The sequence below is a fragment of the Lycium barbarum genome, chromosome 4, assembly GCF_019175385.1.
Source record: "Lycium barbarum isolate Lr01 chromosome 4, ASM1917538v2, whole genome shotgun sequence".
NCBI lineage: Eukaryota > Viridiplantae > Streptophyta > Magnoliopsida > Solanales > Solanaceae > Lycium > Lycium barbarum.
In genome coordinates this window covers 29,716,472-29,788,560 of record NC_083340.1, presented here as the reverse complement: position 1 = coordinate 29,788,560, position 72,089 = coordinate 29,716,472, and the positions used below count along the sequence as shown (strand labels likewise).

Sequence of the window (72,089 nt, the reverse complement as noted above, 5' to 3'; positions counted from 1 at the left end):
AGAGCTCCCTCCTTTGCTTTATGAATTATTTTCTTAATTCCATTTCGATAATTCTGTTAATCAAAATTACAGTTAATTAAACCCTTCTCAATCCTTAAAAGAAAAGAAAAGAACGAAAAGATGCACGTGTATATATGGACCAGTAGAAAAAGAACTGCATTTGGTTAAACCTATGCATTAAGATTACTAATTTCTTATTTACAAATAGCAACAAACAACAACAACATACTTTCTTATTTGAATTATATAATATAAATTATACTCCATTCATTTTATTAGTCCAATAATATTGACTTTGAACTGCCTTAAGAATTATTTATTAATTATTTAAAATTATCCGCATTAATGATAATTAAAATCCTATCAGCAAAACAAATGTGGATACCTCACTGGCTCACTCAAGTATCTCATATTCTACATGCAGAATTATTCATATTAATTGTAGAAAGCTACGGTGTCATTTGTTTTTTGGAGCTTAGTGTAGGGTTTACCTAGTTTGATTTTTTTTTTTGTTAAAATACCTTTTCTTTTGTAGGGTATGCACCTTTATTGTTATACCCTTTAAGATATGTTAGTTTCTGGAAGTAAAAGTTGGGCAATGATATGTGATAAGACATGCTCATAATTTCAATCAAAATCATATTCATTTATAGATAACTTCGCTTTTTAGGCTGCTCTCACACATTAGCTTCGCTCAGCCCCCCGCACCGATTCGTTTACTCCGTCCAACAACAAAAATTTAAATCGATTAATTTTTTAAAAAAAATAATGTTTTAAGTTTGCACATTTTATTTGGATGATATATATGAACCCCCTAAAATTAAACCGCTTGTTTAAGTAGACACTCAAACTTTGTTAGGTTTTATTTCATTCATCTATCTTTGTTCAAAGTGGAGTTATTATTATTTGGATAACATATATGAACCCGCCTAAACTTAAATTGTTTTTTTAAGTAGACACTCAAATTTTACTAGGTTCCTTTCACTCATCTATCTTTGTTCAAAGTAGAATTATTATTCCTTGAGACATCACGTGGCAGAGAGTTGTAATACACTTTCTTAGAGATTGAGAAACATAAAATATGTAAATTTACTACCATTTTGTCAACCTTTTTTTTTTAATTAAATGTTTTACCATTTATTTTTCTTTATTCTAATAACACTTTTAGTCCCTGTGTTATAACTACATTCCAGTTTTAGTTCCAGTGATATTCGACTAAGCATATTTAACCTTCAATTTAATTATGTGGGTTATTTTGGTCCAAGAAACAAAAATAACAGCCATACAGTTAACTGTAAAAAGGGCAATTTAGGTATTACCTGTACAATTTTCGGAGACAAAATCCCAGAACAAGAACAATTTAATTTGCTTTTGAGGATCAATTACACCATTTACTATCACAAATTGTTTTTCATATCTTATAAAGCTTCTGCTAGTTTCAATTCAGAATACTTGTTTGTAGTTGAGAAAATGAATTTTATGCATATATTGATAGAGAATATTACAACAACAACAACAACATACCCAGTGTAATCTCACAATGTAGGGTCTCGAGAGTAGAGTGTAGGCAGACCTTACCCCACCTTGAAAGGTAGGGATATTGATAGAGAATATTGCAGAATAAAATTTGAAGGAACCATTGAAATATTTGGTATCTAACGTTGGACTCCAAAATTTCATATTTTTTGCTATTTTGCTAGTAACATAATTAGATTCTTTCTCAAATGTTTCTATATATTTTTGGCTACCCAGGAAGTGACAATAAAAAAAATGAATATCAAAAACAATGAAGGGGACAACACATTGCAACCCCAAAACTACAAAGAAATGAAAGAAGAAACAGAATTGGCAGTGGGTGGAGAGGAGGGCATGCCTTCTCTAGTGGAAAGAATCGAATTGAGAGAACTTCTATTCATAGACTATGGATACAGATGCAACTAATTTAGTTGTGTATATCACGCTTCGAAAATCAAGCTAAAAACTTAAATTCCCGAATTACCCTTCTCAATAGTTAACTATATGTTTGTTTATTTGTGTTTTGGACCAAAATCACTCACATCATTAAATTGAAAGTTAAATGTGCTTAGTCGAATATCACGGAGATTAAAAATGGAATATAATAATAACACAGGGACTAAAAGTGCTATTTCCCCCTTCTTTATTCTTCATGGTCTTGGTCACTACCCAGTGTAATCCCACAATAGTGGGGTCTGGGGAGGGTAAGATGTACGCAGCCTTACCCCTACCTGGGTAGGGAGGCTTTATTCTTAATATTTTTAATTTTCACTCTTCTCTTTACTCCGATGACCCATTTCCGCCACGTATCCCCAAATGAAATCAGTGCCTACTATTGAAAATCATCCTCAAGATTTGAACATATTATAAATGAAACCACTACCAACAAAGACAATAAATATACATTGCAAGTTAAGCATGATAACACTGAAAACTAAAAACTGCTCACGGAAGACAAAATATTTAGTCATGTTTTTTCCCGTCTTCCGTAAAGTTAGTCCCACGGTTTTGCACTTATGGGGGGTACATGGACTACACATCTTTTCTGGATCCTGTAACTCTAGCAATCACTACCGACTGAGAGTATTTTCGTGCCGGATAGTGTATGCACTATTTGACATAATGATAAAGCATGCTAAACAACTTATAAGCAGATATCACATAAGGTACGACGTGCTTTTGTGAACTAAATAAATGACAAGGCAAGCTAATTAAACAGCTGATAAGACCATCTCAAGATTTTCATAAACTCATCGAAGCTGAAAGGACGATAAAGCACGCTAAACAACTAAGCAATAGCATATCATAACACTGAATCAACTCCAAGTATCTAGTCATGTGAAAGTACACTTTAATTAAGACCCTCATGGTCAACTCTTATATACTTCAAAAATACTCAACCTAGCTCACGCGCCCTCTCACACGGACTAGATGTTTTAAATGCATACAAACAATCACATAACATGCTTCCAAAGAAAAACAAGCAATTTAAGAGGTAACGTCTCACTTGCCTGAAATTCGATAATCAAACCTTACTTGAATCGTCAAAATCAACCAATCAAACTCCAATGACCTCAATATATTCAAATACATTAATGACTGGTCCAAATTAGTCAAACCAATTCCATAATTTTAGGATGCCGACGGGTCAAAACCAACTCTTGATCAATTCAAACCCACCCCTTGAATCAACGGTCCGATATCCGAAATTGATTGCATGAACGCGTAACCCATAAAATAAGAAATTCAATAAAATAATCAAAATTCTATTTTGATATAAAATAGTCAAATCGATAATTTTTCATTTATAGAATTAGGGGGAAAAAAATCCAAATTAGGCCTCTTAAATCAACACGATTTCATGGTTCAAAATGGTAATTAATATATAAACTAAACTAGTACAAGAAATTATTACTTGAGATCCCGTTGCATATCCCACTAGTGCTTCGCGGCGCGACTAGTGACCTCGCGATCCCGAAGAAGGAACCAGTACCAAAATTTGCTATTTCAAAAGAGGTTTTCATGGTGCCGAAACACTTCTGATCCCCTCGGGTCCAATAAGTCCAAGAACATAATATACACCTATGTAAAGCTTCAAACCGCATAATGACATACAAATATGCTAAAAGAGTGGTTGCTAAATTAGACCTTAACCTTCCAAAAGAAGATAGTGTTCCAACACCTACTCAAACCCTTTAAGTCTCAATCCGAATCATCCTATGAATTCTCAAAAGGTAAAAACAACATGTCCAAGATATCAAAAAATAAAATAAAGCGCAAATACTCAAAATGAGGGGTTGAATCGTTACATTCTCCCCCACTATAAATAACGTTCATTCTCGAACATGTCTAAATTGTACATGCGGTCTAAAGCATCTACTAGTATCTATCTGGTATGTCCTACTTTATCTCCCAAATAACTTTCTCGCTTGGATGGTTCCTTCACAATACTTTGATCAAAGAGATACTTTTTATCTCAACTGGTAGACCTGTTTGTCCAACATAGCTATCGGTGCCTCCACATAGGCCAACTTCAGATCGAGTTGATCCGACTCATGGACAACTACCACATTTGCTTTGCCTGAATGATACAATATCATAGTCTATCAACAACTCAAATCATCTGTGTTGCTCATATTCAGGTGCCTTTGATAGAATATGCATTGCAAACTCTTATGATTTGTGTAAATCCCACATTGCTCACAGTAATTCCGCCATATATTTAAAGGCAAAACCAGCATCACCAACTTCAAATAATATGTAGCATAGTTCTTTTCATGATTTTTCAATTGTCTCGAAACATAATCTGTCACTTTACCATTTTGCATTGATCTTGAGAACTTGTGTCGGCAGCTTTGCACGATTTAGATTAGGTTTTCAAGTCTATTCAATATGTTGTCATCATGTTGTATATATAGTGGGAGCATATGGGATGGATAGAGACCACCCTTCAATTTTGACCTAAAGCATGGGCCAACTCACAGTTGTACTTGTGTGCAGCAAGTGGCTCGGCTTTACAACTGTCTCTACCGACAGTGCAAGGTGCACAGAGTGCAGATTACAAACCAGGTCTCTATCTGGTTCGAAACAGTTTGACAATCATCAAAACACGAATGCACTTGGGACTATCAGTGTTTTACCTTGTTCATGCATGCATTTATTTTAAAAGACTTGCTCCAAGTGCTATGACAGAGGATTTAGGTCCTTTTGGCTCTTCATATATTATTTTGCGTAAATTCATTTACTATCACAGTGCGGATCTTGTATGAGCTATTTTGAGGTATTGTGGAGATTCAATTGAGGTGAACTGACTACACCTGTCATGGTGATATTTTACCTTACTTTCTTAATATTTTCATTTGATTTCGGGTCGTATCCCTAAAATCTTGTACTAAACTCAGAGTTGTAACTAGATTGACTCATAAGGAAGTCTAGTTTTAGTGGACAAATGATTGTGACACAAGCTTCCCAGAGTCGCTTGACTATAACTCTAGTTTTGAGACTTCCTACCAAGCTAGGAGGTTATGTGGTATATTTTGACACTTATCGTATTGGCTTGGGTTGAGAACAAAGTCACCTACAAGTTGAAGAACCTAATCTAGACACAAGTTTTAGTCTAATTTATTTATACTGTGGAGTCTTTGTTCTTTTGTGCTTAAACTGTAAACCAACTCTTCCATAAAAAGAAGTTGTTTGTAGGTGTTCTAAATTCTCAAGGTTGCTTCCACAAGCTCTTGAGTGATACACTAGGCTAAAGTTAGCTTAGTTGTATTAGTTTGTGGCTAGAGTTAGTCACTGTGGTAAATTCTCAAAGGGTGCCTTTGAGCGATACACTAGGCTGGGGTGAGTCTAGGTGTATTAGTATGCTTGGCTTGGGGGTAGTCAAGTGTGAGGGTTGCATAAGCGTTATTATAAGGGTGAGGGGTTATGGGAGTTAACTTCTACCTTGCAATAGAGTTGTAACCTGAGTTGCTCGGTTAGTGGAGTTGAAATCCTACTAGGGTAGGTCATAGTTTTTAATCCCTTCAGCAAGGAGTTTTCCAAGTAAAAAATCTTGTGTTGATTCTTGTACTACATTGCATAAGGGAACTGGTACACAACCAGGTCCCTAATATACTGTTTGGTGGACACACAACCTATATCAATTGGTATCAGCGCGGGTTCTTTCTAAAAGGTTAATTCCTGGTCCCTGAACTGTTTTCACAGATAAATACACAAAGCAACTAAGGCAAGATATTTATGTGGAAAACTCCTTGCTCAAGGGATTAAAAACCACGACCTACCTCAGTAAGATTTCTAACTTCACTAAACGGAGCAATGCTTCAGATTACAAGCTTTTGCAACCTAGGAATCAAACCACTAATCCCTGCTCTTACAATAACTCTATTGTAAGTACCTTCTTGACTAACTCTAGTCAAGCACCAAACTGATTCAACTAACTATAGCTGAACCTTAACACCACTATGACTAACTCTAGCCAAGTGTTTACAACAAAAGCTTGATAAAGACAAAATACCTACAAAACCCTTCTTGAAGAAGTGTAGGTTTACAATGTAGAGATTATAAAGATAAATACTAGACAACTCTAGGACTCAAAATATCTTCCGTTGTTGAGATCTGGTCCTTGAACTTGTCTTAACTTTGTTCTTGAAAGCACCAAGAGAACTGTGGCGGTTGCACTTGTAACGATCTGGATATTAAGGTTTTCAAGTGATAGGTTAAACAATGCCAACATGTTGTTTAAATATGAACCCAAATGAGAGCATGCGAGGATCATGTGAGATGCATGTGACTTCAATAGAGACGTTACACTGGTATTTAGCTTTTAGCATGCATACAGTTGTGCTGCTGTGGTACTACCTAACGGAACAGTGCACACAGCTTTACAGTTGTCATGTGATGTACAGTCTTCAGGGGACCTGGTCCTTGGCATGTTTGTCAAATCATCAAAACTATGAAATGTTATAACTCATCAATTTCCCTCTTTTTGATGATGATAAACTTGTAATTGATGTTCCTTCGGAGAACCAGGTTTCCTCTTCACAGTAAACTCCAGCAGCATAAGAGTATGCAATTTTTCATTTGTACCTGTGGGACCAGGTTCCCCCTGCTGATTAGACCCTAAACTTCATGTTGACATTTTCACCTGTTATGTAATCAAAACAGCTATGCAACATTCAGACAACTATATAAAGTTCATTTGGGACTTACTTCCCCCTGAGAATATGGCCCTCAGCATGAACCATATCAATCTCATTTGGGGGACCAGGGTTCCCTTAGTGGATGTGACCGCAACATTATAGACGAGTCATTTTTATTTGCATCAAACATCAATCATCAAAACTATTTCCCCCTTTTGGCATCATAAAAAAGATTTACAAGTTTAGCACAAGCTTAAAGAAGTTCAAAGATATTAACTCAAGCCACTTGGGCAGACTCAGAATGAGCACTAACATAAGCAACCAAAACAATACAAAGGAGAAGCATATGCACAAAACAGAGAGAGTACCATTGAAGTAATTTTTAAACAAAATAACTTAGCAGCCAATTGGTACCACAAACATACAAAATAAAATTGCCATAGTGCCAATGTCATCATTCAGACCAAAAGAAGTATTTGCAAAAACAAGGACAGAGTTAGATAGTGAACTAAGAGAATTGAGTCATGGTTTTCCAGGTTTGGTGGGGTTGAGAGGTTTGAACATCATGTCCAATCTGGCATCTGCAGCTTTGTGGGTATCCAAGTTTGCTCCTGAATGTTTTCAACCTTTTTCTTCAGCTGAGCATTATCTTCTCTCAACTCAGCAACCTCTGTTGTCTGCACCCCACTGGAACCAGGTCCTTCTAGCTTTAACTCGGCAATTTCAGCTTTCAACACAGCATTTTAAACCCGTAGCCCCTCCACTTCAGCCAAGATCTTCTCGTTTGCCTCAATGAGGCTGGATATAGTAGAGGTACATCTTGTATCCCTTTCTTTTGCACAATATCACACTCCTCTAGGGTGCACACGGAAAACATTTGTTTTTTAATTCCTTTGGTGACCTTTCCAGAGATTACCTTGAAGTGATCAAAGACTTTAGCCAAAAGAACGCCGTAGGGGAGACCATGTTTGCCATCCTTTGTGTCCACAACTTTCATCATGTTCTCGATCATGATAGAGGGTAAGCTGACCAAATATCCGTCATCCAGTATCTCTATTAGAAACAGGTCCTTCTTAGATGCAATACACCTCTTTTCAGTCCTAGGCAATACCACTTTGTTGACTAGCTCGAATAGAAGTTGCTATTGTGGCTATATCTATTTCTTGTACAGAGTTTCAGTGGTCACCCACTCTTCTATTCGGACTATGATACTCTTGAAGTCGTCCGAGGCCTTATGTCCTTGTTATTTCCCAGTTTTTTAATTCCTTCAGTTGGGACATTCAGAATTTCTCCCAACTGAGCTTCATCCAATGTAAAAGCAACTTTTCCAACCTTGCATACCGTAAAAATCCCAAAATATTCGCAAATATGATACTCTGGAACCTTCAGTTCGCTAAGTATTTCCGACGTACATCTAGCTTAGCGAGGCCCATTGTGCAGGAAGGAATCAAAACATCAAAATTCGGGTTGGGGACCTAGTCAGACCGCCCCAGCGGTCACGCTCAAGCGATGATGACCCCGCTGAAGTACAGTTTGGGTGTAGCTTCAGGCCGTTGCAGCGGCATGGATAGCGCTGAAGCGGCAGGCCGACCGCTGCAGCAGTGGCGCACAGTAAAATTCCCTATTTAAGTGTCATTTCGGGATTTGACCTATTTTTCCCAAACCCTAAAGAGTCCAGCCGTCTTTGGAGCATTTATGGAGCCAAAAATTATATCTTATTGGAAAAGGTAATCCTTCTAACTTCTCCCATTCATTCTTCACATTAGCGATTCTTATTAAAAGTCCCTAAATATAGAAACCACAAGAATGGGTATCACAATTTCCTAGACTTAAAAAGAGGATTGGTTAGTTGTTCTTAACATGGATTTCATTGAATTATTCCTTATTTTTCATCACCCTAGAATGGTTAATAACTTAGTTTCTCATTTACTTATGAGATTATAAATGGGTCTTTTCCATCCATCTTGAAAATGGATTTCTCAAAGATAAGCTTAAAAATGGCAACTTTACCTAGCTAATAGCTTAAAATAGTTGACCTTATTCATGAAAGGAGGTTGATAAATCACCTAGTATTGTTGTGAATAAAATCTAGAGGTAGGCTAAGTTCCCAAATTTACCTTATCAAATTCGAAGCGTTTTTATAAGAATTCTAACAGCGGTTCCTATTTTGGGTCTCACGATGGTATCGAGTTACTTCATGCGGATTACGACATGGTGAATTAATTGAAGGATCAATGGATGCTCGTGGCACCCACTCGGCCTTGAGGTAGGTTACGGCTTTCCTTTTTGGTAGACTCCGATTAGTTTCCCATATTCATGTATTAGAAGGAACGGAGAATACATGTGTAGGAGTTGGAGATTTGGGATGGATCCATAGGATGGTATTGTTATGTGATTTGTGTGTTCGGGCTTGTGGCCTGTAGATTCCTTACGATGTTTGAATTGGTTTCCTTGAGTATCGTTGGTTCTATTAACTTGGAAAGAGTGGTTGATTCATACTTTTCGATGGTTTGAGTGAGAATTTTTGTAAGATGTGCCTAGATTGTGCTATGCTATTATAGTGGACCTAATCGGTATTGGGTCATGACACATACCAAGGTATGATCATTATTATACTGCATATTCACAAAGAATTCTGCTACTTCCTTCTCATAAGCTAATGCAGGCCCTTTAAGAAGATGATCCCAACTTTGAGCTCTCAAGATCTCCATTAAATTGTTGAATCCTTAGTGCCCAAGTTCCTCCGGATCAAACACTCTACCAAGCAACACTTTTTGACCTCTCAGATTCTCTTGTCTCAAATTTTCTTCATCCCTTCTAGATTTTCCATTTTTACGGGAACTAGGTCCCTCAGTCAAGGTTACTTTTCTTTTCTTAGAGGAGCTTGCTTCCCAACTAGCAGAGCTCTTTCTTTCTTAGGAGAGGGTGTCACCTCCTTCACCCTTCTTATTTTTTCTGTGACTTTCTCAGTTTCTACCTCACCCACATTTTTCCTTTCATCAATCACAGATTTCCTTTTTCCTTTTGAATTTTTTCTTTCTTGAGGAGCATCATCATCATCTTCTTCTTCTTCGTCATCTTCTTCTTCTTCTTCTCATTTATCAGACACCGTCACAACTTCCTCTTCATCTATCAAACGTCTTAAGTTGGTTGTCTTTGCCAACTTGCTTTTCATTTCAGTACTCTTCTCTTTGTTACCTTGAAGAGCAGAGTTGAGTTGTGTTACGACCCTTTGTCTAGTGGTAGGTAGTCCTTTTCCTCGAGCGGATGTGGGTTTACCTTTGCTTTTATTTCTTTTTGACTCATTTCTAGTTCTACACTTAAAGAAAGTCCCCAAAGCTATATCCTCATCAGCGTTTATCTCTTCTCTTTCAAGATTTTCACTTTTAGATGGTTTTGGGAAATCGGGTTCCTTTTTTGAGGAGCCTTCCCAAGGAATAGCAACGGTGGATAGAGATACAAGATCCCAACAATCTTCTTCGGGACCAAGTTCTTTATTCATTACCTTTGTTCCGCTGGAATTTCCCTGTTCCCTTTCACTCTCCACAATTTCCTTCTCAAACTCTTCTTCAACAGAAATTTTCTCAGATTCTCCATCAGCAACATCATTTACAACCTTTCTGACAATGTTATCAAGGTATTCACCAACATTTTCCAAACCAACACTCACATTATCACTTTCCATTAGCAATTCCTGTCCAAAGTCATGATTGATTCCCACATTTTCAACATTTTCTTCTCTTAATTTCTCTATGTTTTCAACCACTACAGAACCCCTCTGTCTTTCTTCACACTCGGCAACTACAACATCCACAGTCTCTTCATTAACAGGAGCACTCAAATTCTCTTCACACCCAGTATTTAGAGGTTCTCTATTAACACATTTCTCAACAACTTTCTCACTATCCAGAGAATTTGAGTTACCTGAGTTTGGAGATGTTTCCTTTGAAACCCCTGCTTCCTTTTTTAGGAGGTCCTCTTCCACTCTTGAGTGGTCTTCAGTGATACCCCTATTTGTCACCTCCATTCTATCATCCTTCTCAACGATTTCCTCAGAGAGATCAAGGTATTGAGAGGTTGTCATAGAGATCAAGGTATTGAGAGGTTGTCATACTCCCTTATGAGTCAGGCTTTTCTGAAGATTTTGGGGTTATGGCGGAGGAGGTATTTTTCTCATAAGTTAAGCACTGATCAGTAGTAGAGGGACTAGGAACATCTGTTATAGGGAAAGAAGAGATAGAGTTTTGGTCGGACGAGTTTTGAGATGTTGGAGGAGAAGGGATTGACTTTGGGTCCGACGAAATAGACAGTTTGATAGAAGAGGGTGTAGAGTTGGCTTTAGTGGAGGTGGGAGATGAAGATTTTAGGTTAGAGATGGTTGATTTTATGCTAAGAGGGGAGAGATGGAGCGGAATGGGAAGAGGGTTTGAAGGCTTGAATTAGTGAGGAGAGAGAGTGACTTTTTGGCTTAAAGAGAAGAAGAGGATTAGGTTCTTATTGGTTTAAAAAAATCATTTTAAGCGGGTCGGTTCTGAGAAGATGAAGCAATTTCTCTCATTTTAGAAGAGGCAGGAACTAATAGTGACATGACACTCAAGCAAAATTAAAAAGTATGTAAGTGTTTGAAAAGACTACTAACCTGAGTCATAGGGACCTGGTCCCTTGACACTTTTTACAACAGCTTAGGTAAAAAATTCTGATGAGTGTTATGTCTCCAATGTTAGGTTGTCCTGAGATTGCCATGTGAGCATACCTGTAATGGTATAGGAGTGAGTTAGATATCTCCAAAAAAAACTTCACGCATTGTACCTTTTCTCTTATCATACCCAGTCACTGAGGAACCATTAGATGATCTTGAACAAAACCAACTCCAACTGATTTTTTTCGATATGCACCCAACTCAAAGCCTTGATGAAGAAGCGTGCAAACTGGTATATGGTGCAGACCCTCATGTAGAATGTCATTCTCTTCACATTATCCCTCAGAAACTGATAATCCACATCATCAAGATTGCTGCCACTCTTTTGCTCAAATTCTGTAGATTACATACCATTTCAAGGTTTGGTGACATCTCTGATTGCATATTCAACTCATGTCATTTACTTATTTATATCTAAAGGGTCATCCATATTCACTCAAGATATCTCATTTTATGAGTACTCTTCAAATTCATAAGGGATCTAGTTCAAAAGGCTTCAGCATATCCAACAGGCTAATGTTATCTCTTGAGGAAGAGTAGGGACTAGGTCCTTCCGTCTTTTAAGATATTGTTGTCCCCTCTTAGCTATTATCAAAGAGAACCCTTTTGAACTTGGTTAAATTTTACCATCCATCTCAGCACTTAGTGCAGGGTTAGAGGTTTCTGGTTGTTTGCATGTAACAGAGATTCACTTAACACTTCAGTGGTCTTAACATCCTTCATCCTGACCCTTTGAGCAAATCCTTGATTGCACTTGAGTTGACTGATCAAAGTACCTTTCGATGACTACTAATGGCAAACCCAGGAGAAGATTTTCCTTATTTGTCATTCCTTCTTCAGAATTACTGTCCATGAGCTAGATACCCTTCTCTTTTCTCCTTCCATGTCAATTTTAAGAGGAATTTTTTATGCCCAAAGTGAATCAGAAGTAACATCTTTAGACTTAGGTGGAGCTCAGCTGCAAATGCTGAAAGAAGCAGGTTCTTTTACATCTTCTGGACACTTTGTAGACCTTCTTCATTTGCTGTCCTCAGCTGGAGTCATCATTTCAACTTTTCACTCTGTCCTCCTCTATCATAATGAAAATACCATCTTTCATCAGCAACATCTTGAAATATTTTAGGAGTCCTGTCTTTCTTTTCCTAGACACAACTTGTTGTTATTTGCTATTGATCTCATAAGGACTGGGTTCTTCATCATAAGTTGATTTACCGGAAGCGAACTTGCACATCTCAGTTCTGGTGATATGCCTTCAGAGCCAGTATCATTCTCATTTACACCACTGAGAGAGATCAAGTATCCATCTGTTGACAAAATGAGGTTTATCATATTGAACTCCCTGCGGCTGACATAACTCAGCACACTTGTAGTTCAAAACTTTAACTTGGTACGCACATTCAATTCTATGGGAGAGTGTCTTACCAATTTTTGCTCATTCAAAGAGTACATTATCTCTTCATGATAATACTTGACACGCTCCCACTTTTTAAGGCTTTGAGTGAGAGAAGATTCTGCATTTCTTCAATCATTTGCTCAGAGCAGTCACCATGTACTAACCAATGTTGACTACCCCTATCTCACTTCAGCTTTTATACATGATCACTTGTTGGACTTAGGAACCCAAACTAACTTGGGTCCCAAGTAATGATAGAATGGGTGAACTAGATATATGTTCGCCCATACTGGTAACATACTCTTCTTCTTACGAGGACCATGTCCCTCTTTTCTCGGTCTGTTCTCAACATCCTCTATGTTTCTCTGTACCGACTGAGCTTTTGCTTTACTCAAGTTCTCATAATGAGCCTCATGATCATAATGAGTGCACCGCCAGTTTTGAGTCATAGAGGAACATTCACCCTGCATATTGTAGGGATTCTTGACTTTTTTAGTACTAAACTTTGTTTTCTATCATCACCATTGTGCGTAGCAGCAGTTTTATCCAAGGACAAGGTCCAAAGGAGTGACTTCTCAAGTTCAGTTTTGACTTGTTTCAACTCCTTTTGAAGTAGTCTATTCTTATCTACTTCATCAGTGAGACTCATCCTGGCCTTTTCAAGTTTGCTTTCAATCTCAAGATGAGTCTCACTGCCCTCCCCCTCTTGTTTTCTCCAAGGCGTGTTTATCCATTTTTTCATTTGGTTGTTTAACAGAGCATTATATCTAGACAATTCCTCAACTTGTTCCCTTAGATCCACTATAGTGACTGCCATAGCATCTCTTGCTTGTTCTAAAACATCAGCTTCCTTATTTAGAGTGTTTTTCTCATTTACAAAGCTATGATATGCATCAATCAATACATTTGCAAGAGATATTAACTTCTTTTGAGAGTAGTTTTTTAGATTACTTTGAACATCAACAAGATTTACCTCATTGTCATCCTCATCTTAAGATTTTGCCACAAGTGCAAGGATGGAGTCATATCGTGAAGCTTCACCGTTAATATCCATCGCGGATGCCTCCCCAGCATCATTTTCATCTTTAGATTTGTCTGAGGTATCTTCCCAAGAAGCCAGAGCCTCTTCTACCATGATGTCAGCAGCAGTTTTTGAATTGAGTTTGTCGACCGGAACCTAGATCTTTTCCTTTCCTTCTTGAGCATTTCTGCTGCAGCATCCTATCTTCGACAGTTCTTCAGTAATAAGAGTTAATTCAGACTCCTCATTTCCTGGATTACTTTTGTCCTCATCCTTGGTAACTTTCCTCTTCTTTCTTCTTCGCTTCTTATTTTTCTTCATATTTCTTTTTTAGCTCATAGGTCTTGAGATCGTATCTAAGCTCATCAAGAGTTATATTTACCAAATCTTCAGATTCAACGATGGTACACACTTTCTTTTCCCATGATATTGGCAATGCCCACAGTAGTTTGTTGTTAAGGGACTCTTCCACATATATTTTACCCAGAGAACGAAGCTCATCAATGATTGAGGAGAATCTAGCATACATATCAAAAATTGACTCATCATCCTTCATTTTGAAGAACTCATATTCAGTAGTAAGCATCTCAATCCTGGACTGTTTTGCTCTTATGATTCCTTCATAAATATTTTGGAGAGCCTTCCTGATGTCTTTAGCATTTTTGTACCATAAAATTGTATTCTTATGATCCCAGACTGCTAATAAGTATGTTTTTGACTTTGATATCCTTTTGAACTATCTCCCTGTCAGCATCATTTTGTTTGTCATTTATCTTTGGATCTGTTGCAGCACTGGTCACACAAACATCCATAGGAGAGTGAAAACCATCACAGATGATGTCCCACAGCTCTGAGTCATGTCCTATGATGAAATCTTGCATTCTTGCCTTCCACCATTCATAATGTTGTCCATTGAATCTTGGTGGCCTATTGATATATTCTCCTTTCTCAAGACTTGGTGGATCGGACATAATGAGAGATCCTTTATAGGTATTATTACCCTTTTAGAAAACACCCGTTCTGATACCAGTTGATATAATCGATGAATCCACCAAAACAGTCTAAGGGACCTGATCCCTGAACTGTTTTCACAGATAAATACACAAAGTAACTAAGGCAAGATATTTACGTGGAAAACTCCTTGCTCAAGGGATTAAAAATCACAACCTACCTCAGTAAGATTTCCAACTTCACTAAACTGAGCAATGTTTCAAATTACAAGCTTTTGCAACCAAGGAATTAGACCACTAATCTCTACCCTTACAATAACTCTATTGCAAGTACCTTCTTAACTAACTCTAGTCAAGCACCAAACTGATTCAACTAACTATAGTTGAACCTTAACACCACTATGACTAACTCTAGCCAAGTGTTTACAACAAAAGCTTGATAAAAACAAAATACCTACAAAACCCTTCTTGAAGAAGTGTAGGTTTACAATGTATAGATCATAAAGATAAAGACTAAACAACTCTAGGACTCAAAACATCTTCCGTTGTTGAGATCCGGTCCTTGAACTTGTCTTAGCTTTGTTCTTGAAATCACCAAGAGAATTGTGGCGGCTGCACTTGTAAAGATCTGGATATTAAGGTTGTCAAGTGATAGGTTAAATAATGCTAACATGTTGTTTAAATAGGAACACAAATAAGAGCATGTGAGGATCATGTGAGATGCATGTGACCTCAATAAAGGCGTTACACTGGTTTTTAGCTTTTAGTATGCATACAGCTGTGCTGCTGTAGTACTGCCTAACGGAACAGTTCACACAGCTTTACAACTGCCATATGATGTGCAGTCTTCAGGGGACTTGATCAAGGACCTGGTCCTTGGCATGTTTGTCAAATAATCAAAACTATGAAATGTCATAACTCATCAACTATGACTAGTAGAAGGCTAGAATAGAAAAAGTCACCACTGTTGAGGATCCAGAACTGTGGAACATCATTTGTCATGGTCCTTGTGCTTTTGCCCACCAAATCCATACTCTGCGACAAGACCAGAGAGCTAAGCACATTTTTCTTCGAAGGCATAGATCAAAAGAGCACAATCTGGTTTTTTCTTGTAAAACAGCAAAGGAAATCTGGGAAGCTCTTAAAAGAACATATGTTGGAATAGACAAAATCAGCACAAAACTTGGTTCTCTTAAGATGAAGGATTGCGAGACCACTCAAGATTCAAAAAGATGAAATAGTCTTAATGATTAGAGTAGAAGTGAGTCAAGTGATGATGACTTAGAAATCGCCTATCTCACTCACAGATTTCAAAAAATCGTTCGGAAAAATGCTGAATCTTTAAAGAAAAGGAGTAACAATAAAGATCTCAAGGATAACTCCCATAAGACAGCTACAGGAAGTCAGACATCTGTTAAAAAGGTTACAGATAGAGGGCAGCTGAGAAATTGATGAGGGAGGCCCTAACTGCATGGAGAGATTCAATGAGGGAATCTAAAGATGAAGTTGACTCAAGTAATACACCTAAGGGTGGAGTCAATTATGAAGCCTCAACGAGTAACTTGAATCCCTATCTCCTAAAAGAATCTAGGACCTATAATGAAGCCAACGAAAAGGAGGCAGATCCTCTTAAAGATCAGGCAGAACTGGAAGGTCACTCTCACAAAAGGTTGATTTCAGTGGTAAAAGGATTGATAAGTGAGCTTCATGGACTCGCTAAAGAAAAGAATTTAACTGAGAAGCTTGACAGTGCCGAACAAGAGAGTTATCATATGGTTGTCAGCATCATAGATCTACAAGAACAAGTGGAAGAAGTTACTAGGGAGAATCGTATACTTAACAGCCAGATCAAAGAGCTGATGAATGTGAATCATGGAAGGAATAGATAGCAAAGGGAGATCGGGTGGGGCATAAAGGTAGACAAAATGTGAAACCCAAAAAATCAGCAGTCTCAATCATCCTCAAAATGAAGATACTGCCAAATAAAGGTCAAGAGAGGAGGAATCTGGTCCGTATCAGAAACAGAATAATGTACCTGGTTTAGAAAGAGAAAAGTGACTTGGTCCCCTTGACTAAGGTTAGTAGTTTTTTTAATGCTTATATATGCTAAATTGTTGAAAGGTCATGTCATTAAAACTCCTCTCGCCCTCTTTTCAAAACTTAAGACCAAGCATTACATCTTTTCCTGAACCAAACCGGTTTGCAAGAAAACCTTGGTGATCCCTCATCTTCTCACAAAATCTTGCCCTTATGAATCATGTCTATCAAACGAATTCGCCTCTCAAGCTGTCCCGGACATGAACAGTTCTTCCTCACTCTTCAAGAACGCATTCCCTTTGGAACCACAGTAACCAAAATTCTCCACACCATCTCCATCTTTGAAAGACCAAAATTTGTCCTTTGTACGCTTAGATTCCCTCATGACTAGTCCCTCTACAACTCAAAATGACCAAACTCATGAAGTGTCAATCCTTAAATCATGTTCCATCGGGTAAACCTGACTCTGACGAGAGCGGTCAAACACTCTCTACTTCCAAATTTCTCCAAACCACTGAGATAATCAATGCAAAAGATGATGGAGCAAAGACATCTAGCAAAATAAGGGATTTTGAATATGTAACTACTAAGGTGCAAAGCTCTGCTACTGAAAAGTCAAGCTGGTAGGGCATGGGTGACTCTAAAAATGGCGGTACCACTGAGGGAAATAAAGTTGCAGCGGGAATTTCAGGTAACTCCATCTCCTTCAGTTGGGATAAAGACGCAAAGGACTCTGTCTAAAATGTTGATGGTAACTTGGCTGAAAAAGGAGTGGGACTGTCAAATATCTTATAGAGTGAAGTGGAAATTGTGGCTGGATGTGTTAATGCCCTACTGGCTGTAAGGGATGATGAAAAGGTTACGAGGGAAGGAATCAAAATTGAAAACGTATAAGAGATACCTGGTTTGTAAACTTCAGAAGTGTTCGAAATCATTCATTCGTCGGACAGCTCCTACCTCAATTGAAATTCCAAACCCCTCTAGGGTGATAAAAGATAGCATCCTTGTATCTGTGCTCTTAAAATAACCTTCCTCGGAAAAGGCTAGTGAGTTTAACAACTCCGTTCTTGAAATAGATTATGATGAGAATGTACAAAGTGAACAAGCAGTCAAGGAGAAGAGCATGGGTCGACCTCCTAAAAGGTAAAGGAAGCAAAGCAAGCGAGTAACCTTGTTTCCTCCAAAAAGAAGAGAAAGATACAGGACTTGAATAATGAAAATCAAGTCTCTCTGAGGAATCAAAGGTGTTGTTTGGTAGAGTATTTGACCTAGACATCTCTGAAAAAAATTGGCATGAAAGAGCCTCTGGAGATTGTCAAATTTCAAAAGTGGGAACATCTGCTTGTTGCTCCTGCTCCCAGTGTATTTGAACAAGAAGAGGCTGAGCTCATGACGAACCTGACTTATACTGAGAACTCTACCTCGGCTCTGACAAATCATTCAGAGGAATTTGAGATCATTGAGACAAAGCTTGGATAAAATGTGACAGTCCCAACCTGTGGATTGAAAACTATGAAAAGAAAAGCCTCGGAAGCTTTCAGAAATTCGACTGTCCAGAAGGGTCCTGCGTCTTCTGAAAGATTCCATAAGAAGCAGCTGAGGCCGCAATATCCACTTATGTTTGAATTCCTTAACAAAGTGTTTCTTCCTAAAGTTGAAGGGAGATGCACGACTTCGATTTCAGACCTTGCTGTAAATATCAAAGACAGCAAGCATGGGCTTCCTTATGGTCTATTCTCGACCAGGGTGTTTGAGCAATTCAGTGTCAAGACTGAAAAGGCTACTAGGGGGGAACAAGGAAGCTGATGATCACTCTAGGGATCTTAGAAGAGTGTGAATGCATACCCAAAAGGAAGGTATGAAGAGCAGCCATGCTATCTCTGACCTAATCAAAACACAGCAGCACGCAACCTTTGACATCAGCAGGGTTGAAGCATGATAGTCTGAGAGCTGAATTTCATAAATTTAGTCCCAACAGTGAGCTTGTCCGTGCAAATCCTGAGCACCAAGCTGAAAATGCTCGCTTAAAGGAGAAGGAGGATAAGCTTCGTAACCAGTTAATCGAAAATCAACAAGCTGCTGGTGAACAAGTAAATAACATTCTAAAGGCCCTTACCCGTACTCCTTAGCTCTTCCCGCTATTATGTCCTCCATTTTTCAGCCTCTTAAGCCCTAAAGTCCCCCCTCTAACATGATGTTTTAGCTTTTTAATTATCATGTTTGTATTATCTAGACTACTACCTTGGATAATTACTTCATTCTTATTATGCTTGGTTGTGCTTTAATCTTTTTTTATGATGCCAAAAAGGGGAAGATAAATTGAACATGCAGTGATTAAAGGGGAAGACAGGTCGAATAAATGATTGTGATGCTGGTGACATATTGAATAAATGATTATGATGCTGTAAATTCACAATGTGCTGAGCAAAGGGGAAGAACTAGAAGATTGGTATCTGATGATATTGTGGCAATTTTTGTCTTCCAGTTGAAATTGATATTATGTTGCTAACATGTTATAGGTGCCTTGACAATGATGGTCTGCTCTGCTTCGCGGGGGGAACAAGTGGGAAGCTGGTTCTCGAGGAGAACATCAGTCTATGAGTCTGTCATCATCAAAAGGGGAGAAATTGATAGTCCCAAGTGCATTCGTTTTTTGATAATTGTCAAACTGTTTCGAACCAGATAGAGACCTAGTCTGTAATCTGCTCTTTGTGCACCTTGCACCGTCGGCAGAGACAGCTGTGAAGCTGAGCCACTTGCTGTACACAAGTACAGCTGTGAGTTGGCCCATGCTTTAGGTCAAAATTGAAGAGTGGTCTCTATCCATCCCACATGCTTCCACTATATATACAACATGATGGCAACATATTGAGTAGACTTGAAAACCTAATCTAAATCGTGCAAAGCTGCCAACACAAGTTCTTAAGATCTCTCAAGAACAAAGTCACCTACAAGTTGAAGAAACCTAATCCAGACACAAGTTTTAGTCTAAGTTCTTTATACTATTGAGTCTTTGTTCTTTTGTGCTTAAACAGTAAACCTACTATTCCATAAAAAGAAGTTGTTTGTAGGTATTCTAAATTCTAAAGGTTGCTTCCACAAGCTCTTGAGTGATACACTAAGCTAGAGTTAGTTTAGTTGTATTAGTGTATTGCTAGAGTTAGTCACTGTGGTGAATTCTCAAAGGGTGCCATTGAGTGATACACTAGACTGGGGTGAGTCTAGGTGTATTAGTGTGCTTGACTAGGGGTAGTCAAGTGTGAGGATTGCATAAGCGTTATTGTAAGGGTGAGGGGTTATGAGAGTTAATTTCTAACTTGCAATAGAGTTGTAACCTGAGTTGCTCGGTTAGTGGAGTTGAAATCCTACTGGCGTAAGTCGTGGTTTTTAATCCCTTGAACAAGGACTTTTCCACGTAAAAAATCTTGTGTTGACTCTTGTACTGCATTGCATAAGGAAACTGATACACAACCAGGTCCTTCATATACTGTTTTGTGAACACACAGCCTATATCAAACACACATACATCAAAACACCATAACATGTAAAAAATATAAACAAGCAACTCAATATTCTCAATCAATAATCACATCATGGGCCCCTGTAGAGGAACCACTAAACCTACTCATGTGCCCTCGTAGATAGAACTACTAGACTTAAATAATGGGCTTTCGCAATGGTAACTGTTAGACCTAAAATAATGAGCCCTCGCAGACAAATCTTTAGAATTGAAGCATCGTGACACCGATATCAACTCATGATATCAACTCAATAGCACGTAACACATAAGACACTCTGCAATTTTAAAAACATCAACAAAGACATAATAAGTCATGTGATTAATCTCAATTACGTATAAAAATGACTGCAATTCATGACATGATCCTCTATTAATGCAAACTAGCATGCCATGTCCAGTTTATCAAATTATAAGTAGAACCTGCTTCAAAATTATTGAACTATCAAATTATGGTCATAAATGAGTGTAGCATCAACCCGTAGGCCAAACATCTTAATACTTGGTGTAGGCAAAATTTAGTATCAATGTCCTTATACCCACTCACTCCACAACGTACTAAGTAGTTCAAATGCATTTATTAAGTTGAAAATGCTTTAAGAAAAATAAGGACTTGAGAGGTTTAATGTCTCACTTACCTCGTAACACACAAGCTTCCTAAACCTGAATGTCCATTTCGACCTCCAATGACCTCAACTTATGAAAATATCGATTAACTAGAGAGATGCTATACAAGAAGGAAGAAATAAATGCCCAAGAAAAGAAATAAGAAGACTTAGTCTTATTGCCTGTGGATTTAACGATGTCAATTATACTAGTCGGAGTCAATTTCGTGCTTTTAGGTCGAGCCTAGATCAAAGTCAATAGAAAGTTAACCCACGTTCAAACTAGTCAAACCCAGGACAAATTATAAAACTAGAATATGCATAAGCTTGAGATCCCAATTTTATAATCAAGTATTGACTTTAACTTAGATTGCCGGATCAAAATTAATTAAGCAACTAGGTCAAAAATCTCCAATTTAGATACTTAAATCTTGTGATTTCGTGTTTCAAATTCGCTCAAAACTTAATATAATCATCGTATGGTGTTAGATAATCATTTTTCAATGATCTAGGCCAAAATTAATCCAATGGATCATCACCCAAGAGCTTCTCTTTTCTCAAATTGCACAAATTAGGTCCGAAGTTCATCACCATTCATATGTACACCGTTTAGATACTTAGCGCTATCGTGATCCATTTGCCCTATCGTAAAGAGGAAAAATTGTCAACCACTAACACGATCCTTCGGCGTCATTGGTGTTGTCCACTGACTTTGTTCAACGTCATTAATTAGCAGTGCCACCAAATTTCGATTTTGTTCCAAGTTTATAACAACTTGTCCAATAATACCCCAAACCCCTTGGGTCTCAACCCCCACCTTACCAACAAGTCCCGAACATAATATTAACTTACTCAAAGTCTCAAACTAAGACTTGAAATAGAAATAATCAAAATGAGGGATCGAGTTGTTACATTTGAAATCTCAGCTACGCAATATATGTCGAATGTCACCATTTTATCATCGTTGAGCTTAGTCGGAAATCTATTGAAAGTTTTCGAAAGAGTCCGTAGAAAAAAATTCTGACACGTTTGTTTGTCCTTCGAAAATGACCGAATTTCTAGTAGTGCTCATCATAACTACTGGTGATTCTAAACAATCAATTAAACGTTATGAAACTATTAAACTATAAAATGATCGAATTTCTAGGAGTGCTTATCATAACTACTGGTCATTCTAAACAATCAATTAAACGTTAGGAAATTATTAAACTATAAAAAACGTAGAATATGAGTCAAAACATACAATTGAAAGTTCCCTTTATAAAACAACTTGATTTAATATTTGCCCAAACTTAAATTGGTCTCATGAATATTGAGCAAACTTCCCTAATTTAATAAACACATGTAAGTTATCTTGCATGACTAAAAATAAAAAGGAAAAAAGAAAGAAGTATTATTACTATTATTTTTGAAAAGTGCCTAAGATTATTGGCAGAGGTGACAAAGTTAGCTCATGAAATCATAAATGTTCAAGTTTGGGCTGGTTATTGATCCGCTCATTATCTCAGCCCATTTCAATCTAGCCCATTTCAATCTAACCCATTTTAGTTCATCAAAAGTTAGCCGGATATCTAGCCCAAATTGATTCATGACTTGTCACAATATTTTCAACAATACATTTTTTATTTGATATGTCATATATAGTCATAATAAGGAAAAATAATAATTTTATTAGGTACTAAAAAATTAGAAAAGAACAAATAAAGCAATTAAAACTTAGTAAGAATTTGGGGGGTCAGGTTTTGAACCGCTTTTTTGCCTATTTCGACATAAGTAACTTTCATTTTTTTGCGTGGATTGCCCTTCAAAGGCACTGATCTTTAATTTTTGTCCCTCAAATTGTTGGTCTAATTTTGCCTTTCGCTTAAAAAAGTGATCATAAATACCCTAAGGTTTCGGGTTCAAACCCCTGCTCAGTCAAAAATTTAAAAAAAAAAATCGCAAAGCAGAGTTTGTATTCGCAAGGCAGAATTTGTCATGGCAAACTCTGCCTTATAAGGGAGAGTTTTATGCAAACTCTGTCTTAAGTTAGAGTTTGCTATCTTAAGAAAAACTCTGTCTTATAAGGTAGAGTTTGCCTTGCAGGCAAACTCTGCCTTAAAGTAGAGTTTTGCAGGCAAACTCTGCCTTGCGAATTTTTTAATTTTTTACCGAGCGGGGTTCGAACCCGGAAAGTTTTTAAGCGGAGGGAAAAAATTAAAGACCAACAATTTGAGGGCCAAAAATTAAAGACCACCCCCGAATAAGGGCAATCGTGCAAATTGCCCAGTAACTTTCGGACAGGTCTCTAACCCCGCCCATTTATTAACTTTTTTTTTTTGCACGGATTGCCCTTCATTTGGGGTGATCTTTAATTTTTGCCCTTCAAATTGGTGGTCTTTAATTTTTATCCTTCGCCTAATACCCAAGGTTCTGGGTTCGAACCCCAGCTCAGTAAAAAAAAAAAAGGAATTTTCGCAAGGCAGATGTTTGGATTCACAAGGCAGAGTTTTGCCTTAAGGCAGAATTTTGCAAAATTGCATGCAAAATTCTACCTTGCGATTTTTTATTTTTTTTTGAATTTTTGACTGAGCGGGAGTTCCAACCCGAAACCAAAGGATTTTTAGCGAAGAGCAAAAATTAAAGACCACCCCCAGCGAAGGGTAATCCTGCAAATTGCCCAAGTAAATAACTTAGCCTATTTTGACCTTCTCAAATTCAATCCAACCCGCCATTTGCCACCTCGAATTACTGGGTGAACTTCCGATGAAAACATCCTGGGAACAAATTTAACATAAAACTTACATAGGATTCCAAAGCTTTTTGAGCTATCCTCCTTTTCTAAGTTGTGCTCATTGACCTCATGGGGTTGCTCGATAGATGGTTCACATTAATATATTGGTCAAAAAGTAACTAGACATTTTTTTCCTTTTTAATCTTTTAAAAAAAGTAACTAAACATTTTTGCTTTTTTTATATCTTTTAAAAAAAGTAGCTAGACATTCATTTGAGTCTCCTACTGTTCTCCATTATTTAGCTTTTAGCAAGATTCTTGTCCCTCTTTAAGCAGGCTTTACGTGCCTTATGTGATTTCTTGATTTATCGTTAAGTTCCCCCACCTCACGTACTGTCATTTCCACCAACATGGGACAATGGTTAAATTTGCTTACTGAAAGAGATTTTCATCTTCTAATTTGTTTTGTCATCAATAATTAGAACATTAATTATTTCTACACATGATGCTTTGGTCATAAACATATGTGGTGGACCAAGGAAATCATCATTTATCAGTTTTGCTTGAAATGTGAGGATTAATTAAGGTATGCTCTTTTATTATTCGTCATCCATTATGTTAGTGATCATTTCCAATTATTATTATTTGATTATAAATAAACAATTGGACCTTGGAAATGACAACCATGTTTTTCAGTTTTTCATATGTTCAAATTATACCTCTATCATTCTAAAGACAAGTGTTGGACTCCTCTAGTGTCCCATTGAAATTAACTACAGAAAATTTGAATATTTGATCATGACCTTACAGGTAGAGAGTACATATGGGACCATAACTCCATGAAAAATATGGTCAAAATTCATTGGATTTAAGTGAAAGCTTTTTGGGAATTTTAATAAGCACTGTGATGGTCAATGATAGCAAAAACAACCTAGCTTTTATCCAATTCTCAGTGCAAGCAAAAGATTGCCTTTAATCCCTTTTGTATAGTCTTTGCTCTTGAATCTATCTTTGATGCTTGAAGACACTTTTCATCTTTTTGATGGGCCACGTTGACAATGGCTAAGCGCTCTACTTGGTTGGACCGAATTAAAGTTTGAAATGCCTCAAAGAGTTCATAGCTAAATTTGATGTGTAAAAATCTTTTGATTTCTTTTTGCTATGTACTTTCTTTCCTTATCCCCATCGTGGCTATATACCAGGAGCAGGGGCGAATCTATGTATTAAAAATGAGTCAAGTGAATCCATAATCACCCGACTAAATTCGATATATTAGGTATATAATCTTTAAAATATATCTAATATTAACTGAAGGAACACATGGTTAAACTAAATCGAGTGAAGCAATGGTTAAGTGTTGGGTTTAATCTCTTAAGGTTGTGGATCGAGCCCTACTAAATACACTTCCGCGTCTTTTTTTTTTAAAAAAAAAAAAATCTAAGGTGAACTCATTCTATTGAAATCCTGAATTCACCTTTGACTAGGAGTACCTTTTTCTTTTTTTGATATGTTCTTACCTAGGCATGGTAGGGAATAGAGCACTTTCGAAAGGATATGGGCAATTCGCAGAGTTGCCCTTCTTTTGGGGCGGTCTTTAAATTTTGCCCCTCATATTTAAAATTTTTAAATTTTGCCCTTCGGCTAAACCCCATGAGTTCCAGGTTCGAACCCCCATACAGTCAAAATTTTAAAAAAAAATCGCAAGGCAGAGTTTAAATTTCGCTATGCCCCCATCGGCATACACTTGTGAAGGAATTACCAAAGTTATGCCGGACCCGGCATACTTATGCCTTATGGGCAGACTTGGCATAAGTATGTCAGGTCCGGCATAACTTTGGTAATTCCTTCACAAGTTTATGCCGGATCCGGCATAAAAGTTTGCCCATTGAAAGTATGCCCCTACGGGCATAAACTTGTAAAGGAATTACCAAAGTTATGCCGGACCCGGCATACTTATGCCTTATGGGCAGACTTGGCATAAGTATGCCGGGTCCGGCATAACTTTGGTAATTCTTTCACAAGTTTATGCCGGTGGGGCATACTTTTAATGGGCAAACTTTTATAGTATGCCACATAAGGCGGAATTTTTCCTTAAGGCATAACTAAAAGTTTGCCTTATAAGGCAAAGTCTATACCTTAAGAAAACGTTCTGCCTTATGGGGCATACTTTTGGTTATGCCTTAATTAAAAGTCTGCCCCATAAGGCATAGTTCCTTAAGGAAAAGTTTTGCCCCATAAGGCATAACTAAACTATGCCTTGAGGAAAAGTTATGTCCCCTCCGGCATAACTTTAGTTTTTCCTTAAGGACTTTATGCCGGATCCGGCATACACTCCCCCCAGCCCTACCTTGCGAAATTATTATTTTATTTTATGCCTGAGCGAGAGTTCGAACCCAAAACCTCAAGTATCCAAGCGAAGGGCAAAATTTAAAGACCACAAATATGAGGGGCAAAATTTAAAGACCACCCCAAAAGAAGGGCAATCCGTGCAAAAAAAATGAAGGATATTCGTTCTATAACGGGTGATTTACAAAAATGGCCTTGGAAGTCGATGGTCTTGAACTTTTGATCTCAATTGCCTATGGGCAAATTCTCAAATTTAACAACTTTTGCCCTTTGACCTTGAAAGTTTGCGCATGGCGTAAACGGAAGTCAAAAGCTCGAGGCCATCCATTTCCAAGGGCATTGGAGGTAATTTTAAATAATTAACATCATAATTAAACGGAAGGAGTGAACAGATGACCAATTTGAGGACCGCAATTTAAATGATTAGCTTAAGTTTATAATTTTTTTAAGTTAAGAACTTTAAAATAAAATTCAGATTTGCAAGTTCGAAGTTTTAAGAACTTATGAAATAAAGAGTCTGAAGTTCACTTGCCAAAGCCTTGACATTTCTCTCCTCTTTTTTTTTCTATTTTTTAAGGTTGTTTTTTTTAGGGCGGAAGAATCTCATTCATCCTACCATATTCCTTGATAGTCAAATCTAGATTTAGCTTAACAATGGAAGTTCAAAACTCTTTTTGAGATAGCATTCTATGCAGTTCTTTTGCTATTTACCTAACTTGGTGAGTGCAAATGGGACTAATATAGACCAATTATGTTGTGAGAATAATCTGAAGAAAATTTAGTAGAGCTAACAAGGTAAATTTTAGAGAATCAAGCATGCCTAAAGCATCTAAGTTCTACTCTCTCAAATCATACATTTTCTCCCACTCCATAAAATATTTTCAACATATAGAAGATATTTTGAGGTTATCCAATCCACTCCCACAACTGTCCAAGTTCTTCCTGGGGACGTTTCGGTACCTATCTTCACAATTTTGGTCCATTACATTTATACACCAATGGTGTCAAATGATTTTATCAGTTGGTGAGGAGACAAATTTGAAGACCTCAACTAGCAACATGGAGAGTCATAATAACACTCAAGTCTTATGTATTTAATACTACAGAATAATCTGTACCAAAAGAGAAGATTGTATAGTGCTTTTTCTCTCCAAACTTGGACAAACTATAGAAAGATAGATGCACATCATCAGAAAAGTTGGAAATGGTTCTTACTGCAGACAATCTCTGTGGTAGGCTTCGTTAGACCTCTATCACCCAATCAGACATTGTGGACATCTAGTCTGAATCCTCCGATGAACCATTTAGCTTTAGCCTCTTAAAGCAGGGCAAGAAAATCATGGCAATCTTCCAACAAACATACTCAAAATGTTGGTACTCTCACTAGCATACCAGTCATCTAGCATTCATGTTACTCAACCATATCATCTACAAAAAATGTGCCTGTCTGATATCTGAACGGTACACTTGTCAAGAAATTAGAAGAGTTTCTAAAATTTCAGGCAATTGGAAAGCCACATCTATAATACCTTCACTGCCTTTATATCACAATCAATGTCCGCACAGATCTTTGATGACAATGCTTCTAATGGTGCATCAACAGCGAAGCTGTTGTGTGTGCAGCGATAGAAAACGGCTTTGCTAGCTGCCTGTGATAGGAAAAAGAAAACGTAATCAGATAGTTCCTGAGGGCAACCCCAATTGGATTAAGAAACCTCTTTCGCCCTATAAATAGATGGGAACCTCCCAGTTTTAATAGAAAAGGCAGAGAGGATAGCAGGCAAACTCAATCATGCTTAAGGTAGAGCGTATCTGGTAATTCAGAATTACCCATTTAGATCTCTAAGAGCATAAGAAGGTAATATGCTTCTTCTTTTTTGTGTAGAACGAGATAAATGTCCAATAGACAACACAGGTAAGGGTTATTCCCCACAAAAATAAATAAATAAAATTGTTTTTCTTGTACAACGACTGAAAGCACGCCAGATGTTACACCCAACTTCCAGTTATGCTATTGTCTCTCAATTTTCCAGTTGAGCACAGAATATAGAAGATTTCTTTCTCTAGTTTTAATCAGAAGAAATTATTAGCTAATTTTCCTTGTTCTTAAAACGAAGCAATACTCTTCAGAACTGAAGAAAACCGCAAACCCTCAACAACAACAACATACCCAGTTGAATCCCACAATGTGGGGTCTGGGAAGGGTAAAGTGTACGCAGACCTTACACCCACCTTGGAAGGTAGGGAGGCTGTTTCCGAAAGACCCTCGGCTCAAAAGAAAACAAGGAAAACAAGGGAAAAGAGTCAGATACGGACAAGCAAATCAAAACAATGCGAAAATGAGAAATAGCAAGAAAACCGCAAACCCTCATTTAACCTAAATAGTACAAGCTAGAACATTGTAGTCATCTCAACTTAATTTTTCCTTCTGCTAGCACAATTCTTTTCCATTTAATATGATGACTTTCGAATCGTGAATTCCTACTTGCAGTAAGAGTTTTAGTTTCAAATTTATGCAGTTACGAAATTATCCTAATGATAAGTAGTTGCAGCCTGCAAGAAGACGAATAATCACTCACCGAAGGCATATTTATGTTAAATACTGGTTTCTTAGCAACATTATTGAAGACGATCTTCAATATCAGATCTTTCAAGAGCAGTGATGTGTTTCCTAAATGAACTAGCTGCTTCTTCTCTGTGGTCCAGCTGCCCCAGCTTGTCATATACAATGGCCATCAAGTAAAAAGCTTCTGCAGCCAATTTATGATACTGCATATGAAAAAGTCATTGTCATGTCAGAATGTATCTTCTACACAAGTGGGAATTAGATTCATTGTGGAGATAGTTCTGTTCCTATATTATGGTAGTCAATCAAACTTATGTATGCGAAGAACTGGATTCTTCAAGCAGCAAAGTAGGCTGAGAACTGATTCTTCAACCATGATTTTCAATTATGACCTGACCCATAGTCCTTAAAAAAGGAATTAAAGAAATGAATGGACCGACCTCACCTATTTGAATCCTAAAGAAGGTTCAGTTGAGCTGATCATGTGCCAATTTCAAATTCTTTTCCCTCATTGCTCAAAAAATCAAGTCAGCGCTCAGATGAATAGGTACAAAAGATACATGAAACATGCTCAAAAACCATTGATACCTAATCTCTTTCTTTATTGATTGTTAGGTTAGGCTGCTCATATTCAAATATGATAGTAGAAAAGTCAAGGAACTCCGATTGTTTAATCTGATGAGAATCAACAGTATATAAATCCAGAATATAGCCAAAAAGATGTACCCAAATGATGTATTAGCTCATGTAGACTGGCAATACCTATTATTAAGATAAATAACTTAGAACCTAGCACGCCATTAAAACTGGAAACAATCACGTGTTTAGCAATTTCGTAGCACTCGCCCACTTCAGCCGCCTATTTTAATTCTTTTTATATTTTATAATGGTATAAATTGAAATGAAACAGGCATTAGCCACTTATTTTAATTCTTTTTTAGTTTTTAATGGTATAAATTATAATGAAACAGGCATTAGCCCCCTATTTTAATTCTACGTATTACATCTTCATTTATCATGCCATTCTCCTGAAAAACCAACCTAGATACTTGAAATGTATACATTTAGGCAGATGGGAAGAAATCACCTAGTGTTTTTTTGCTTCTGCTTGAATTCGAACCCGAGACCTCATGCTTCTCCTTCTACTTCATTAACCACCAGGCCACACCTTTGGGTGCCATTTAATTCACCTTTGTGGAAGACAAGATGCGAGAAGCGAGATTGAGATGGTTTGGGCATGTGAAGAGGAGAGACACAGATGCCCCAGTGCGGAGGTGTGAGAGGTTGGCCATGGATGGTTTCAGACGAGGTAGGGGTAGGCCGAAGAAGTATTGGGGAGAGGTAATTAGACACGACATGGCGCAATTACAGCTTACCGAGGACATGACCTTAGATAGGAGGGTTTGGAGGACCCAAATTAGGGTAGAAGGCTAGTAGATAGTCTCGTTATCCGTTCTTATTAGTAGTCGCATTATTGCAATATAATTTCTTGTGCTCCGATTTCTGCTATTATCTGTTATTTCCTGTGCTTTGGTTATCTTGTGTCATCTGCTCCGATTTCTGCTATTATCTGTTATTTCCTGTGCTCTGATTATCCTGTGTTATCTGTGTCGCTTGCATTATTTCATTTCCATATCGCTTTAAATCTCTTATCCGAATCTCTTAACCTTATCTGACTTCTTTTTATGCTTTTATTGAGCCGAGGGTCTTTCGGAAACAGCCGTCCTACCTTGGTAGGAGTCAGGTCTGCGTACACTCTACCCTCCCCAGACCCCACGATGTGGGATTTCACTGGGTTGTTGTTGTTGTTGTTGTTGAATCCTAATCTCAGAGAATTGTTACTTTTCACAGTCACTCCTTTGTTTTCTTTCCACTAACCTCACATAATTGGTAACTACTCCCTCCGGATCAAAAAAAGAGTCCACTTAGCCATTTGCACACCCCTTGAGAAACTACTCACTCCAAGAAAAAAAAATATATGTAAATTGACTAAACTACCCCTAATTAAATAGAAGATTTGATCATATAGCACTTAATAGAGGCAAATCTGGAAAGATAAGGTTAATTGTTTCTTGATTTAATAAGTGAACACTTTTTTTGACCCAAGAAAAAAATGATAAGTGGACACTTTTTTTGATCCGGAGGGAGTATTGTTTAGAGAATTGTGCCTTCATTTTCTTCTTTACATTCTCTTTCTAATTTTCCTTCACATCATCCAATTGAAAATTTTAGATAGCTACGTCTTTACTTTTCTCATGTATATTCTACCTTTAACCTATGCTGCTCCAACTCTTCAATAATGTCGACCTGTGCATGTCGGATCATCCAGAAGTAGTGCATTTTTAAGGATCTGACATGGGTGCGGCAGCCTTTTTAGAGAGTCCAAGCAATATAGCTTTTAACATATTGTAATTTGGTATAGCAAGTTTGTATCTATTTGTCCATATGCCTGAATGCAGACACCCCCAGTCTAACACACAAGCACACGCAGACACACACACACATACTTTTTCTTAGAGTTAAGGTCTTTTTAAACGGTAAAGAGGAAGAAAATTGAATGAGAAAAGGGGAACTGGATGCCATGAATTACAACTTCTGTTTTTTCAAATTATTTCACTGAGCTATAGATGTATATCATTCCCCACAAAGGAATCCAATATACTTCTTTTAGCACATTGATACACTAAAGAATTTCGAATTATTTGGATTTGTTTCTTTTCCCTTAATTTTTCTTTTCTTCACAGGAAAATGTCTTCATATGGAACTTAGAAACAAAACTGAAGTTCTTTAATTATTGTGTAAATGTCACTACTTTGAATACTAAATTGTTCCCGTATTGACTAACCTCTAGAAGTTCCAGGTCTTCGGAAGCCTGCCTTAACGGTTCAAGTACCATCTCTGGTTCTTCAGATACTGAGAACAATAAGGTATCATTAAGTACAGGTTAAGAGCTCAAGAATATAAGAAAACAGCACCAACAAGAAAATCCCGTAGCAAGTTAGCTGTCAATTTTTAAATGATTAGCATGTCTCTGTGTGTGTGCATTAATTGAAGGTAGAGTCTCAAATGAGGTACATGGTAAATCATATCCAAAGAGCGACAAATTAATCATCAAAGAATCTCAAGGTCAAAGGATGTATAAACCCATAGGAAGTGGGAATGGAGCAGCAGCTTGATTGGAAAAGTAAATGGCAAGTTGTGGCTGGATATGAGAGGTTCTCCTGGTCCATTCTGATTCATAAAAATCTTAGGCGTCCACAAGAGCTATAATTGCTACAGAAGAAGTCTCACTCTAAAAGTTACCCAAATTTCTCTTAATCTTTTGGTTCTAACTTATGATGGGACAAGAAGAGGTTGCTCAGGTAGTAAGCACCCTCCAGCTCCAACACAAAGGTAGTGGGTGAGCAAAAAAGGGGGGAGCTCCTGGGGGAAGGGGATTAAAAAAATAAAAATAAAACCCTTATGATGGGTCGTTCAAATCCAGACAAGGGTATCCAATCCTTAAAAAATGAAGTTTGTAAAAAATTAAGGTGTTTGCATCATTTGGGGACATGGAGAAGGATTATATCTGAGGTTGAGAACACAGGATGTAGTTATAACTCAAAAACATAATATGATTATACACACACTACTGCAAAGTCCTGTTTAACTAAGTATAGCAATCAGTTGAGCATTGAAATTCTGATAAGGCACCTGAAAAACTCGAGTCAGCAAGATAGCATTTTGCTTCGGTGATAAAGGCCCGAGCTCGAAGCTCCAAACCACCATGACCAAGAAGTACAGGAAATGCTCCATGCATGAGATCCAAAGCTCTTTTTGCATGACTTGATCCAAGTGAGAGCCAAAGCTCCGCAAGCGTCAGTGTAGCAGATGCTTTGAGAAGGTCTAAGTTGAAAGATTTACAAAAGGAAAGGCTTGCCAATGCGTACGGAATACCTAAAACAGCATTTCCTGATCTCTGGAATAGAGGAAGAAAGTTCTATTACATCTTGATCATGTCAGGGAAAGGAAGAAGTGTGGGCCTTAGTAAGTTCAAGTGTAACAATCCGCTGGTGAAGATGCATAAATTGAAAAAGAAGTTTCATTTCTTCTGACAAGGTGATACCTTGGACTCCCTCCGGATCAAAAAGAGTGTCCACTTAGCCTTTTTTTGGTGGGTCAAAAAGAGTGTCCACTTATCAAATCAAGAAAGAATTAACCTTGTTTTTCCAGATTTGCCCTGTTAAGTGTTATGTGATCAAATCCCAATACCTATTTAATGAAGGGCGTTTTAGTCAAATTACCTATTATTTTCTAGGAGTTAGTATTTTCTTAAGGGGTGTGCAAATGGCTAAGTGGACACTCTTTTTGATCCGGAGGGAGTATAAGAAAGTACTTGCGAACAAAAATATTGATTCAACTCTCACTAATCCAATGTAACAGTAAATCACTACCTTGTGTATCTCTGCAAGTAAAAGAAGAACAGTGGCATTCTCGACTTGTAAACTGAATTTGTAGCACATACAGAAGAGAGAGTGTGCAACAGCTGCTGCCTAGGCACATGAATAAGACGGGAAATTAGAGCAACTAATTACCTACACCTAAGGAAATCAGAAGATAATGATAAATACTTTCGCAGCACACCACAATATCAAGTTACTAGATGTAAGAGAAACAAAATACTCTCAGAACTTGGGGTAAAGGGATTCAGACTGGACTTGTCTATATAAACAAATTTGATATTCAAATATCTTAAGGTAACAAGTAGCAACTCATTCAGAATAGTCCCACAGAATGAACATTAATTACCACGTTGGCTGCAAATCCAGAGAGTAGAATGGATGTGGTTATAATCCTTCCCATCACAGGCACAAGCAAACCTGCAAGCGAACTACTCATACTCGGAAAGCATGCTTAATTGGGTGCTTCTTATCCCCAAAGTCAATAAATAGAAGAATGAGGAGGGATTTCGCTAAGGTAGGGCATTTCCCATCTTATAGGAACTTCTACACCAAAAACAATACACTGAATCAAGCAAGATCAAATATTACTCCACTTAAGACCAAGACCAGACTTACTGGTCCAGCCACTTTGAACTAGACCATGGCCTCGTGGTTTTCACAAGAAAAACTGCTCACGCAGAAAACCATGCCAATTTTCAAGAAAATGACCTACTGGCGTAAAGCATAAAGGCAATGAACTAAAGAAAATATATGATCATCAGCACGACCATATTAGGATTTGCTTAGACCAACAACCAAAGCCTTAAAAGTTTAGATAGATAAATAACAAAACCTAAATCATTTCCTGACCAAAGAGCAAACATACAGTGAACTCAGGTGTCCAATTTTCTAAAACAGGTGTATTTCAAGCATCATCAGTTTAGGATGTAATTGATCATATTCCTTTTCATTATTTATTTACCTTCTTTTGGGAGCAAGCGGGAACATTCTCCAATTGATTAAATATGATAGTACATCAGCAAGAAAATCCAATCAATTGCATTATTGTATCATACCCTTTTGTTCAAAGTTCAAAAAATAGAAATAGAACAATCAAAAACGTTAGCAGGTCATGTAGAAATCAGAACATCATCTCCAATATCTGAGTCACCTAGAAAGAGGTCTAATTTAAGGAAAACAGGTTACCTGGCTAAATTGGTTTGCTGCAATCAGTATTCGAGCATGGCGGAGGCTAGCTTCAACCTTTATCTCTATGTCTACACCAGTTACTGAAGAGGCTAAAACACCAAGCTCATCACACAACTGTTGTGCTAATTTTAAATTTCCCCTGAACAGCAACCAACATCCAATTAGACAAGGAAAAAGAAGTTTAAAACCAAGTAAATATTAGAGATGTCGCCTTACGTATGTAAAGCATGATCATGGAGCAATTGTAGTTTTACAAGCTGAATTTGTGACTTTGAAAGAGATAAAAACTTCTCCTCTGCAAGTTCCAGAGCAGCAAAAGCTTCTGAAGGTACATACATAAGCAGCCATTATTGAGTATAAGTAAGAAAAACAAAATTAAAATATAAACTGTATAAATTCATTTTTCCTCTTGGCTTTCCTTTTATTTTCCGAGGTATGTAGGAGAAAAAAAGATAAGTATTTTTAACAGTAGAAAAGAAAGAGACAGATCTGGCTTTCCAACTCTTGCATATGTATCAACGAAGTCTGAGGCATTATATACAGTTTTGGGCACAGTACACTAAAGCCCAGCTTAAGACTGAAACAATTACGGATCCCTTCCAGGCCATGAGATTGATCAGAATTTACCTGAGAACACTTTGGACATAATTCAGTAGCTACAAGAAAAAGCTAATTAGTTCTGAAATCTTTCCTGCACTACTGCCACAAATGCTTATTGTACATGATCTACATGAGGTTTGTCTAGTATTTACCTAGGAACAATTTGGCCACAATCCATTACCTATCACAATCATAATTCTACTCGACCTATTGTAAGTTCTATCCTTCTTCTGACCAAATTACACATAAATTTTATCCGCCTCTGGGGAAAAGGAAAAAGAAAAAGCCAATCACTGCCTGTTTCTGTCAAAACGCCATTTTTTACATGAGCGGACCTGTATGTCATATGGCTGTCTTCAGTTTTAGCAAATTCTATGGTAAATTTGAAATATCTGGGAGGGAATAGGCTGAAGTTCCGACAATTTTTACCATGTCTCCTTCAATGATTTTAAGCAATTTTCACCGCACGAGCTAACTTTTGAGGTCGAGTTAGGCCCAAGGTCCATTTTCTTAATATGGTATCATATTCAAATCCATCCCTACTCTTGGTTGGGCTCCTATATTATGTTGTTCATGCTCCACATGTCTAGTTCTGATCATGCAGGGGGAAGAGTGTGCTAGAGTGTCCCAAATAGGTTGAGGGAATAGGTTGTTGTCTTCTCATATGACCTTGGGCAATCCTCACCTAGTGAGCTAACATTTAGAGTTTTGTTGGGCCTAAGGTCCATTTTCTTCGTAGGTACTTTAGGGCTACAGAAAAATTGCAGAGATAAAAGATAGTACCAATACCAAATGGCAATTATGTGTAAAAGCAAGCATTACCTAAAGAGGCGTGGGTTTACCTTATGGGTGTAATAAAAAAATTATATACATCCACTGAATAAACAAAAAGAATCAAGTAAACAATGCATCAGCAAATAGCTGAAGTATAGTACCGCTCCATGACAATTATTTATGTATCCTAATGCGATGAGCCTACAAATGCATGTAAGCATAGCTATGCCAATTCAAGAATACTTAAGAAGTATTCAGATATTTGTGCAAACCTTTGTATCCCTTAAATACTGCTAGATGCTGGATAAGTTTGCCATGTGCTAACGCCACATCATCCAAACTGCAAGCAGAAAAGGAAGGAAATTTCTGTCAGATGAACATGAAGGCACGATTTCAGACAGCTCAACTACTTAAGAATTCATACAAGTATTACCTGGATGAGTCAGCAAAGCATGTTGCATAAAGAAGTGCATTCATTCGAGCAAGAGGTGCACTAAATTAGCACACACAAGGAGAAGATAAAATCAGTAAAGATATTTGAATTAGAATTGAGTTCATGTAATAAGTAGGCCAGTTAAAGTAAAGGATGTTATGAGAAATACAAGGATTAGAAAAAGCATGTAGTCCAGATGTTAAAGTAGTATGTCTTACCAAGCTATTTAATGCTATACTAAGAAGTCCTACAATGCTTAACAAGTAAATAAAGAGTAGCTTCATTCCAATATATAAGAACAAAGGAAATATTCAAATATGTGTCATCTATCGTGGCACTAAACTTATGAGTCATATTATGAAACTTTGGGGAAGAGTGATGGACCACAGACATTTTTCGATCAAAATAAGGCATAGACATATAGATACTACAACATACAGAGAACCAGTTTAGATTTATGCCTAGTAGATCTGCAGCAGAGGTTATAGTCTTGCTATGAAGATTGATGAATATTTAACACCAAAGAAAGAAAGATTTAATTGTTGTGTTCATTGACCTTGAGAAAGCGTATGATCCAAGAAAAGCCCCCTAGTGGGTTTTGGAGAATAAAAAAGGGGTGTTGGAAAATAAACAAGTTCATATTAAACATTAAATGCCATAAAGGATATGTACGAGAGAGCTTCCCCTTTGTGTGAAACTGTGGTGAGTTCCCCATGATCATGGATCTACACCAAGGATTGACTTTGAGCCTATACTTGTTTACCCTAATTATGCTATTTACAGACAATGTTGTGTTATTTGACGGAACTAGTGAAAGTTCCAACCAAAAGTTTGAATTATGGGGAAGTACTCCAGAGAATAATAGGTCATTTGGTTTGAATGAAAGAAAAATTGATCTGAATAAAAATTGTGTTACTTATACAACATTTGGTTTCTGGCTTAAAATCTTGTGGAACTAATCTCAGTATAACCAATACAACATTTTCTCCAATCAGAAGGGTACCAAGTGCCACGTTCGTACTTAAATTTTTGAAATTATTTAATAGGCAAATCCCTTACTTTTGAACCACCTAAAGGGCAGCCCGGTGCACAAAGCATCCCGTGTTAGCAGGGTCCGGGGAAGGGCCGCGCCACAAGGGGTGTGATGTAGACAGCCTAAAATGCTTGAACTATTGAGGTTTAAGGCCTTAATACCTGTCCAGTCAAGGTGAAAACCCTTGAATTCAAAACAAGGGAGTAGTACTTATTATTTTGCATTTGAAAGTAGACACTTAGGTATCTTTCTAATTAAGCAGCAACGCAGATTTGTTGCTCTTCCTTAATAACCCTTCCCTGAACATTTATCACAAGTAGTGGCATAGTTTGACTAACCATGCAGTTAGAAAATTTTAACATTGGTAGTGGTCACCCAGGCAGAATATTTTCATGCTTCTGAAACGGCACTTTATCGAAAATTGCACAAGGAACGTATCTCACATAGAAAACAGAGGGGTACTGTATGCAGAACAAGAATGAGAACCAAGACACCACATCACCTGCCATATACCTCCCAGGCAGTAGCACGGAACAAATATGAAGAGCCTAAAAGTTGCAGCACAGATCCAGGGATAGAACATGGCTGCCCACAGAACTGGAACGCATCGGTATTACTCCTACAATCATTCTCCTGGGAAAAGATAACAGAACCTTTTGGCTTCTTTAAATTCTTAATCCATTGAGTACAGAAAGCCCCATCCGAGATCATTAGTGAAGCCTCATCAGCATATTCATTAATCAGATGAGAACTCAACCTCAGTTCCTGCAAGAATGAATACAATCAGGACAAAGAAATGGACAACTCAAAATATACTTTATACTTCAAAGATTAAGCAAACATCTAGGATGAATATAACCTTGCAGACATTGCTTGGGCATGTTGCAAGTTTCATGGAAGCCTTTGGACCAAATGAAAGCAAAGGTCGTTGCACTTGCTGCACATTAAATGTCATAAGTTCAGTTTCATTATAAAACACATATTAAGACATCAACCATATAAAAAGAGCGAAAAGCCCTCTAAGAATACAATGTTCAGCAGCGACTCCCCATGATCAGAGGAATTAACATTCCTACTGTTAGTGTTAACAAGAAAGTATGGAGAAAATATTCTGGCGCTATATTGCAAATATCCCAGGTGAAACTGTAAAGCATTTACAGCTGAGCAAAGGAATCATATATGTGCAGAACACAGTAAGCGGACTTCTAAAATTGTAGCAGATGACAATTAAGCTCATATCTAGCCAGGTCTTCAAATGGAAAGTGAAGTAGTGACACTTAACCTGCTTCAAAAGCATTTCAGAGAATCACTTAATTCTAAGAAAGCAGGAAATGGATTAGAAAGATTATTTCAATTAAACACTCTCGCTTTATTTGTATAAAATTGAAAGGTATCTTTGATTTGTGGCATCACAGAAACTCTATTATCAGGTCAACATTTGTTCCTCGTATTAAGCCAGTTTTTACTCATGTGAGTTCAATGTAATCTCCTGGATAATTCTGTTCATTGATATTGTGTGAAGGCAAATTTCGTGTTTGGAATGAAGTAAAGTGCAAGAATATGCTGAGAAATGAACACATCCGTAAGGACCAGAACATGACAACTTTAGCTCTTTGAAGAAGATAATTTCCTAAAAATTAAGCATGAGCCATGCATAAGTTCGATCACTCACACACCCTAAATGTGAAACAGGGGCAACATGACCCTGGCAATTTGGATTCCACTTAGTTTAGAGATTTGAACTTTTCTTCAAACAAACACGAAATGAATTGTAGTATTTTTCTTTTATAACTTTTCTTCAAACAGACACGAAATGAATTGTAGTTTTTTTTTCTTTTATAACAACAAATCCACTAATTCCAGCTCCAAAACTCAGTGGATAATGGGCATGGCCCTACACTGTTCTCCACTTAAATAACAAACCGGGTTCACTAGATGGGATTCGAACTTGTGACGCGCACCTATCATATATACCACATTGTATTAGGTCTACTCTTGAACCAAAGCCTGATGTGTCTCACATTTTAGATATCTCAGATAGGAGAAATAAATCGGATGATGAAAGTTAAAAGTATCCATAGTCTGATTACTTTTTAGAAGGCATAGTCTGATTATTTTTGAGAAGGCATAGTCTGAATATATGAAGTAAGAGATGCTAATATTATTGCATATTAGAACTATTAAGTTCATGAATTAAACCTGACACTGGCTATTCTAGGCACTCTCCAAATCTCAAAAGTTCACCATCCCTCCCATTGGATTATCCAGTATCCTATAGAAAAATATCTACGTTACAATTTAAATTTAATAATGAGCACCCAAAAGCAACAAATTCAATTGAGTAATTCGTGCTACATATTCAAAGACACAAACATGAGTAACACCATGCAACATGAATAAGCGAGAATGGGTTCCGCTTCTCTTTCTTACTGCCTTTACATTTCACCTTTATATAAACACACTGTACTCGTGCAAATGGACTTTTCCCGTGGTGTATGCTATGACTGAAATCACCTTAGGTTATTAGGTCACTGTAATGAATAACAAGAGAGTATTAAAGTACTTACAGTGAGGTCAAATTTAGCCATGGCAAGATGATTAGATGCAACCAGCCGTTTCAGCTTTAGACTTTCTGCTCGCTTTAAGGATCTTCTCAAGAGAACATATAAGAGTTGTTGAGTGGATAATGAAGTTCCTATACTGGTAACTGGTGAATAGGATGAACCGATAAGTCCCCTCATGTTTGAGACTCCAAATTCAGACAACAACTTGCAAATTGCTGCTAACGTGTAAGCAAGACAACTGTCATTATTTTGCTGCACATGTGGAGAGGAGAAATATTAGATCTCCTAGTAAGAAATGTACATAAATTAAATAAAGAGGCAACTCCACAAAGGAAAGTTATTAAAGGCACATCAGGCCTGTTGATGTCTTGAAACAAACTGATATCTGGGAGGACCGAATATCCATATTTCTTGCTCTCTCCACGAGAAGTAAAAATCTTTCTACCAGAGTTTTGATCAGTACAGTGAAAGACAAGCCAAAATCATTGAGGACATAGACACTTCAACTGAGTTTTTATTTGTACCTTTTCATCAGTGGGTTTCACATTTTTAGCAATTAAACAGTTCAGGATGAGTAGCTGATAGTGAAGAGAGATTTCCATTTTCTGGGCAGCTCCTTGGCCACTTACAGTTAATGCATCGGTCACAAGGGTTCTACTGTAACAGAGATGGATGCTATTTTGGAGATTTGTAATATCAGGATCTTTTCAAGTCTTTCTATTCAGAGATTGCACTTTTTGGAAGTCAGCTAAACATGTAATGCAATTTGTTAAAATTTATTAAAGCTCCCCTCCAGATGGAGTCTTCTTTTGATTTAGATGATTGTTTAAACAACAGTTGAAGTTGGAAAAATGCAACAGCTAAAAGTTACTTTGCGACATTTAAGAAAATAGAAGTGAAAAGTTGTAACGGAAAAGTGTAAAAAGATATGATCCATGTAACTTTTGTTACAATATGGGATGTGATAGGAAATTTCTAGGAGACTGAAATCATTTGCAGATAGACCAGAAGAAAGAAACAGATGCAGTATCTTTTATGTATAGTATATTTCTTATTTTGATTTTTTTATTTTAAAAAGCATAACACGCTAATTTCCCAGGTATCCAATCATGAAATGCTTGATACACTTTTATAAATATAATATTCTAAGCACTCTCAGTTCATTTGATAATTCTAACCATTTAAAAAATTCAAATTCAAATTCAAACAATGACAATTTGTGTTTCCCATCACACTAACTTAAAAAAAAAAGAGCAGCCCGGTGCACTAAGCTCCCGCTATGCGCGGGGTCCGGGGAAGGGCCGGACCACAAGGGTCTATTGTACGCAGTCTTACCTTGCATTTCTACAAGAGGTTGTTTCCACGGCTCGAACCCGTGACCTCCTGGTCACATGGCAGCAGCTTTACCAGTTACGCCAAGACTCCCCTTCCCCATCACACTAACTTATCAACTAATAATAATACACCCTCCGTTTCAATTTGCTGGTCTTACTTTCCTTTTTAGTCCGCTTCGAAAAGAATGTCTCTTCCTTTTTTGGCAACTCTTTAATTCCAACTTTTCACGTGGCATGTTTAAGCCCACAAGATTAAGGGGCATTTTGGTACACTCTACATATCTTTAATTTAAGACCACATGATTGAAAAGTCTTAATTTCTTTCCTAAACTCCATGCCAAGTAAAAACAAACAACAACAACATACCCGGTGTGATCCCACAAGTGGGGTCTGGAGAGGGTAGGATGTACGCAAACCTTACCTCTGCCTTTGTGGGGCAGAAAGGTTGTTTTTGGAAGACCCTCGGCTCAAGAAAGGAAAAGAGAAAGAAAGAAGAGAAAAGAAAGTGGAAGGAACAAAAAGTACTTTGAAGCAGATATAAAAAGTATAGTAGTAAAATAGCAAGATACACCACAAATGTTCAACTGATGTTAATGCACATCAAAGAGTAAGAACTACGTGAGTACTAAATACAACAACATCCCCAGTGTAAACCCACGAGTAGGGAGGATAAGATGTACGCAGACCTTACCTCAACCTTTATAGGGTAGAGAGCCTGTTTCCGATAGACCCTCGACTCAAAAGAAACAAAATCAATGCAGGAGGCAAAACAAATGCAGCAACAAATCGTAATACACATCGAAGCATAAAAAACTACGCAATAACTGGATTCCACTACCAACTAACCTTCTACCCTAATCTTCGACCTCCATACCTTCCTATCTAAGGTCATGTCCTCAATCAGCTGAAGTTGTGTCATGTCTTGTCTAATTACCTCTCCCCAATTCTTCTTTGGCCTATCCTTACCTCTCCTAACTCCTGCTACTGCTAACCTCTCGCACCTCCTTACTAGCGCATCCTCACCTCTCCTCCTCACATGACCGAACTATCTCAGCCCCGCTTCCCTCATCTTGTCCGCCACTGATGTCACTCCCACCTTGTCCTGTATAACTTCATTCTTAATCATATCTCTCCGGGTATGCCCACACATCCATCTGAGCATCCTCATCTCCGCTACCTTCATCTTCTGAACGTGAATGTTCTTCACTGGCCAACACTCCACCCCATAACTTCAAAACTAGACAACTAAATTGAAACGGATGGAGTAATAATTTGTTCTACTACTACTAATACAATAATAAGTCAAATTACATTTTTAAAATGCCATAGTCATTCATACTACATTGAACAAAATGAGAAGGAAGAAGTATTATGCTTGAATTTTCGATGATAGTTGAGTGGCTGAAAAAAGGTTAATTTAATATGGATCCAGCCACTAAGAGCTTCTTCCTCCTATAAAACACAAATAACTGACTATATTTCTCTCCTAAAATGACAGACATAGCAGGGCAAAAGAGGGAGGTCAATCAACCAAACCGTCAATATTGGAGGTTTGGAGACAGACCGTGGAGTCTAAAGGGTTCAGGTTAAGTAGGACCAAAACAGACTACTTGGAGTGCAAGTTCACTAACATCACGCATGAGGCTGGCGTGGAAGTGAGGTTTGGTGCTCAGGTCATTCAAAAGAAAGGAAGTTTCAAGTATTGGGTATTCTACCTACTACTTATTTGGGTCGACCTTTGGGTGCTTCTAACAAATACCTAGCAGTGTGGAATCCGTGATCGAAAGAGTAAAGAAATGGCTAGTGGAATGGCAAAAAAGGTATTTGTCGAAAGGGGGAAGGAAGTGTTGATCAAAAGCACATTGTCCAGCATTCCTACGCATTTCATGTCCCTTTTGCAAGCTCCCGACGAAGTGTATGAAAGTTTGGAAACACTTTAGCGTAACTTTTTATGGGACACAACGGAATGCATAAGGAAACATCATCTTGCAAATTGGGAAGTTGTCACTTCTCCAAAGGAATGGGGAGGACTTGGTGTGAAAGATCTCCAAGTGCAACAAAGCTCTGTTAGGAAGTGGATATGGAGATTTAGGGTGCAGGAGAATGCTTTTTGGAGGAGGGTGGTAGCGGATAAGTATGGAATTATGGAATTATGGAAGGGAAATGGAGAACTAAAAACATTACAACTCCGTTTGGGTGAGGTTTGTGGAGGCGTGGGATGAGTTTTGGGGACATATTTCCTTTAAGGTTAGCGATGGAAGCAGGATCAGTTTTTAGGCATATAAGTGGTGTGGGGAGAACGTGTTGAGAGGAGTTTCCCTAACATATATCGGGTATCTAGCCAAAGAAAGATGACAATCCAACAAATCTGTGGGTTTCATGAAAGGATTATTCACTGGACTTAAGATTTAGAAGGAAACTACAAGATTGGGAGATCGAAATATATCACACTCTTATTGAGTTTTTGTATGGACTTGCCTCTCCTAATATTCCTTCAGACGTGTGGAGATGGCGGGAGAGTGGAGATGGTTTATTTTCTGTTGTTTCTTTTTACAAGAGGTTACTAGTGAGAGAGGATTGCACTTTCCCCCATGACTATCTAGATCCATGGAGCACCAAGCAAGGTGTGTTACTTTGTATGGTTGGCAGCTAGAAGTGCTATTTTAACAGCGGAAAATCTGAGGAAGAGGAGGATTACTTGTGTCAGTTGGTGCTTTATGTGTAAGAGTGCAGGCAAAAATGTTGATCACTTTCTACTGCATTGCAAGGTGGCTAGTCGTTTGTGGGGAATGGCTCTCAATTTGTTTAGAATGCAAAAGGTGATGCCGGGCATAGTGAAGGAGGTTTTGCATAGTCGGAATCAGAGAAGAGGGAAGAGAAAATCAAGGGAATGGAATGTCGTCCCTTTAACAATTATGTAAGTCATTGGAAAGAGAGAAAATAGGAGGGCATTTGACGGGGTGGAGCAAGATCTTTTAAAGTTGCGAGTAGTGTTTCATCTCTACTTTTCTTTTGGTGTACTTATGAGGTCCCTATTTGTATAGAGGATTTGGTCATTTGTTGAGAATCATATTTTGGTGTAGATTCACTCCTTTTGGTATACGGCTTGTCTACTAAGGATTTCCCCATTTGTTAACAAAAATATTTACCTTATAAAAGAATGGAGAGATTGACGAGAATGTTACACATCGTATTGGTGTAGGGTGGATGAAATGGAGGCTCGCATCCGGAGTCTTGTATGATAAGAATGTGCCACCAAAATTTAAAGGTAAGTTCTACAGAGTGGTGGTTAGAACTACTATGTTGTATAGGGCAAAGTGCTGGCCAGTCAAAAACTCTCACGTGTAGAAGATGAAAATTACAGAAATGAGAATGTTGTGATGGATGTGTGGGCGGAGAGATAAGATTAGATATGAAGATATCCGGGACAAAGGTGGGAGTGGCCTCCGTAGAGGATAAGATGCGGGAAGCGAGGCTCAGATGGTTTAGGTATGTGCAGAGGAGATGCGCGGATGCTCCAGTGCGGGGGTGTGAGAGGTTGGCTATGGACGATTTCAGGAGAGACAGAGGTAGGCCGAAGAAGTATTGGGGAGAGGTGATTAGACATGATATAGCACACGTCCAGCTTACGAGGACATGACCTTAGATAGGAGGTTATGAAGGACACGGATTAGCGTAAAAGGTTAGTAGGTTCCTACTTATCCTTTCATACTAGTAGTCGTAGTATTATGCTGGTAGTTTCATGTCCTTCGATTTCTGCTACAATCTGATGAATCTTGTACTTCGATTATCATATTATTTGGTGGTAGCTACGGCTCCTTGTTTTCAGATAGCTTTATCATGCTTTTTATAGTATTTTGCCATGACTTTTTATACTGCTTTGAACTGTTTGTCCTTGTGCCAAGGTCTACCAGAAACAGCCTCTCTACCTCCCAAGGTAGGGGTAAGGTCTGCGTACACTCTACCCTTCCCCAGTCCCCACTTTGTGGGATTTCATTAGGTATGTTGTCCACTACAAGTGATTAATAAAGTAAGTTTTTAACATGTTATCAACACTAGATGTATCATTACAGAGAAATCGTTTTCAATTACTAATATTTACTACTACTATTATTTATATATCATTAACTTATTTTTCATTTTTATTTTTCCTGGTATGAAGACGACATGAGTTGAACTTGAATAAGAAAACATGGACAATAAGGGCAGCCGACTCCAATTTGTTTGGGACAGAGGCATAGTTATTATAGTTGGTTGTATCATTGCAGATGCGTATGTTGATTGCCATTAGGATCACGTGATTTTAATCTTGGTTGCCTTTCATCCGAAAGATACTCACAAGACACACTTGTATTGATGCAAGTCTTACAAAGAATATGCTATGCCACTTTAGTGCACAAAAGAATGAAATATAAAATGATGTAAGAGAAAAGGGAAGCCATAGTCGAAAGAAAGGGAAGGAACAAAACACCACCTGTTGAGACACGCGGACTGCTTCTGTCAACACCTGAAATGTAAAGCAAATAATTGTTATGTCGAAATGCAACACCAAAGATCCTAAGACCATTCCTATGCCCATCCTCACCTTCACCACACGAATAATGGGGGGATGACCTACATCAAAATCAATAAAGTAGCATAACCATGGACAATGAAGGTAGGAAATGACATTCGATATGCCTACCTCCAAAGCTTGCTTTGGGTGCCCAAAATGAAAATGCATCATCCCCAAGCATAATAAAGCAATTTCATATCTCCCAAAGCTATTGCAGCCTGTTGAAGAAGATACGAAATCACATCCTTCTGTCCCTGCACTTTGGTAAAAATATTCCTCAGATCTATTTGCAAGGTGTTAGAATATCACGTAAATACGTTATCCAAAGCTATGGTTTCCCTAAAGGGATAGCTCCAGACGAATTCTCGATCATCAAAAAAAATTCACATAAATATGTGTCTAAATTTATACATGTCTAAATTAATTGTACTTAAATAAGGATAATATTATAGAATAGTCTATTGGATACTGTAGGATATTCTATATTCAATTATGGAATATTTATTTACCTTAATGGCATGGACACTGATTACCTAACATCTTGTATGTAGCCTAAGACTCCTATATAAGGAGTGCCTCTTGTAAATTATGTTAAAATCAAGTTAATGAGAAGTCTTTCTTCTTTTCATATGGTATTAAAGCATCTGTGATCTTGGCAAAGACTCAAAGTATACCGCCCGCCCGGCCATTGTTTATTTTTTCCTTCTTCATTTCGATGTTCCGCACGGTCCGCTCTTCGACAATCGGTGTCACACTGTCACTACTCTCCGAATGACCATTCAAGCGTTGCTCCTCTCTCCGACGGCAGTTGAGGTACCACTCCTCTCTTTAGGATCGTTCAGGGCGATTATTCTGGTGCAATGAATCATCCTAGCAACTGACAATTTTATTTTCGACGCGATTAGTGCCCTTCTCTAAACGTTGAATTGTTATCATTGTTTTGAGATTCAAGTTACGCTGATAGTGTCTTAAAAATTTACAGCACCATGTCTCTGTTTGGTGATTGAGAATAGAGACCTCTTTGTGAAGGGGGATTCAATGCTTACTCTCAAAATCTTGGTTTACACAATCTTGCAAGAAGCACTTTCTTTTATCATTCACTTACCGATGACTCCACAGGGGAAAGAATTCTAGCACTTCTTTTTTGTGATTGTGCACTATTCTAACGAGATTTCAGCTTCAAATTTCTATTGACTCCAAATAAGTAAACTCAAGTTAGTATTCCTACTTTAAGTTTGAGGGGGTCTGTTAAAATAACAGGTCTAGATTCATTCTACTTGTATAAGGAAAAAATTTATAAAATATTTCATAGGATACTGTTACCATTTTCAAAAAAAAAAAATCATAGGATATTCTTATTTGATTATGGAATATTTACTTACCATATTAGCATAGAGATTGATTACCTACCATACTGTATGTAACCTAAGACTCCTAAATTAGGAGCACCTCTTTTTTTTTTATAATCGTGATGTCCGGGCCACCTTGCGCGCACCTCGACTAATTCCACGGGATACCTGCCACCTCCCACCAACAATAGTTACCAGGTAATTCTGTCCACCTAGGCTTAGAACATATGGGAAGAAATCACCTAGCTGAGAATTGAACCTGAGACCTCACGGTGCTCAACCCACTTCATTGACCACTAGGCCATACCCTTGGGTGCTAAATTAGGAGCACCTCTTGTAAAGTGGTAAAAGACATCAATCAAATCAATGAGAAGTTTTAATTAATTTCACACTAGTAATAATGATTTTTGAGCCGATAGTCTATCAAAAACGGTCTCTCTACCTCTAAAGGTAGGGGTAAGGTCTGTGTGCATCCTACCCTCCCCAAACCCCACTTGTGAGATTACACTGGGTATTTGGGTATGTTGTTGTTGTAATAATGATTGGAGCGCTTACACCACACCATACCTCCCCCTCTTCTAGTTCTCTCACTCTATTCCATTTATTTTACTTACAAATATACCATTTCAAGCACAATTTGAAAACCTACCTCTTAAATTAGCATTGCTTCTATTAAGTACCATATCGGTAGGTAGGAGGCAAATATTCTACTTATATGGCCTTGGGCAATCATCACCTTTTGAGCTAGCTTTTGGGGTTGAGTAAGGCCCAAGATCTATTTCTGTATCATGGTAACAGAGTCGGGCCCAATCAAGTATTGATTTACCCAATGTTGGACACCTACCATATATTGTCCATGCTACAGATGTCTGAGTCCTGGGCGTGAAGAGAGCGTTAAGTCCCACATCGATGGTTGGGAGGCAAAATTTGACTCCTTATATGGTATGGTCTTTAGGCAACCTCATCTCTTGAGCTAGCTTTTGCGGTTGAGTTAGGCCCAAGGTCTATTTCTTTATCAGCTTAAGTAAGCTATGGGAGAAATTCTTAATTTTCAATAAATGGGCACAACAAAACCTATAAAAGGCTTTGAGAATTTTATGCATTGTTGTGTTATACCTTAAAATATCTCTGTCAATATACCGTCTTAAACATAATTGTACTTGATTTTTCACCCCTTGTTCTAGTAATTGCTTTTACAAAAAACTTATTGAACCTAGGAATCAACCATTTAAATGAGCACAGGAATCGACCGTTTCACCAGAAGATATAACTAAATCATCAACACCCCAAGGCCTATTTAGTCCATGTTCATAAGCATGATAAGATCATCATAAGCAATAAGATTCTCAAGTAGAAATTAGCTTGTTTCGCCAAAGTCTAATCATTGAGGAAGCTCGTAGAATTGCAAGGGTAAGCTCAGGCAGTGGCTAACCTAAGTTCATTGATGGAGGTTCAATTAAATCCCCTTCATTGGGAAATTTTGTTGAGCTAATTGGATAGAAACATTTTTGTACAAATTAATTTTTATTCTCGTTGATATAAGGGAAGTTTTAATGTAGTGGTAATAGGGATTCAAAAATTGTTCTAGATCACAAGTTTGAATCCAAAATGTGGCATTTTTTTATAACGATGGTGTCGGGGCCAGCTTGCACGCACCTCGACTAACTCCACGAGATACCTCCCACCAGCAACATGTAACAGGTAACTTTCTCCACCAAGGTTAGCATAGATGGGAAGAAATCACCTAGTGTTTTTTCTCTGCTGGGATTTGAACCTGAGATCTCATAGTTCCCAACCCACTTCATTGACCACTAGGCCACATCCTTGGGTGTTAAATTTGGCATTTTTTTTGGTTCCACACACTAAGCCCAAGGACACATTATGGTAGCCTAGAATGCTTAGACAGCATATCTTCTTGAAACCAAATGTCTAGTTTTCTGGCTGATTGCTGGTATCTTTGAGTAAACAAGCACTGGGAACTATTATACTACACCGAGCATCATGCAAAGATTCTGCGGGTATTTATTAATGCAAACATGAAGGAAGTTTGAAATGTAAGAGACAACATGATAGATGATATAAGTATACCTGTAATCAAAATATCGGTGAATATTTTCTAGAGCGGTATGATAGTCCTGATGATAAAGGCTATTCAAGTAATGCAAGAAGTGAACCTTCAATACACAAAAAATTACTTTAGAGACAGATAACAAAAAATCAACTCAAAGCCCCAAAACACCTCACTCCATAGAATCTTACACGATGTAGTTCAGGAGCTAATTTAAGAAGATCCTTCAATACAGACTCAAAAGCATTCAGAGGGAAGGAGCTTCCCTGCCTGAAAAAGAAATAAATTATTCAAGTAAGTGATTCACAAGTGTCTCTGACAAACATGATGTGCTGAATAGTAGTATCGATAAAACTCCAGTCACCTTTCAAGTGTATCAGCTTGCTCCAATAGATAACCTTGTATTTGCCAGTTTGTACGTAAGAAAGCCCCAGATGGAGAATCAACAGAATCCGATGCATCACAAGAAGAAGATGTGCATGCGCTAACTTCTCTAGGCTTATTGATTTTTCTAACTTGTGGCCCGGGAGAAAAATCACGATCTGCAAGCCATGAGTAACTAACATTAGGCACTTAAAAAGCATATGTATCTCTTGTCTGGGCTTATTCATTTCTAAAATCATTTAGTAAGCAAGAACCAAAGACAGTTAAAAGATGAACATGATACTCGGATTACTTAACAGATATCAACACATCTTATCTTAGGCAGGTAAATAAGACTATTACAGCAATCAGTAAGGGTCGGTAATAGCTTCGACAGCTTCTGTTGATTTTAATTTTTGGAATTCCCTTAATATTCTGTACTGCATGAGAGTGAAATGTCTGTAGATCCTTTATACTTCTATTTTACAGGCTTCAAAACAAGTTTTTTATCTACACAGTCATCATATAAGGGCAGGTAAACAAGGCTGCTACAGTTATTAGCAAGGGTCTGTAATAGCTGCAGCAGCTTTTTCATGTTATTTTTGGGAATTGTCTTAATAATTTGTGCGGCATAAGTGTGAAATTCCCATAGATTTATTCCTTCGATTGACCAGTCTCCAAATAAGTTACTCATATACACAGCAGAAGGAGCAAACTACAAGACCTGAAGAAGCTCTGTATCCAACTGGATCTGGAGTTCATACAATATCAACTAAACTCAACATGACTATATCATCTGTAATAATACTTATCAAAAAATATCATCTGAAATTAGAATACTGGTTGTGCTCGCTGTTCACACAGTAAATCTGAACTGTGCTCTAAATTGTTTGACTACCTATATGATGTACTTAAACCTTATTCTTGTTGGAATGAGTAAAAGAAATGGTTATCCTTGCAAAAAAATTGTTTGACTACCTATATGATGTACTTAAACCTTATTCTTGTTGGAATGAGTAAAAGGAATGCTTATCCTTGCAAAAAATAGCGACAAAATGTTTTTGAAAGGAGAATAACTCTACTCTTTCTCTACTTTCTTTTAACCCACACCCTTTCTCATGGAGTGATAGTAGCAGAATTCTCAACTGAACTATTGAATGCAAACTTTGCAACATACAGGAATCATGCAAACCTTGCAACATACAGGAATCAATCTTTCCCAAAGCATATGAATATGGTTTTACGTTTAAGGAAATCTACCAAAGAAAAATACCTTCAATTGCTCTAACTAGAGCTTTAGGTGCATGATTGTGGAAAGAAAGTCTTTCAACAACCACATTTCTTGATTCAATTTCTTTGTTGACTTTCTCGACAACAAAATTCTCCAAATCCATGTTCTCATAGTGCCTTGGTGCTTCAGTATCGCTATCAGAATCGTTGAAATGTGATAACTCATAAGTAGAGAGAGACTCTTTGCAATATGTTGCTATATTTGTCAAAAGATGACAGACAGCCTACTCACAGAAAAACAATCCGGAGATACATGTTATTAACTTTTAAAATGAATGGAATTACTCTATGCATGATCCAAGCAAAAATAAGAAACATATAGCAAGTCAATTTGGAAAAGTAGAACCAAACATCAAACTGTTCAATAAATGGCAATGAGTGCACAACAAAACTGTGTTTCATTGGTGCCCTTGTCTTGACAGAGCCAAGTCTTTCTGACAAGATAATGAATAGTTTGATAGTACCTCAAATGACAAAAGATTAAACGCAAGTAAGCAACGACGAACAAAGACTCCAAGATTGCTGCTAGGATCCAAAATGATTTGATCGTCATCCATGACATTTGAATCAGAACCCCCAAGTATGCCTACTCATAATAACAACATAAAACTGGGTAAATAAAATGTTAAGCAGGTTACAAACTTAGAGCAACAATGAATTCAATTACCTCGCAAGTCATTGAAAAAGTTAAACAAATCATCTGGTGACGCTAGTGATGATAATTTGCGAGCTAAATGGTCGCTTAACCAATGATTCAATACACCTCCAATTTCCTTAAGTTGTGCAATAAGTTCATCCAGCTTTGGCTCAAAAATATCCTCAGACGACTGTTCCAGGAAAAGAAGGCAAATTTGCTTTGTTCAAACAGCATTCTCTACACTGTAGTTGGAGATTTAGACCCCAACCATTTTACCCACAAAACCATTGATATATAATCATAAAACACATTCTCCAAACCAGGAAAAAATGACCAGTAAAATTCAAATCAGCATAATCCATATCAAACACCACAGTAAAAGTTCCAGGTAAGAAAACTAAGCTCAAATCAGAAATTTTAACCCTATCAACATAAACCCAGTTCTAACATGGTATACAGTAGAATTCTGAATCTTCTGATGTCAATGGTACAACAAGCGCAGCACATAGCACAGACCTTGAGGAGCTGTTCCGTGTGCTTCCTTTATCTGATTAAATAACTAGCTCGGACTAAATCGGTTTCACTAACCATAATCAGTGCTTAATTATCACAACAAAGAATCACTTTTTCACAAAAGGTTACTGTATTACTTTTAAACACTTGTTCAACAATTAATTACTTAAATAAGCAAGATATATATCTAAAGTGATTAAATCACTATGCTTCATTTATGTGTCTTACTCTTTTTAAGTGTGTCTTTCGGGCCGAGGATCTATCGGAAACAGCCTCTCTACCCCACAAAGGTAGGGGTAAGGTCTGCCTACACCCCAGCCCCCACTTGTGGGACTATATTAGGTGTGTTGTTGTTGTTGTTGATTAAATCACTATATTGTATCAAAACAGTTTCATTACGGATACTCACTTATTCAACCAAATACCCTCATTTCTCTCATTATTTTTATTTGGTCCGAAAACTCTTTTTACAATATTTAACCAGCATCAAACTTTTACTGAATCAGTTTCAGAGTCAAAATCAGTGCTTACTGTTCAACCCAAAAAAAAAAAAAGTTTCAGCATTAAAATGAAACTGCATAATTTCCAATTGACTATTTAATAATCACTGAAAGCAAAACTGAATAAATCACTATATTTATATCAAAACAGTTTTCATTCTGCATTAGTGTTCTACCCAGAAAAAAAGTAAGTAAAATAACACTTATCAGCACAAAATAGAAACTGAATAATTTGTAATCGACAACCTAATATATTATCGAAATGATTAAATCACTATTATTGAATCAAAACACTTAAATTCTGAAGACCGACTTTTCCAACCAAATACCCTCATTTTGCTCATTAATTTTGTTCGGGCCGAAACAAGAATTAACCAGCCTCAAAAGGCAGTTATCAGCAGTAAAATTGAAACGGAATAGTAATTTCTAGTGAAAGAGTAAAAATGCAGAATATGAAAAGTGGTACCTTAGTGAGAGATAGTAAGAAGGAGGAGAGAAGATTGTGTTGAGAGAGGGAAGAGAAAGGGAAAGGAAGTGAGGTTTGAGAAGGAGGAGCGTAGACTTGAATGAGAATGCAGATGGAGAGTTTGTGTGGTGTAATGGTGAATGCCTTCGATAACCCTCCCATTGCGCCCATGGACTGACTGACTGACTGACTGCAACTGAGCGCCCGCACCGATGTATTCCGATGGAGCCAAGTTTTCTAATTTTGAGTTTCAAGTTTGAACTTTTTCGTGCTTCTCGGACAAAATGTGTACTAATAAGCTAGGGGGAGTAGTAATTTTTTGAAAAAGAAGAAACATGTTATGCCATTAATAATGACGTCCAGGGTGTTTTTGGTCATACCAAACACATCCTAAATTTCACTATTTCAAAACAAAACATGCTTAATGCGTATTTGTTGACCTAAGATGCTTAATGCGTATTTGTTGACCTAAGAGCGTGTGTGGTTTGATGATTGACAAAGTAAATGAACACGGATAGTAAACCATTTGTAGAAACAATTGGTTGAGATAAAGCAAATGGACTAGACACGGAAAATGATGGGACAAGGCTACTGAGCAAGAGTGAAAGAACCAGGTATGCAGACATGTTCTATCCCAGATATAGGTGGACGAGCTAGAAGAGAAAAAGTCAAAGACTGGTGCAGGACAAGAATGAATAAAACAGGTTTATGGACATGTTCCATATCAGACAGTGAGAAGATTCAGAAGTGAAAGAATCAGGCGCTGGAAACGGGTCCAAGAACGTGTTACAGCTCAGATTCCTACTGCTAATGGGATTCGTGTTTTATGGTAAAGACTTGACGGACAAGTTTGCAAGATTTCTTGCCATAATTATCAAGATACTTTAGACTCTTACAAGAACACCAAAGTCGCGTTGAAAGCAAGAATCCCAAGTCAACTCAAAAAATAACTCTCTTAACGGGCCTTACCACGCAAGGATTGAGTTCAGCTAACTTGTTGCAGACCAAAAGCTATATATATTCAAGCCATGCCATGAAGAAAGTTTGCGCACTTATAAAGAGAGAAAATCAAAATTTGAGCAAACCCTGTCAAAGCAAATTGAGAGAATTCTGATTACAAAAGTGTTACCCCGATACTACGAACAAGATTTAATAATCTGTTATACAGAGTTTATGTTTCATGGTCTTGAGTCTAGATTCGTGTATTAGGTTTGTTTATCGAGTTATACCTTTATCCGCTTTCTTAAAAGCAATTGTTGTAGGTATAAACTGTTAGTCAAATTCAACTTCAAGTTGGGATAACCTAAAGTGGGCTTACTAGTCTAGGGAGATTAGTGAGATAAGAATTAGAGTTTAGTTCCTAGGTTACAGAGTTTGTAGCTTGAATTTGCACAGGCTCACAGTTGTAGTGAAGTTTGGGCAAAAAATCCTACAGAGGTGTAGATCGTGGTTTTTTCCACCCTTGTAAGTCCTGCAAAAATAGGGTGCTGCTTAGGATAGATATTAAGTCGTGCATTAGGATAGATATTAAGTCGTGCAACTTATCAGTATTGTACAAAGTTTTTTGATGATTGTATGTTCAAATGGCACAATAAAAAAATTCGTGACATTATCTTTACTCCATTCAAATACTTTCTGAGAGTTTCCTTATATATATTTCATGAGCATAGAGTTTAAACTTAACAAAACCTTTTGCATAAAGGGTGTAGGTGAATTTGATTACTTAAGGTAGTTCCTCGTTGATTTTTGCATCAGGTGTTCTCACCTTTAATTTGTATAGTTTTTAGTAAGTTTTTTGGTTCAAAATATTCATACATTTGATAACTCAAAGGCATATCAAAATAAATACGTTATTTGATAGTGTTTTAATCGTCATGTGAAGTAACTCTTTTATCATTCTATTACTTGAATGAATAGTGTGATTGACAATATATTTGCGTGGCACCAAATTCATTCATTTACGAAAAATTCACCTAAATATATACTCACTCACCTAACCGCTTGAAATAAAAAATAGACAGAGAATGTATAATATATACCTGTATAATTCATGCACACCAATTAAAAAGGCGAATTGTGAATCCGATAGGTAATAAAATTAGAATTAAATGTGATAAGATTTAAAACTTTGAACTTTGTTCCACTTTGATTATTAAATTTTTATTATAGTGTCTAACACGTGGAGGGGAGAATTTTACCTCAAAATTTAGTGGATACGGTGTATTTAGATTTTAAAAAATGAGAATCATTGGTAACTTGGCCAGAAACTATAGTCGATGTTTAATTGAAAAATAAGAGATCAATGACATACATTTTAAAGAGATCATCACACGGTGAAGTGAAATACTTGACTGATCATCACACGGTGGACTGGAGGTTTGGATACAGACCCTGGATGTCACGACCCGACTAGGGGCCGCGACGGGTACTCGGGGCTAACCACCGAGCACCACTCATTCTGCTACTGATCATACTCATTAAGCCCTCTTTTGTCAAATTCATACTCAAATCATAAGAAAATCATTTTTCTTTTGAGAACATAAATACCTTTATATACATAAGTCTTGAGGCCGTCAAAATAATATATATATATAAATTAGTGACCTCGTGAGACCATATAACCCACACTGCGTATCTACAAGCCTCTACTGGAGTGCTAGACGTAAGGACGGGACAGGACCCCGTCGTGCCCAAAATATACATATGTACACAAAAGAATAAATCAGAGGCACCTCCGGAACAATGGAGTGCCCTCAAATCAGCTACTAGCTCCTACGAGTCTGGGTCAAGATCACCTCCCTGTGCGTCCAAAGAAAACGGACGTCAGTACGAACATTGTACTGAGTATGAGAGGCATAAATGATAATAATACATCAATGAGATAAAGGAAACATCAAATAAGGAGCAACTGTTTCTGACTGTCAATTATAAAAGAAATAATATATGCTGGCTTACTTCATAATCATCGTCATGTCATGTATGCATAAATGTATAAGTTGCCCGTCCATATAGGTACGGTGTAATAATCAATAGCCTGCGTCCAGGCCTCCCGCGTCCGGGGTACCACCTCATGCCGCCCACTAGTAGTGTTGCCCGTGCCATATAGACACGGTGTAATCATCTATAAGCCGCCCGCCTAAGTGGTGCTGCCCGGCCTTGTAGGCGCGGTGTAATGTCATCAACATGTACTCATCATAATGCATGCATAATAACTCAAAGATAATTATACTTTATCGAGGTGACATAAGGTCGTGAACCCCCGATTCCATTATGGAACATTTATAAACATTCTGCCTCACCTTGAAGGAAATAGTAAATAAGGTGAGTGTATACAATAAACGACATCATTAACTCTATAGGAACATCATATCATGAACATCTAGAATCTTTAGACTTAGACTCATCATCATCATTATTGGGCTCATAATATATCTCGTCTCATATAGCTATTTATGAACATAGACTTTTAGTTTTCCGTAATATAGGAGAATCATGAAGAGGAAAGAAAAGTCATGTTATAGGATTCATGCCATAGAAAGAAAGGACTAGCCTCACATACCTTTTACGCTTAACTAATCTATCGCTTGATCGCTTTCCTTTGATGCTCGCGTCTCTACCTTCAAGAGGATTCGCATTAGCATTAGTTAATCGACTATAAGAACATTTTACTATTTCTAGGGAAAATTGAGCAGCATTTCCTTTGTTTCTACTACTTTTCCCATATTCTATATCAACTCCCAAACGTTCATATCAATATTCACAATATCACAACAACAATCATCAATCACCTACATTTCCCACAATTCACCATATTCCTTCAATTTCTCCACAACTATGGTTATAGTTCATTATTGCATTTTCTCATATACAATACTTATTCCGTGGTTTAAGTGTCATTCATAACCTATTTACAATCACAACATTCCAATATTCATAATTCACCCCAACTACTACTCAACAATGACACTATTCACTCATTTATGACCCATTTTCCATGTCTTTCTACAATTCAAGTGTCTTAGCCTTCCAATACCTTAAACAACATGGAATGACCATAAAATTGACCTTCGATGATGGATGAACAACCCTTGAGTGGACTTCTCTTCTTGCACCAAAACCCTAATTCACTTCCCTTGAGTTTTCTTGGTGTAGATGAACTTTTGTTAGGTTTCATACACTTGATTTCATGGTTTTGATGTAGTTGATCGTGGATTTCCTGTTATATCCCGTATTTTTGAACGTCAGATTATTTGCTGAGGTGGGACCCACACATCGAGATTTTTTTTTGGGACATCTAAAAATTCATATGAATCACATATGAGAAGTTAAACACGACTCAAGAAGGACCCTTGGGCCAAATCAAAGTGGAAGTCCTCCAAACGAATATTTTTAAGAAAACGTTTTCGGGTGATCTGACTTCAAGGGGCAAAAACGGTATTATAAGTTTGGAATTTGGAAAAGTACCAAGAAATAGAAGTTGTAGATAATTGAATTAGCTTTCCAACCATAGGTCGTGGGTCCCCAGGTGACGTCGGTACAAGGAGATATGAACGTTTTAAGGTTGAAAGGTCAGTGGGCTAGGCCCAACTCGGGACCAAACCGAGTTGGCCCAAAAAAATCAAAAAAAAATAATAAGGCCCAAATTTGTGAGGCCCAACCGGCCATGGTTATGGCCCAAGCCAATATTAAATAAAATTTGGTCAATAAAAGGATGACTAAGTCATCCTTATCACAATAAGTTCTAGAGGTTTCAAGAAAAGAAGAACAAGAGAAAGAAGAGAGAAAAGCTTAAGGCCATTTCGGCCATAGAGAAAGTCCATGAGAAAAATTGATAAAAATTCTTCAAAAATCAATCCCTACCAAGTAAAGGGTGCTTAACAAGGTGGAGTTGTTGTTGGAGCAAGAAAGATTCAAAATCATACAAGTTGCCAAGTTGTAGTCAAGTGAGAAGTTGAAGAAGAAATGTGAGTTTTGATCTTTCTTTATGTGTTATGAATGGTTTATATGTGTTGTAGTATCTTAAAATGGATGAAATTCATGAAAGAGATAAAAATAGGGGTGTGGCCGTGAGGTATGGAACATGTATATGTGTGTAGAAATTGTGTTTTAATTAATGTATCTAGTGTTTGGTTGTTATTGTTGTGAATGATATGTGAAAATGGAAGTTGAATAAATTTGGAGAGGTTGTAGTGTGTATGCTTGATGTTGGTCGTGTAGTTGTGGAGTAATATGGAAGAAAAGGAGTCAATTCTATTTAATGTTTTGGTTGTAGTTGAATTGTGGATGCTAGATTGCTAATGAATGCATAATAATCTTGTGGAGTTGAAGTAGGTGGAGGTTTGTTTTAGAAGTTATGTGAATTGAATGTAATGTTCTTGCATGCATGGAAGGTAATGTGGTTAGTATGATGTTGTTGGAATATAGATCATGAGGTTGTGATTGTTTTCATTAAAGTTAGAAAGTTTTTGGAAGAAGTAGTAAGTTGATTGAATATGGAAGTTGATAGTATTGTTGTTGTTGGAATTGTGGTTGATATTTTGGCCGGGTTTGAATTCCCGGGATTGTTGTTGATTGAAATTAGCCAAGTTGAACTTGGTGGGATGGAGTATTTATAGGGGAAGTGCTGCCGAAATTTCGGTAGCCAAATGTTTCCTTAAGAATTCAACTCTAAGTATCCTAATAAGAGTTTTGGTAAACATGACCAATTTGCAGATTTTGACGAGATTGCAACGTGAATTCGGAATAGCAAAAGAAGCGGAAAGAGGTATGTAAGGCTTCACCCTTCTTTCTATGGCATGTCTTAGACGGAATAAGTTGGGTACGCGCCTCGGGGACAACTCTCTTCCCCGGAATCCGCATCCAAAGTTTTCCACTTTTTGTTCAATAGAATTGAACTAGAAAGTGTGCAAATAATGGAAAGACCTCTTAAACCCCTAGAACTTTCATAAGTGGGACCCGATTACCCTAGGACCCTCACAAGTAATGACATGACACGTAATATATGTAAATCATATACGTCACCCCATCCGGCCCGAGGTGGGCCCGCTACTCTCGGATTTTTCCTTACAGTCTTGCTTGACTTACTTGAAGTGAATCCAAAGGGAACCTTTGATCCCGATTTCGTTACCAAACGATAAATACTATGACTCCTCTAACGAGGTTCACTTCCATGACGATAATGATAACAATGATGTTAGATAAGAGAATATGCCTATGATACGTACTACCAGAACGACTCTATGACTAAGATGACTAAGCTAAGTATCTTATGTAAACATGAAAATGATAAACTAATTTTTGAATCTTATTTATATTTCCTAGCTATGACTTTATTTTCTAAAAGATTTCAAAGTCTATGAACTATCATCTATGATGCCCCGATTTCATTCTACGTTTACTTTAATATTATTCCCCGTTGGTAGTCTCACCTTAAAATACTCGTTCCTTCAAGGTGAGACAAAGCGATCACGAGTATTCTATAATATAATTGGAGGTCACCGACCTTACGTCACTCCGATGACTACATGATTCTTCTTTGGGCCTTCCTGCGTGCCTATGAGACATATGTATATAGGATATGTAAATGCATATAAGACATGTAAATGTATGTAAGATATGTGTATATATTTTTAAAACATGCACATGACGAAAGAGCTAGAGCGCTATAGACGCTGATACATGCACATGATACACGTATATGTATATGATAAAAGCACCAGAGCGCTATAGACGCTGATGTACCTACACGACACACGTATATGTATATGATAAAAGAGCTAGAGCGCTATAGACGCTGATATATGTACATGATATATGCATGTGTATACGGGGAAAATGGAGGTAAGGGCAGAGCGTTATGAACGCATATCCACCTGATCAGTTGGCATTACATGATATGATATCGTCCCGGACGCGGGATGCCCGGACGCGGGATGTGTATATTTATGGTTAAATGGATCGGCTGCCGACGCCTCGGCAATATGAGATGTCCTATTTTATATGTATATGTATATGAACAAGGAAAGATTCTTAAAGGAAAGCTAAGTACGCATAGCACCTGCCAAGGGTATATATATATACAGGTTATGTTTCTACCTCAGGACATGTGCTATTATTCTCTTATGTCGTTATTTCCGTTTTATACTTTCCGTATGCTACTATTCATGCCTTACATACTCGGTACACTATTCGTACTGACGTCCCTTCTTGTGGACGCTGCGTTTCATGCCGCGCAGGTCAGCAGACAGGCGGATTTGATCCTTAGAAGCTCTACCAGCAGTGTTGACAGTGCTCCAGTTATTCCGGAGCCTCACTTCCTTGGTACTATTTTGTGTATATATATTCGGGCACGACAGTACTCAGCCCTTTCTATGTATAAACGTACTATGTCTAGAGGCTCGTAGACAGATATGTACAGTCAGTTAAGTATAGTTAGGTATATGGTGTTTTGGCATGCTAATGTTGATGTATAAGTGATAACGAAGTTTATTAGTCTATGTTCAGAATGACGCCGCTAATGTTAATGTTCAAAAAAAAAAATGGCTCTGTTTACATGGCTTGCTAAGAGGTAAAGGTAAAACGATAGACAAGGGGTGCTCGGTACAAGTATCGGGTACTCGTCACGGCCCCTAGACGGGTCGTGACATTTCCCTTGATTTCTTGTAGATGAATATTGGAGAGTGTTCTAGAGGTTTCTTGAAGAGAGGAGAGTGGAAAATGAAATGAAATGAAATGGAGGAATGGTCCTTATATAAAATCTTGAAATCAGTCCCGACCGAGATATACGGTACGATCGATCGGATCGACGGGGCGTCGATCTGATCGTCGAAGTCGTTAAATTTCCAGTGAGCAACCTTTCGTTTCCTTTCATTCTACGGTGAGAAGGACGGTCCGTCGAACTGATCGACAGAGCGTCGATCTGCTCCGTCGAATGGTCTTTGTGCTAAATGAATTCTACGGCACCATCGACGAAGCGTCGACCCGTCCGACGGTACAAAGAACGACCGTCGAACCCCCCTTTCGCAGAACTGCAGTGGAGTTTCATTTGACGAACTTTTCTCCCTTGCCTCTAACTTCTTTGGAATCTTAATTAGAATCATTAAGCATCCCTTTTTACTTGTAGGGACATCATGTACACCTTAACTTGCGTTAGTCCATTCACCGCTCAGCAACCCAAAGTTCCGAGGTGTAACACTGGAGTCTAAAGATTCCATGTTGTGGAGGACTAAGACACAGTACATGGAATGCAAGTTCGGCAAATCATCACATAAAGTGGATGCGGAAGTGAGGATTGATACACAGGTCATCCCCAAGAGAGGAAGCTTCAAGTATCTTGGGTCAATAATCAAGAAAATAGAGAGATTGTTTTTTTCGTCGCACATCATAATAGAGAGGGGTGGGTCAAATGGAGTCTCGCATCTGGTGTCCTATGTGATAAGAATGTGTCAGCGAGCCTTAAAGGTAAGTTCTATAGAGTGGTAATTGGATCAACTATGTTGTATGTGGCAGAGTATTGGCCAGTCAAGAATTCACACGTTCAGAAAATAAATGTGGCGGAGACGAAGATGCTTAGATGGATGTGGGATTTCTAGAATATTTAAGATTAGGAACGAAGATATACATGGCAAGGTGGGAGTGGCCTAGGTGGTGGACAAGATGGGGGAAACAAGACTAAGATGTTTCGAGCATGTGAAGAGGAGGAGCACGAATGCCCATTGAGGAAGTGTGAAAGGTTAACAATGATAGGTCTAAGAGAGGTAGAGATAAACCGAGGAAGAATTGGAGAGAGATGATTAGACATGACATTGTAGATCTTCAGCTCACCGAAGACATGACCCTAAATAGAAAATGTAAAGGTCGAGGATTAGGGAAAAGTGTTAGTAGGTAGTAGAACAATTTCTCTCTTTCATGAGGGAGAAAATGGTTCTACCTTAGAGCACATTGTCTGATCCCTCTTCTACTTATTATTATTATTATTATTATTATTATTATTATTATTATTATTATTATTATTATTATTATCATCATCATCATCGTCGTCGTCATCATCATCATCATCTTTTTCTTCAATTGTATTATTACTTTTGTTTCTTTTACTTGGGTTATCTTTACTATTTTTGTCGTTACTACTCTCCTTTCTACAGTATTTTCATCATGACTTTTACTCTCATATTTGTCAAACCTGTTTTTCAAAATACTTGTCTTGAGCTGAGGGTCTATCAGAAACAATCTTTTTACCTCACACAAGATAGGAATAAGATATGCACACACCTTACCTTCTTCATACCCCGCTTGTCGATGACATTAAATATGTTATTGTTTGTTAATTATGTACAAATAATGAATGATGTAGTTGTGAGTTGTAGTTGTCAGCTTGACTTATTTTTATTTAAGCTGAAGTGATGATGATGTTGGATGAAAATTAAGAGAAAGAGACACAATATCATCAATGAGAGCATGCCATGAACTATTGCCAAACACGTCATGAGAAGCATTATTATCACAACAGGATGCGTCGTACAATAAGCAAAAATTGTATTAGAATCATAGATAATTTTGTATAAAGTTTGAGAGTTGGTCATTTAAGCGATTTTGTTATTCTAAACAAAAATATGGAGAAAGTCATGCAAGCTTGTCCCGCACGTGCGTGTAATCTTATTTAAAACGTTGGTTTGAAAGCATGTAGTAGTATATTCACTTGGTCATTTGATTAAATTCATATAGATTTTAGTTCGAACCTGGTTCATGCAACTTTATCAACAACATGCATGACAAACTATCAACATATAGTTGTAATTTGTCGTTTTTTTTTCCAATTAAAGAATCATACCTATGCAGATTAATTTAAATCGTAATTTATTGATTCTCAGAACATCGATACAATGACCCACTTTAAAATCATTCTTAATTAGTTAATGAAAAATAACTAATAAAAAATTGAAAGTTGTATGGACTCTACTGATCCCAAATAAATCATACACAATTGATTCTCAAAACATCGATACAATGACCCACTTTAAAATCATTCTTAATTAGTTAATGAAAAATAACTAATAAAAAAATTGAAAGTTGTGTGGACTCTACTGATCTCAAATAAATCATACACACTTTTATCTACTTGAAATATTGAACTTTCATGCTTGATCATCACATGTATTTTAAATAATAGAATTTGCCTAGAATAAAAGCTAGAGCAGGTGAACAATTTTTGTCTTTTAGATTGAAGGGGAGATAAAAGTTCATCTTTTTAGATTAGAAGTATATAAAAGAGAGGAAGCTCGAATTCCTTAATTTCGACCATAAAAAACGATTTTACTCTTATTATTTTGATGGCACCCAACACTCATTTCTATTAGTTTCACACTAGTCTATAGTATATGTTAGATTTCTTAATGTTTCATAGCATATACTTTCTTCCATTCATAATAAGTGTCCACTTAGCCTTTTTATTTTGATTCAATATAAGTGTTTGCTTACATAATAAAAAAGGATTTAACTTTACTCTTTCATATTTGTCCTTGTTAAGTGCTAAGTGACCAGATTCCAATTTGTCAAGTTAATACTAATATGCAAATTTTAATTAAGGGTAATTTAGTCAAAACACTTTTTTTAGGAGTTCATATTTTCTAAAGAGGTGTGATAATGGCTAAAACTATTTTAAACCGGAGAGAGTACAATCCAAGATTTACATAAGCGACATGATTAAACGTTAAATAATAAATATATGTACCGGAAATTGGGATTCAAGAAATGAATTAAACACAATTGACTAGTAAATTTTACCCGAACTAATACTTATTGTCACGACCCAACCGAAGGGCCATGACGGGCACCCGGGCTAACCCACTCGGGCACCTCTCGTTGTACATTCACATTCACATTTAGGTGAGCACATGACTTATCAACGAACTCTATGCCTTAGTAATACCATTTCCAACGACTAAAACACTTTTATATCAACGTCAACAACTATGCCCATTTACATATACACAAGCCGACGAGGCTAACAAAATAATATACCAAAATATGAGCCGACAAGGCAAAAGACATCTACTATACATGACTGTCTACGAGCCTCTAAGAAGAGTATGAACATCATTACAAGGACGGGACAGGGCCCCGCCATGCCCATATATATATACACAAAAGAATAGTACCAAGAGCTGCAGCTCCGAATCAAATGTAGCTCCTCTATGTGGTCTCTGAACAAGCAGTCTATGGGTTAAGTCTATCGCCCTGTCCACCTGCGGGCATGACGCAGGGTCCCCAAACAAAAGGACGTCAGTACGGATAATGTACTGAGTATGTAAAGCATAATCAATAACATAATGGAAGCATGAGAAATAACATAGATAGAAAGTCATGGGATGAAATAGTCATTGATACCTCTTTCTAATGGGAAACTTCCACTTCATACATTTGTACATATATAAGATCGGTGTTCTTAATAGTCATACTTTGATACACACACACACACACACATAGGAGTACATACATATCCTCAACATCATCATCATCATCATTACTTCCATTATACCCTTCCTTAGAGGATCAACTATTATAGGATGAGACCAATGGCATCATAAGGAAATCAAGAATCATAAGCTTTAGTGATTCTAAGAATAAAGTCATCTTGGAAGACATTACAGAATTCGCATGAAGGTATACAACGATGGGATCATGCCTTAAGAAAGAATGGTTATCCTTACATACCTCTTTGCTTTCTTAACTATTTAATGCTCACCGCCCAAACTTGAGAAATCTACAATTAAAAGGATTCATACCATGGTTGAGTCTTAAAGACACTATTGAATTCAAACTAGAACAACTCATGAACTAACAAAAATTGGGCAGCATTTCCCCTATTTCATCAACTTCCACCATATCGCAAAACAACTCCTAAACAACCATACTAACATCTCCAACATCATAATCAAGTAGTCATATTCCATTAAGTCTCAAAATTCATTCTCGTTTTCAACTTATACTAACAACTTCACACCAACCCTTTGCACATTTTCGTACAACACTTCCTCATCACCATTACTACCTTCCAAAACAAGATTATATCCATATAATACTAAGAATCATGACTCAAGTTAGCTTACTACTCAAAAACATCATGAAAACTATATTTAGACCTCATCTTCTACTTTCTCCTTCTACCCAAGTTGTTCAACAACTAAGCATTCTTGATAACATGAAATAAGCATGAAAACTAACCTTTTATCTCATAAGAATGAGATTTGGAGCAAGCTATCAACTTATATGGAAACCCTAGCTTTAATACCCAAGTTATTCTTGAAGTCTACTAACCCTAGTGAGCCTTCCAACACATGAATACCTTGATTCCTGCTATTTGATCTTTGTTTTCTCTTGAGTTTGAGTGGAATATTCTTGGAGAAGGGTTTTTGAGCTTTCAAGACTTGGAGAAATGTGGGAAATGAGAAAATATAACAAGGGTCACTTATATATATAAAGAGAAAAAGCTGGCCCGATCGATTTATACGGACACTTATTCGGTCTGTATAACTTACACAGTCCGTATAATTCCACCATGAAAATACCCTCCTCTGGAAGGGTTATACGGACCATGTATACGGGTTGTATAACTTATGCGGTCCGTATAAGTGGTCGTACAACCCACAGTTTTCCGAAACTTTCTCTCGTCGATTCGTTTGACTTCCAATCCTTGTGGAACCTTCTTGGCACTTATGTAACACTTCATTAATCATCTAAGAGGCCCTGTAGCAGCCCCTCGAGACATCACTAAGTACGTATCAAATCAACTATCGCGAAAACCCTTCCAAACATGACTTACATTTCACTTACTTCAACAAACTTAGTCTCACATATTCATATATCTTCGAAATTTTATGGTACACACTTTAAGATATTTAGTACTCTCCTTAATCTCGTAAGGACTTCATATTCACCTTAAGCTCGCATAGTCTATTCCCAATGCAGCAATCCGAAATCTTCGAGATGTAACACTTATACATTCAAAATTTAAAGTTAAAATTGGGATAATTTCAACAATATACAATCCAGCATAAAATATTACACCCACGTAGTCATATTTTTCTCATTTACATCTGCATAGTCAACTTTTTTTTTTGCAACAAAGTTTATACACACTATATACAACATGATATAACATTATTGTAGACAATGTATCAACCTTGTATAAAAGTGTATAAGAGGCGTTTATACATACTTACATACTCCTACACTGTTATACAATATTATACAATAGGTGTTCTACATAATGTATAAGAGGTGTTTATACACGCTTTACCCGGTTGTTTTTGCTAAGACCGGATCAAATCAAACTCAAGATCAATGATGGGGTAAATCAAAACAAAGATGAATATTAGTGGTTTATGGGCGGAGATCCGGTAGTACAGAGGTGGTTCGATGGTGTAACGACAGATCTGTAGAGCTCAACGATGAAGCTAAAAAATGAGCTTCTCACGTAGTGCTTTAATCGTGGTGGGTTTGATTCTAGTGGTGATGTTGATGGGTGCTTTTGGGTTGTTTCAGGTAGTGAAGTTGACGGGTGTTTTGGGGTGGAAATAGGGTTGGCTATGGGTGGAGAAACGGTGGATTAATTGTGAGAAAGAAAGGCAAATGATGGAGCTCAACTGTGATTTGGTTGTCGTGCTCTCAGTGGAGAGGATCAAGGAGATGGCCTCTCCGGTGGCTAAAGCGGTAAAAAAAATTCAATGGCCAATACGGATAATTATTTTATCCTAATTAACATAAAGTGTAAAAATCCCATTAAATTTAGGGGAAAGAACTTCGCTCTCCCTGAAAAACAAAATAATCTCTGTCCTTATCCCTCTTACTTTCATGCTCTCAAACTATTTATCCGAAATGGCCCAAAAAATTATTTTGTATGGTTTTCCCTAAAATGTAAGGCGAGTTTGGTATGAACGTGATTTTTTATTTGTCTTTACATGCCCCTTAAACTTTTTTCATGCTTACAACTAAACCCGTCAACCGGTTCGGTTTTACCGGTTCAAACCGATAACCGGAACCGATTGAACCGGTTCCGGTTAACTGTTTATTATATACCGGTCCGGTTTCAATTTTTTTGAAATCGGAACCGGATTGGTTAAACCGGTAAAATCGGTGGATTTTTTTTTTTTTAATTGTAGCCGTTGGGCAACAGTCCATTTGCAAAAATGGCCGTTGCCAAACGGTCCCAACCTCATTTTTTGCCCCCCCCCCCCCCCCCCAACCCCCCAAACTTTTTTTTAACACTTTAACCCATCCCCCACCCCTATATAAACCCCTTTCCATTTCCATTTTAATCCACACCAATTCACTCTTTTCTTTCTCTCAAATCTCAATCTCTCAATTATAGTTACTTTGCAACAATTACCCACTTTAAATTTCTCTCAAATAAATATTATAAAGTCTTATTATAATTTCAATTATTAATTTTGCAATTATAATATTGTTGGTGGAGTTGGTGATTTTGCAACAATCCGAAGTAGCTTTTGTGGATTTGCAATTCTAGCCGCCTTCACTTTGTTGGAAATTAGTCCGGCAATTTGGTACCTTTGTTCCAACTCTATCTTTATTTTTTCGCAATTTAATTTGTTGCAATTTATTTTCTTGTGATTTATTTGAGTGTGATTTAAATTAATTCTATTTAATAATGGTGAAGAGATTTAGACGTGGTGCCGGTAGTAGTGGTATTGTTAGGCGTGGGCTTAATGAGGAAACATTTGTCGAAGAAACACCTAATTTAGGTATTGATGTTGGTAGAAATAATCCACTTTTAGGTCATGAAGCAATGCAACAACATTATACCGACACTTTTAACGAAATTGATGATGATGATGAAACACAACCCCCCGAAAATCCCATATGACATACATGTCCTGCACAATCACATACACAAGACAAACCGCCTAGAACTCGTAAGCCAACCGCTAAAATTTGAAAATTTATGACTAAGGATAGGGAAAGCCAAACAGCTAAATGTACCATATGTGGACAAATATTTACTTTTAAGCAAGAAACTAGTAAGGATGGTGGAACAGAACACTAAATGGTCATATGAGAAAGAAACATATGGATGTTTGGGGAGAGCAAACGGGTTCAAATGTGGGGGGTATTCAAATGACGATAGACCCACGAACCGGTAAAAATTTTAAGTATGACAAGAAAAAAGAGCGTGTAGAAATAGCTAAAATGGTAGCTTATGATTGTTTACCATTTTCCTTTCCTTCGAGTTTGGGGTTTGTTACTTACATTCAACGTTGTTATAATCCGTTATTTGAGGGTATTCCTAGAAGTACTTGTAGAGCGGATGTTATAGATTTGTATAAAAAATATAGATTTTATTTGCGCCATGTATTTAATTCTTTAAATTGTAATATTTCTCTTACCGCTGATTTGGGTCTTAGTCTTAACAAGTTAGATTTTTTTGCTATTACATGTCATTGGGTTGATGACAATTGGGTTATGCAAAAAAGAATTATAGCTTTTTTATATGATGAAGAAAAAGATCGTCACGATGGAAATTTTTTAGCGGATTCAATGTCTACTATTATGAGATTTTTTAACATTTATAGAAAAACACTTTGTATTGCTTTAGATGATGTTTCTAATAATGCAAAGGCTATTGGTCTTTTAAAAAGAGAACTAAACCCTCCGCTAAGAATTATTTTTCATGTAAGATGTAGTTGTCACATTTTAAATTTAATTGTTAAAGATGGTCTTGTGCGTTTTGACGATTCTATTCAAAAAGTTAGAGATGCAGTTGCGTTTCTTTTTTGTAATGTTAATAGAGGAAATAGAGATTTTAAGAATGCTTGTGTGGAAAATAACCTTAGACCTAGGAAAATTCAAGTAGAAATTGAGACTAGGTGGAACTACACTTACATTATGCTACAACAAGCATATGAGTATAGGATTCCCATACAACAAGTTCACAACAAATATAATATTAATAGTGATGATTGGTTAAATTTTACGGATTGGAAGATGTTAAGGAATGTGTTGAACTCTTAGAATTTTTTTATAATGCAACTCTTCCTTTTTCTAAATAATTCTATCCCACGGTAACCGGAATTTTAGCCTACTTAGCGGAAATAGCTAGAGTTTTACAAGAGTATAAATATAAACTCGGTTATCAAGCGGCTATTTTTGATATGACAACAAAATTTAAGAAGTGTTTTTTTTCCATTCCAACTTTATTTATATTGGGTTCTCTTTTAAATCCTTGTTTAAAAGTGTCTTATACTAAAGCATTGGTTGGTCAAATTTATACATTTTTAGAAATTGAAGAGGGAGTTCAACCATCTTTAGCTGAAGCCGAACTCGCTATTGATGACGAGTTTAGAAAAGTCTTTACTCATTATTCTAATTTGGAAGAACATGCTACACCCGTTGCTCCACGCCCTACTGCTTCTCAAAGTAGCAAAAAGGGCTTGTCGGGTTTAAAAGTTTTACATTCACATCCAACTCCTTCTTGTAATGCAAACTTTGATGAATATCACTTTTATTTGATGCAGCCAAATGTGGATATCAAGGAACTAGATGAGTTGGACGTCTTAGCATGGTGGAAGAAATACAAGGCAAGTCATCCGATACTCTCAGGAATGACTCGAGATATCCTTACGGTAATCGTGGCTTCGGAGAGTGCATTTAGCCAAGGAAGACAACAAATTGGAGACCATAGACACTCATTATCCGACTTTAGCTTGCAAGTACTAGTGTGCATTCACGATTGGATTAGATCGGAGCGACGCAACCAAAACTTAGAAACGGAGGAAGGCGAAGAGGAAGAGATTGAAGATTTGATAGCAAGTGGACCGGACGAAATGGAAGACTTTGAAGATATCTCCATGGCCGAATATGATATGGGGGAAATTAACCAAATGATTGAGAATTGGTGATTTTATTATTCTACTATTTCTTTGCAACTCATGTATTATTTGCAAGTTAAAAAAAACTACATCTTGCAAATAAATGTTATCCAAGAATGAATAAAATATATGGCTCATTGAGCTTTCTTCTATTTACTTGTGTTCATATTTTTACTTATATTAAGTTAGGAATATATCTAAAATATACTAAGAATATACTTATAATATACATCTACTTAAATTAAAAACTAGAAAGTTATATACTTGAAAAATAATTGAAATATACTTATAATATAAATATACTTAATTTATAAAATAGAATTTATAAACTTAGAAAAAATTAAGCTATAAATAACTTAAGTTATAATATATAAGTATATATAGTATACATATAACTTAAACATATATATATATATATATAACCTAAGTATATTGATATATATAAGTATATTCTTAGTATATTTTAGGTATATGTAGTATAACTTAAGCATATAACTTAATATATATATATATTTGTATATGCTGCCTGTATTGCTGTTAATTAGTTAATATATAAACCTTACTTATAAATAAATATAACATATGTAAATATACCTACAATATACTAATAAATACTATAATATATATATATAATATACAAAATACAAAAAAAAAAGAAGAGATTTTGACACTTTTGAACCGGACCGGTCCGATTTCGATTATTTAACCGGTAAACTGGAACCGGTGGCCGGTTCCGATTTTTGAACCGGAAACCGGCCGGTTTGTTAACCGGTTACCGATCCGGTCCGGTTCAAACCGGTTAACAGGCTTACTTACAACACATCTTTTTTCATGCTTACAACACATATGAAGGAGAATGATTAGATATAAAATTCAAAAAAGGATGACGCTATCATCGGGGTCGTTTGATGCACAGTATAAGGTGGGATATCTCATCACTAATTTTGCGATAAATTTTGTACATTGTTTGTTAGAAGGTATAAATTTATCCTGGGATTAATTTATACCTTCTACCAAATTTATATATAATATAAAGCTAGACATAAACAAAGTGATGTGTCACCTCTCTATGGCCACCATTCCTATTTATCTTTTTTCTCCTTTTTTTGTCTTTTCCCCTTATTTTTATGCTTCAAAAATAACACTAGAGAAGAAGAAAAAAGAAAGAAAATAATGTCTTGCTATAATTTATTGTAGCTGCAGTTATGACATTTAATAGTAGCAATCATGAATCATGAAGTGAGAAATAAATATATGTTGAACGTGTTTGAGGGATAGCAAGAGACCCATGTATTGTTGGGATTATGGGAGGAGAGCAAGAGCCATGTTTTTGTTGGGATAGTTATATATAAAGAAGACCCGTGTATTGTTGCAACTTGCAAGATTTACTTTTACTTCCACCATGAACAATTCAATATTCTATCCTTCTGCCTATTGGTTGATCCAAATACATTTGACAAACGCCATGCATTTTGCTTTGCAAAAGGTAAGACATATTTCAATTTTAATGATTTTGTTTATGATTTATATTTTTTTCACTAGAATATTTTAAACTCTACAATAAAGATTTTCATTTATTGTGCTAATTCTTGGTCAAACGATTAAACTTTTAAAATTTCATGTGTTCTTTTTCTGAACTTGATGTATATGTTTGTTAAGCATGAAAAATGGAGAATCTCATTTTAAAGTTCTTGAGTACTTAAAAAGTGTATAGTATATTATAGCGGAATATTATTGTAGCATTTTGAAGCAAAGTAGTCACAGGCATGACGAGATCACATAATACATACATAAATCCAACATTAAAAGATCACACAAATTTAAAAAATATCACAATTTTTAAATACCACGAATAATTACATATCTTTTAAACGATTGATATGAACTGATCGAACAAGTAAATACTAACAAAAAATAAAGAATTCAGAATCAATTATTTAACGTTGCTGCGCAAAAGAGAAAAGTTGTTCAAAACAATTGATATAGATCGTGAGATTTGTACCTTTCATTTTTTAAAAAGGAGAGTTTGATATTTTTTCTCTACCATTTTTCTCATTTGGTGGTCTCTTTGAATTTATAGGAGATAATGGTGGAGGTCTTGGGATGGTAAGAGGATCCATTAGTTAAAAAAGAACTGATTATGTGGAATTTTGTAAGAAAATTAGGAGGAAAAGGGGGAATTGAATCAAATATTAAAATGAAAGTTTATGTCTTCTAGAGTAAGTAATGGGTACGGATGGAGATAAAATGAAAAAGTGAAGAAATTGAATCAAATATTAAAATGAAAGTTTATGTCCTCTAGAGTAAGTAATGGGTACGGATGGAGATAAAATGAAAAAGAGAAAAACAAACTATTAAACTGACTTATATCTTGATTAGTATTAAGGTGGTTTTTATCTTTAAAATTTTATCATGTAAGCTTAAGTTATATTCTTGATCATAACTTCACTTAAGAGATACTTCATGAAAAAATTGTTAAAGATTTTAATCCAACCATTCAAATTTTAAGCTGGAGATGGATAATTTAGAATTCATTCAATGCATAAAATTAAATTTTTTATGCATATATATGAAACTTCTCTCGACTTAATTTAC

The 72,089-nt window shown here is 36.9% G+C and overlaps 2 protein-coding genes across 4 annotated transcripts in view; one reads left to right on the top strand and one right to left on the bottom strand.

Moving 5' to 3' along the window:
* Position 1, top strand: part of LOC132635758 (RNA-binding protein involved in heterochromatin assembly dri1-like) — a 2,352-nt gene extending 2,351 nt beyond the window's left edge. For both annotated transcript variants that reach the window (XM_060352269.1, XM_060352268.1), the window contains exon 4: position 1. This exon is cut by the window's left edge and continues 313 nt beyond it. The gene's annotated coding sequence lies outside the window, so the exon portion shown is untranslated.
* Positions 2-26,783: 26,782 nt separating this feature from the next.
* Positions 26,784-52,932, bottom strand: LOC132635757 (anaphase-promoting complex subunit 5). Of its 2 annotated transcripts, XR_009580731.1 has the most exons (22): positions 52,612-52,932; positions 51,163-51,322; positions 50,960-51,081; positions 50,479-50,719; positions 49,207-49,384; positions 49,034-49,112; positions 48,863-48,948; positions 45,555-45,684; positions 45,345-45,377; positions 39,540-39,788; positions 37,832-37,909; positions 37,475-37,737; positions 35,940-35,999; positions 35,779-35,846; positions 34,349-34,454; positions 34,130-34,271; positions 32,936-33,034; positions 32,196-32,460; positions 31,348-31,415; positions 28,516-28,705; positions 27,466-27,585; positions 26,784-27,390 (listed from the first exon to the last, which is right to left on the bottom strand). XR_009580731.1 is itself a non-coding variant. In XM_060352267.1 (21 exons), the coding sequence occupies exons 1-20, from the start codon at positions 52,780-52,782 to the stop codon at positions 28,556-28,558; spliced, it is 2,748 nt and encodes a 915-aa protein (XP_060208250.1). In that variant the 5' UTR covers positions 52,783-52,932; the 3' UTR covers positions 26,784-27,585; positions 28,516-28,555. The 2 variants fall into 2 exon arrangements, 1 of the variants encoding a protein (XP_060208250.1); XM_060352267.1 differs by having other exon boundaries at positions 26,784-27,585.
* Between the last annotated feature and the right edge of the window lie 19,157 nt (positions 52,933-72,089).

Coding starts and splice junctions, on each gene's coding strand:
- LOC132635757 (XM_060352267.1), bottom strand. CDS start 52,782: ATGGGCGCAATGGGAGGGTTATCGAAGGCATTCACCATTACACCACAC. Junction 51,082..51,162: donor CTTTTTCAATGACTTGCGAG/GTAATTGAATTC, acceptor TATTATGAGTAG/GCATACTTGGGGGTTCTGAT. Junction 39,789..45,344: donor CAGTCCGCGTGTCTCAACAG/GTGGTGTTTTGT, acceptor CCACATGTGCAG/CAAAATAATGACAGTTGTCT.